General features: G+C 34.5%; 3 protein-coding genes and 2 pseudogenes across 5 annotated transcripts; all 5 read left to right on the top strand.

Moving 5' to 3' along the window:
• Nucleotides 1-18,969: 18,969 nt before the first annotated feature.
• Nucleotides 18,970-21,629, top strand: LOC117908353 (annotated as a pseudogene).
• A 9,143-nt stretch (nt 21,630-30,772) lies between these two features.
• Nucleotides 30,773-48,189, top strand: LOC117909261 (disease resistance protein SUMM2-like). Of its 3 annotated transcripts, XR_004650325.1 has the most exons (3): nt 30,773-33,574; nt 33,764-33,840; nt 33,935-34,214. XR_004650325.1 is itself a non-coding variant. In XM_034823216.1 (2 exons), exons 1-2 carry the CDS (start codon nt 30,857-30,859, stop codon nt 48,187-48,189), a joined length of 2,694 nt encoding a protein of 897 aa, XP_034679107.1. In that variant the 5' UTR covers nt 30,773-30,856. The 3 variants fall into 3 exon arrangements, 2 of the variants coding, with proteins under 2 accessions (XP_034679107.1, XP_034679108.1); XM_034823216.1 differs by lacking the exons at nt 33,764-33,840; nt 33,935-34,214 and adding an exon at nt 46,609-48,189 and having other exon boundaries at nt 30,773-31,969; XM_034823217.1 differs by lacking the exon at nt 33,935-34,214 and having other exon boundaries at nt 33,789-33,906.
• A 3,201-nt stretch (nt 48,190-51,390) lies between these two features.
• Nucleotides 51,391-51,922, top strand: LOC117909262 (acetylornithine aminotransferase, mitochondrial-like). The gene has a single exon (XM_034823218.1). The coding sequence runs from the start codon at nt 51,391-51,393 to the stop codon at nt 51,859-51,861; it is 471 nt and encodes a 156-aa protein (XP_034679109.1). The 3' UTR covers nt 51,862-51,922.
• Nucleotides 51,923-58,225: 6,303 nt separating this feature from the next.
• LOC117909260 lies at nt 58,226-61,748 on the top strand (annotated as a pseudogene).
• Nucleotides 61,749-64,061: 2,313 nt separating this feature from the next.
• Nucleotides 64,062-71,384, top strand: LOC117909402 (mitochondrial import receptor subunit TOM34). The gene is made up of 3 exons (XM_034823437.1): nt 64,062-64,412; nt 69,278-69,466; nt 70,256-71,384. The coding sequence occupies exons 1-3, from the start codon at nt 64,221-64,223 to the stop codon at nt 70,796-70,798; spliced, it is 924 nt and encodes a 307-aa protein (XP_034679328.1). The 5' UTR covers nt 64,062-64,220; the 3' UTR covers nt 70,799-71,384.
• The last annotated feature ends 705 nt before the right edge of the window (nt 71,385-72,089 follow it).

Here is a 72,089-nt window from a genome sequence, read left to right as displayed (position 1 = left end):
ACTGGAATTGAAGGGCACTCCTCCACCAAGTGTTCATAAGATTGACAAATAAAACATAGCTTTACTTGCACTGGTGTTTCAGCAACAGCTTGCACTTCATTCATCTTTTTCAGTTCTAGCTCCTCCACTCTTCTTATCATAGCTACAAATTTTGCTTTCATATCATTATCTTCATTCAGGGTGTACATCCCAGTCTTAGCCTGAAGAGCATTTGGTTGAGACTTCATCTTTCCCACTTCTCCTCTGTGCGGTTCATCCCATCCTCTTGAGACTTCAGCTACATAACTCAAGAAATCCACAGCTTCCTCAGGATTCTTACTCATGAAATCCCCTCCACACATTGTTTCGAGGAGTTGCTTCATTGAGGAAGACATCCCATCATAGAAATAACTCACCAACAGCCATGTATCAAAGCCATGGTGAGGACAAACATTAATGGCTTCCATGTATCTTTCCCAACACTCATAGAATTTCTCATTCTCTTTAGCTAAGAAGTTTGAAATTTTCCTTTTCAAGCTATTTGTTCTGTGAGTAGGAAAAAATTTCTTGAGGAATTCAGCTTGTAAATCAGTCCAAGTACGGATACTCCTTGGCCTTAAAGAATTAAGCCAAATCTTGGCCTTATCCTTTAAAGTAAAAGGAAATAGTTTAAGCCTCATCAGGTCGATGGAAGCTCCTCCCTCTCGGAATGTATTACAAACATCTTCAAATTCCTTGATATGGGCATAAGGATTCTCACTTTCCATTCCATGGAAAGTTGGCAGAAGTGGCACAATATGGGGTCTGATCACTAGCTGCTCTGTAGGGGGCACTATACATGATGGTGCACTCATACGAGGTGGATGCATACGGTCCCTCATTGATCTAAATTCATTGGGATTGTCTTGATGATCATGGTGACTATGCTGATCCTCAGGTGTAGTTTCCATGATGTTCAAGATTACTTCCAACTCTTTGTTATGAGGTGTTTCAAGTTTAACAAGCCTTCCTCCACAATCTCGTATCCACTTTGGCATACACAACTAGTATCAACTGTAACAAAGAAAGAAAAACAAAAACAGAGGAAAACAAAAAAAAAAAAAAAAAAAACTACCAAAAAGAGTTCAATTAACTAAAACTAAATTAAAAACTATGCTAGAATATAAACGAGTAAAAGAAAAAACTAAAAGAGTTAGTAAAATGAGAGAAAACTCACCAAACTTGTGATGAAAACCACAAGTACCCTGAAATAATATCACTATGAAGTTGGCACCTTCCCCGGCAACGACGCCATTTGATTCGTTCCCAATTGGTGTCTCAGTTGATTCATGTCCAGCTGGTGCTCCTTGATTGAGGTAGTAATCAACAAAATTTATAACCTATTACACCATGAACTAGGGTAGCAAAGACAAAGCTACTATAGCATAGTGGCTCTAGGATCGTTCACTGGGAAGGGTTTTCAACTCACAACTGATACCAATTCAAAGCTGAGTTGGTGCTTTTTCATTTCAAGGTTAGCTTTAAAAGAAAACATAAAGATGTTTGAGTGAAAAGGGTTTGGTCTTAAACTAACCAAAAAGAAAGTAATGGAAATTACTTATGAAGAAAAACATTCTTTGGAGGTTTAGGTTCACAGGGGAGGTTCCTTATGCAAAAATAGAGCTCTGGTCATTTGGTTCATTTCCTCGCATTAGAGAATTAACATATAGTCAATTCTCTAACCGGTGTTGTACAACTGTTTCCCTTTAATGGGTTCAAACACTAAATCCCTCTCACTGATGCATCTTGCAATGGCTCATACCTCTCACCTAACATTTACCATTCAAGATGATCTTTAACCTTGGATTACCCGTCAAAAGCTCGCAAGAGATAACTAATGGATGTCTCCTTGGAGTCCAAAAGCTTACCAAGTGTTGGCAATTCTAGAAAATCCTACCTTCAAGTCACTTCCCAAAAGCTCGCAAGAGATAAACAAGTGCATCTCCATGGACAGAGATCACGTGCCTTACCAAGTGTTGGCTCAAGTGACTTGAAGGTGTTTTAAGTTAACTAAAAACATAGAAATCATTAAAGGATCACACTTTCTTTTCATTAATGACTGAAACCACAAAGCTACTAATTCTTGCACTTTGGAACCTTTCCCGGCAACCTTAACTCCAAGGAACTAAAAGTCTAACCACTCATTCTCTGAGGAAACTTCCTCAGAGCTTGTTTGGCTAGTAAGAAAACTAACGAGAAAACAATTATATGAAGGAAAAACAGAGCAAGTGCTCTGTGAATTATATTTCTTCCTTCCGCTTATTACATCATAGATATCTTTGTAAAGAAAATTACAAACTATATATATGAGGTTATTCACCCTTTTTACTTACTTAAAGACAAAGGAATCCTATGATAGGTGGATTACAAGGAGAGTTTGGGGATTTAGACAACAAATATCTAAAGCAAAATATCCCAAAATATCTCAAAATGTCGGTTGGAAATATCAGGAAGCTTCAAGAGAACACCGCAGCACTGTATACTGAGAGAAAAACTCTCCGGGTAAGTGCTATCAGAGGATCCGAATATGTCTATCCGGAGAAGTTGAAACGTTTTCCTCTCCCATCCGACTGTGAGATATCCGGATGTAAAATGTCGGCGCATGGAATTCGGGATGCGAAATGTCCCGCGCCGCCAGGCTATCCGAATCCCCCCAAGAGGACATGCGCCGCCATGCTATCCGGAGCAACTCCATCCGGATTCCCTTAGGAGGACATGTGGCGTGTTCCCCTATCCGGACTCGTGAACATCACACCCTAACGATAGCATATCCTATCCGGATTTGTTGTCCGGATCATTGACTTAATGTGAGCAAGCCTTGCTACAGCCCACGTTCCGCCGCCATCCTGTTCGGACATCTTTTACTCCTTGTATTCCGGACCTGCTTATGGCAAAGGACTTCAAAGCTTCGGTTCTACATGTTTCTGAGCTTTCCATTGTTTTGCCATGGATTCCAAAGAACTCTCTTCATTCTCGGATTACTTTGGTGATCAAAAAGCTATCAAAACACCAAAACTTACACAATTTGATTAGAATTGATTGCAAGGCTCCTTAATATGTTAATTGGGTTAAAAGGTGATAACTATTACTCAAAAGTGTTTATAAGAGTTAATTACAAGCTATCAAATAGCACTTTTTGAGTAGTAATCAACAATCTACTAAGTAATCGTGGATAGTGGGGCAGTTAAAACCCGAACATCATGCTCCACTGAAAGCTCATCTCAATGAAAATCACAAGAATAGAGACCAGTAAAGCAAATACAATATCTCTCAGCCGAGTGATGAAAGCTATAACAGATCTGTGAGAAAACCATCACCTCTACAGTTGGAGGAAGGAATATGCCCCAGTATGGCATTAGATGTAGCCGATCTATCCTGATGACTCGAGAATAACTCCACTGGGATGAATAGGAAATGTGACATATACCCCTCTGAAATGACGATGTGGGAATCTATGCGCCTGAGACAACCCCATGCAAAAATCACGATCACACCAGAAAGTATGAACCTAACCCAATGACTCAAGAAAAGGCTCCACCAGAGAATCAAGACAAAATGAAATCGAATCATCCACCTCGATGCGTATCTCATAACTAGGGACGATCATGCAAATCACTAGGGATCAACAAATCTCGACCAAAAAGGGAAAAATATGCCCCAATATGGCATCAAATGTGTGACAAGTCGGGAAAATCAACTAACATCAAATCATGCATCAATAGATATGTAATCCTGGTCATTCGAATCCATAACTAAACCATACCCACCGATCCAAGATGCATATCTCAGATGGAGGGGCATGATGGCATTTGAGTGCCGAGAAGTGAGTGCCTAACTAGATGACTCCAGAGAGGCCTCACTGGAGAATCCTCATAAAATAGCAAACAAGTCATCGTCTCGGAGTACCTCTCGCAAGTGGGGATAAGCATGCAACTCCATGAAGATCTGTAAACCTCATCCGAAACGGAAATATGCCCTAGTATAGCATCAGATGTACGATAAGTCAAAAATCGGGTGACATGAAATCATCCATCATCAAATGTGAGATCTCCATAATCCAAATCAAACTCGAACATCTATGAAACATCTCCAGGAATAATAAGCATGACGGCAACCAAATGCCGAAAAATGTGGGTGTGGCTGAATGGCTCCAGAGAGGCCCCACTAGATGATCATAATAAAATAGCGAACCAGTCAATCACCTCGGCGTACATCTCGCAAGTGGGGACAAACATGCAACTCCGTGAAGATCTGTAAATCTCGCCCGAAACTGAAATATGCCCTAGTAATGCATTGAATGTGTGGTAGGTCAGAAATCAAGTGACGTGGAATCATACATCATCAAATGCATGATCGATAATCCAAACACAGCTGAATCAGATCTAAATATCAAAGAGGCGTCTCCCAGAAGAAGAAGCATGACAATATCTAGATATCAACCAAATCTCAGACACCTGTCCAAGTAGAGGCTGTCAAAGGCGACATCTGATCCCATGGCCTCAAGGTGGTTTTAAGACACGAGACGTAACGTAGGCTAGGGTGATAGGGTGATAGAAATGAAAGGAAACTAGGCCCAAATACCCAATGAACAGAAACCCATGCCCTCATGTATGAAATGCAACATGTATAGAAAATCTCGTGAGCCATGGAATTAACGGTGCCTAATGTGAATATGATGTCAATGAGGAGACAAATGAAGCAAATCGAACTGATAATGAGATGTGTAATGACGGTACAAGGGAAGTATCAAACCCGAGATGGGTCATTGTAAGAAAAGAAGAAGAGGCGAAGTGAAAATGATAAATCAGAAGCGAAAAACGAGGATGATGATGAAACAAATAACACAAAGAGGAGTAGTGATTGACTCAAATCAGACATGAAGTGAAGTCACATCAACAATGAACGTAATGATGGAAGGGACAATGACCCAGAGCTCCTAAAAGAAGGTCACTCATCTCACTCTCAAAATATACAATAAAATGAATACAAAGCATGGGGGTTCGGAAAGCTCACATACGAACTCCCCTCAACAAACATACTCAATCAAGTGACCCTTGAACATCAATACACACTCAATGATAGAGAATAATACACACATGCTCTTATTATTTTTCTTTTTCATTCCTTTTTTTTAAAAAAAAAACATAAATTTAAATGTACATGCTCTGAACGCAAACAAAGAAGATCCAAAGACAAGGTCAAAAAAATGAATAAACATACTCTCAAATGCCAATGTAGCATAAACTCTCTCTAACGAAGTGACCCTCTCCAGCTAAGGATCCCTGGATTGATGTCTGTGGGATAGATAGTGAAAATGACATGACTACCCTCCATGTGATGAACTGAGGAGGATCACCGCTCAGGGTGAAAGAAAATGGTGCAAAACAAGCAGCAGATAGAATAAAGAAGATGAGATGAATAACACAACCAGTGAGGTGAGATGAAATGCAATGATGCAGTGATGAGAAAAGATAATGAGAAAAATGTGCTCTTAGGTCCAAGGCTCATGGAACCCCCTAACAATGCATGCATACACTAAAGGGCCTCTATCCCAGTGCGAAAGTGTGAGCAAGGCAATAAGAAAGAAATGTTATAATGCACATGTGAGGCTCAATGGGCTAGCAACAAACTATGTATCAAAAGGGTGAAATGGTATATGGCTAAACCGAAATGACGGCCACCCATCCTACGACCATGGTCTCAAACATAGTACCTCTTCAGCTGATCCACATTGGTCGGCTCTAAGAATTGGTTTCCATCTAAATCCATCAACCATGCAGCGCCCTATGGGGTCAACTCCCTGATGAAATAAGGTCCACTCCAAATGGGTCTGAACTTTCCTCTAGGATCTCTGATCAATCCTCTGATGACTTTCAAGACTAAGTCACCTACATGTAGTGGACCCGCTTTTTGAAAGCGCAGGCCATCTTCCTCTGATATGCATGAACATGGTCAACTGCTCTCAATCTCCTCTCATCTAGGAGATTGAGCTGATCAAATCGAGCTAGAGCTCAATCTGTCTGGGGAATCTGCTGCTCTAATACTACCCTCAGTGAACCCATTTCGATCTCAACTGGTAGCACTGCCTCCATATTGTACACCAATGAGTAGGGTGTGGCTCCTGTAGAGGTGCGAAAAGAAGTCCGATAAGCCCACAATGCGAAAGGGAGCTTCTCTGACCAATCCCGAGAAGTCTCAACCATCCTCCACAAGATCCTCTTAATATTCTTGTTCGCGGCCTCTACTGACCCATTCGTCTGTGGCCTATACGCAGACGACCTATGATGTTGGATGTCATATCTCTGTACTAAGGTGTCAACCTCTGCTCTAAAATGTACCCCTTTATCCGGGATCAACTCGTAAATGACTTCGTAGCGACATATAATGTGTTATCTGATGAAACTGGCAACCTTAGTTGATGTCAATCTCGCATATGAAGCGGCCTCCACCCACTTGGTGAAGTAATCGATAGCAATAAGGATGAACTCATGACCATTGGAAGATTTAGGCGAAATCTTCCCAATGATGTCGATGCCTCACACTGAAAACAACCACGATGACGTCAACGCATGTAACTCCGAGGACGGCACGTGAATGAGATCCTCATGTATCTGACACTCGGGACATCTCTGAACAAACTAGCAACAATCCATCTCCATGGTCAACCAAAAATAGCAAGTCCTCATGATCTTACAGGCCAACATATGTCCTCCCATATGTGGTCCATAGACTCCTACATGAACCTCTCTCATCACTCGATCGACAGAGGCGCAGTTTAAGCATAATAGCAACATCCCATTTGGTCATCGCCTGTATAGTGTCTCGCCACAAATAAAAAATCAGGCTGCCAACTGTCTCAATGCTCTTTTATCCTTGGCCGTGGCAACCTCGGGATATATGCCAAGTCTCAAAAAGTGGTATATGTCATGGTACCATGGCAAACCATTATCTGGCTCTGTATCATCAATCAAACAACAATAGGCAGGAGTAGATCTCGACTCGATAAGTAAAGGGCGAACAATGGAATCGGCAGGAATATCGATCATGGAAGCTAGAGTAGCTAAAGCATCAGCAAACTGGTTGTGCTCTCTAGGCAGATGTGTGTATCTCAAATCATCAAATCTCCCAACTAGTAGCTCCAAATATGTGTGATAAGGATCAGAACATGCATAGAGAATGACCGGAATGGGAGTGGATGCGTACTTGGGCCACGAGCCACAATGCACTATTTAGGGAAAGGATTAGTGCACAATTAATGAATGCAAAACATAGCTCAAGTGTCACTAAATCGAATAATAAATCATCAAATGCCACATTTCATTTCACTCAAATTTATTTTTAAATATCTGATGTTGGGCCCCACCAAAGCCCATTTTATTTTCGCGTGAACCAAATCCGTAAATGCCATCACTTGGAATTACAAAATTTGGTTCTCGCTTATTTTAAAACATTTTTAAAAAATGGAATTTATGAAAATTGCTTGCCATAAGAGAAAATAGTAGCAAATATTTTATTGAAAATGAGATTGTGAATTATCCTAAAAATTCTAAAGACGAAAATTTGAAAAGATAAAATTACGTGATAAAAGTGGAGTTTCGAAAATTTAGAAAAAAAAAACTAAACCTGAGAAATCATATGGAAAATGGGAAAGTGGAGAATCATTTCAAAATTCCAGAAAGGAAGAAATAATGATAAAGAAAAAGAAAAGAGAAAAGAAGAAAAAAAAAACACGTAACCTGAAGTTGCATGCCCAAGGTGGCCATGCATAGGTTTCCCTCCACATGCCTTCTTTTCATTCTCAAAGCTTGCCCTGCAACAATGGCTGGAATAGCATCCTTCAACAAGGACCGCCATACTTCCACCATCTGCAGAGATTAGGTTCTTTCCTTTTATCATCTCTCTTATTCTGGAAGTTTGGAACTGGATGACTCGGTTCTTCTCTCCTCTGATGCCCACGGTACAAGCGACCTTTATACTCACAACCGTAAGTGGACCCATTAATGAACAAATGCCCAAGTAAACCAGCATATTTGTCTGTCCATATCGAGGTTCAAAATATAAGATCAAACCCAATACTGCAGATAATGTAGCTGCTACATATATTAGGAATACTGGTTGAGTTGCCAGAGCCTAGATTTCTTATATCGAATTTGGAGTGTGCTCTTGAGGTGCATAGATCACAATCACCACTGATCCCACAATGCAGGAAACACATCCCAGAACACCCATTTTCTGTAGTCGTTCTTTCAACATGAAATGCGCCAAAATGGCACTAATAATTATACTCAACGCACCAAGAGGGGTCACCAGAATTGCTGGAGCATAAACGTAGGCTACAAATTTTGCAATCTCTCCAACAATCATCAAAACCATTCTTGCCCACCAAAGAGGCTCAAGCAAGTAAGTGTAACCTCCAACTCCTGTGCGTGTACCGGAATCAGCAGCGCGCTTGAGACCCTTCTTCTTCATCATGCGTGCTACATATGTCTTATGTATCAGTACTGCACTCTGAAACTCACCAGCTATGTCTGAATTTCCTTTCCTGAGTTCTGCCACAAGACCAACATTGACCAAGGAAAGATTTCTGGTTTGGTGAGCAAGCATTGATTTCATGCTCATTTGCAGTAGAGGCTTAAAGTTTTTCTTCATGAACAGTCTTCAGTGATGAAGAAGCAGCAATATCTTTTATGGAATGTTGGAAATCAAGCCCACGTCGCCTTCCTGCCTGTGCATGCTCCTCCCCATATTTAGCATCCTCTGTTTACTTCCCTGAATTAGTGTAATGTACAGCCTTTATTATAATTGATTTAGGAGTAATTCTAGCAAGGTAGTTTATTCACTTTCCATGTAAGAGTTTATTCACTTTCCATGTAAGGGAAATTCCGTCCGGTGATAGTGTACCATTCCGAAATTGTCTCATATCTGTAGGCTATTTATTTATGCTTTCATTCATTGTAAAAAAAAAAAAAAAAATGTATCACAGAATGAATTGAGTCTGTGTTCCTCCATAGTTTGTCTTCAAATTCTTCATATTTTAGTCTTCAAATTCTTCATGGTATCAGAGCAGGTTTAATCCTGTCTCATCGTCTTCATCTTTAGTCAGTATTTTTTTTCCTACTCAATTCTATTCTTCTAGTTTATGCCTAAATACGGTACAACCTTTGGAATGGCTACCAACTCATCATCCTCTACTTCTGATATCATCATCTCATCGTCTTCATCCTCTCATCAGATGGAAACCTCTCATCTTCCAATCACAGTCCATAAACTGAATGGGCAAAATTATTTGCAATGGTCTCAGTCCATATTAATGTTTATACGGGGAAATGAGAAAGATGACTACATCACCGGAGCTTCGGCGGCACCAGAAACCACAGCATCAACCTACAAAAAGTGGATAGCAGAAAATAATATGGTCATGTCCTGGCTAGTCAACTCTATGACCACAGACATTGGTGAAAATTTTCTGTCATTTGATACTGCCAAAGAAATCTGGGACATTGCAAAAGAAACTTTCTCAAACAAGGAAAACACATCTGAAATCATCCAGATTGAAGGCATCTTCCACGATTTGCGTCAAGGAAACCTTACGGTAACTGAATATTTCAATACTCTTACTCGTCTATGGCGTCAACTTGATACGTTTGAGGTTCATAACTGGAATTGTGTTACAGATGGTTTGTTGTATAAAAAGATTGTCGAAGGGAAACGTGTGTTTAAATTTTTGTTAGGCGTGAACAAAAATCTTGATGAAATCAGAGGAAGAATCATGGGAGTAAAACCTCTACCTAGCCTCAGAGAGGCATTCTCTGAAGTCCGTCGCGAAGAAAGTCGGAAAAATCTCATAATGGGATCCTATTAACAACTGAATATGGCAGAAAGCTCGGCTCTTAAGACTCAATTCGCTCCTTTTGACAACCGTCAAAAAATTAAAAGAGGTAGACCTTGGTGTGATCATTGCAGAAAGCCGGGACACTCAAGAGAAACTTGCTGGAAGATTCATGGAAAGCCAGTAGATTGGAAGCCACGTCAACCACTTGAGAAAGAAGGACGAGGCAATCATGTGGCTATCGATGAACAATCGCCACAACCTGAAGCTAGCCCTTTTAATAAGGAGCAAATGGAGATGCTTCAGAAACTACTGTCTCCTCTTTTGTCAGTACAGTCACAAACTGGCTCATCTTCCAACCAGGTCATTGGTTCCGGAACCTTGGCTCACAAAGGTAATTTTTTGAGTGCCTTCACTGCTGGTAAGAAATGTAAAAAACCTTGGATCATGGACTCAGGAGCATCTGATCATATGACGGGAGATGCGACAATTTTTTATACATATAGCTCATGTCCAAATAATTTAACAGTCCGAATAGCAGATGGTTCACTATCAAAGGTTGCCGGAACAGGTTCAGTTGTGCTATCAAGGGATCTTACTCTCAACTCTGTTCTCCTTGTTCCTAACTTGGACTGTAATCTATTGTCAATTAGTAAACTCACTAAGGAAAAGAGGTGTATTACTAATTTTTCCTCCACTCACTCTGAATTTCAGGATTTGGATTCGGGGAAGACGATTGGCAATGCTGAGGAATGCTCTGGACTCTACATCCTTAAGGAGCACCACGATCCACAAGAACGACCTCAAATGGCAGTTGGTAGTAATTCTTTTTCGGTTTCATGTCAAAATAACGATAGTGCAATTAGGTTGTGGCACTATCGCTTAGGTCATCCAAATGTTATGTATCTCAAGCATTTATTTCCTTCATTATTTAATAAAAATCCAAAATCCTTTGAGTGTGAAATCTGTCAATTATCAAAGCAAGTCCGGTCTCATTTTCCCATTCAACCTTATAAAGAGTCTAGTCCATTCTCAATGATTCATAGCGATATCTAGGGTCCATCAAGAATAAAAAAATGTAACTGGTACTACATGGTTTGTCTCATTCATAGATGATCACACTAGATTAACTTGGGTATTCCTCATGAAAGAAAAATCTGAAACGAGTCAAATTTTCAAAAATTTTAAAAATATGATTCAGACCCAATTCCAGTCAAAAATACAAATTCTAAAGTCTGATAATGCTAGGGATTATTTCAACTCCATTCTAGGAGAATTTCTAGCACAAGAAGGGATAGTTCACTTAAGTTCATGTGTTGATACCCCACAACAAAACGGAATCGCTGAAAGGAAAAATAGGCATTTGTTAGAGGTGGCTAGATCACTAATGTTCTCCATGAATGTTCCAAAATTATTCTGGGGGCAAGCTGTCCTTACGGCAGCCTACCTCATCAATAGGATGCCGTCTAGGGTACTAAAATCCCAAACACCTTGTCAAACACTCCTAAAATCCTTTCTGACCACTCGTCTCATCTCCATCGTCCCACCCAAAATTTTCGGGTGCTCTGTCTTTGTTCATATCAATCAACAACATAGAAGTAAACTTGATCCTAGGTCACTCAAGTGCATCTTTCTTGGGTATTCTTCAAATCAAAAAGGGTATAAGTGTTACTCTCCGGTCACAAGAAAATTCTACAATTCAATGGATGTCACTTTTTTTGAAACCCAGCCTTACTATCCCAAAAATGATATTCAGTGGGAGAATTCAACTCAGGAATATCAATTTTGGGATCTTGAGTCATTCAGTGAGTCACCCATCACCACTGAAAATCACATTCCTCCAGAGTCATTTAATCAGCCTGAGTCCATTGTTGACTTATGGGATAAGGAGCACATCCAAGAGGAAACGGAGGAAGGAGCACTTTCTCAACAAACCCATGAGGCTAAACCGGGTCCTAATCCAAGCAAACTTCCAGGTAACAACGCTCCTGATGGTACTGTTGATTCCGAGTTAGAAAATGATATTCTTAATATGCCCATAGCTTGGAGGAAAGGAGTTAGATCATGCACTCAGCATCCCATTGGAAATTTTATTTCTTATGATAAGCTATCACCTACGTTTCGTGCATTCACTTCTAGCATCACAGAGATACAAGTTCCTCGGAATATTCAAGAAGCTTTCAAGTATCCTAAGTGGAAGGTGGTAGTCGATGAGGAAGTTCGGGCGTTGGAAAAGAATGGTACGTGGGAAATTACTGACCTCCCAAGAGGTAAGAAACTAGTTGGGTGTAAGTGGATTTTCACAGTAAAGTACAAGGCAGATGGTAATGTGGACAGGTATAAGGCTCGGTTGGTCGCCAAAGGATTCACCCAATCCTATGGCATTGACTATCAAGAAACTTTTGCTCCAGTTGCCAAGCTCAATACTGTTCGTGTACTTTTATCCTTGGCAGCTAATCTCGATTGGTCGCTTCACCAACTTGATGTGAAGAATGCCTTCCTCAATGGTGACTTAGAGGAAGAAGTTTACATGGACATTCCTACTGGACTTGAGACGACATCAAATTTCAACAAGGTTTGCAGACTCCGAAAATCCTTGTATGGTCTCAAACAATCTCCCAGGGCCTGGTTTGAACGGTTCACTAAGGTAGTGAAAGGGTACGGATTCGTTCAATGTCAATCCAATCACACATTATTTGTGAAACACTTCCCAGAAGGGAAGCTGGCAATTATCATTGTATATGTGGACGACATAATTTTGACAGGTGATCATGAAGAGAAAATTGACTTACTTAAAAAATTACTGACAAAGGAATTTGAGATCAAGGATCTTGGAAACCTCAAGTACTTTCTTGGAATGGAGATTGCTAGGTCAAAGAAAGGTATAGCAGTCTCACAACGCAAATACGTTCTGGACTTATTGAATGAAACAGGAATGCTAGGATGCAAGCCGGCAGAAACACCTATGGATACAACTGTCAAACTGGAAGAAAGTGATGGAAGTGCGCCAGTTGATAAAGGAAGATATCAACGTCTTGTGGGGAAACTCATCTATCTTTCTCATACAAGGCCAGACATCGGCTTCTCCGTTAGTGTGGTAAGTCAATTCATGAATAATCCAACCGAAAAACACATGACTGCTGTGATCAGAATATTGAGGTACCTCAAGATGACACCGGGAAAGGGTCTCTTCTTTCAAAGAACAACAAAGAAAGAGATTGAGATTTTTTCAGATGCAGATTGGGCAGGTTCAGTGACTGATCGGAGATCAACTTCAGGTTATTGTTCATTTTTCTGGGGGAACTTGGTTACATGGCGAAGCAAGAAACAGTCAGTGGTAGCCCGTAGCAGTGCTGAGGCAGAATTTCGTGCTATGGCACAAGGTATCTGCGAGGGAATCTGGTTGAACAAGCTGTTAGAAGAATTACGGGTTCCATTGAAGCATCCCATGGTGTTATACTGCGACAATCAAGCTGCCATCAGTATCGCTAAGAATCCAGTTCATCATGATCGAACAAAGCACGTGGAGATAGATCGACACTTTATCAAGGAAAAGATTGAAGAAGGAGTTTTCAAAGTCAGCTACACTCCGACAAATTGTCAAAAGGCTGACATTCTCACAAAAGCTCTTGCTCGAGTTAACTTTGAAGATCTGACAGAAAAACTTGAAATGATCAACATCTACAACGCGGCTTGAGGGGGAGTGTTGGAAATCAAGCCCACGTCGCCTTCCTGCCTGTGCATGTTCCTCCCCATATTTAGCATCCTCTGTTTACTTCCCTGAATTAGTGTAATGTACAGCCTTTATTATAATTGATTTAGGAGTAATTCTAGCAAGGTAGTTTATTCACTTTCCATGTAAGGGAAATTCCGTCCGGTGATAGTGTACCATTCCGGAATTGCCTCATATCTGTAGGCTATTTATTTATGCTTTCATTCATTGTAAAAAAAAAAAAAAAAAATGTATCACAGAATAAATTGAGTCTGTGTTCCTCCATAGTTTGTCTTCAAATTCTTCATATTTTAGTCTTCAAATTCTTCATGGAAGACGCAGACATCGCGGTTACGGGGCACCATTATTGTCCAAACTGCTAAAATGCTTCACACCATTCCCAACTTTAGGCGAAAACAAAGCAGCCCCCTTATCCAAATCAATGACAAGTTTACCATTTGATAGAAGAAACCCATTTTTCAGACGACATAGTGAGAGAAACAAACATAATGGGTATTAAAAAAATGGGTTTGCATGGAAGGAAGATTGACGTGGGTATGAAGGTGAAGTTAGCTGTTGTACATTATGTTGAGTAAAGGTATCCATGTGCATGAGATTAATAGTATTGGGTGGTATAAATTGGTAAGAATATCAGTGTCCATGATAGGTATGTGGTGTACAGAAAGAAAGGTGGTAGGATGAAGTGGGCAGTGAGAAATGGGTATGAGATTAGTGGAATAAAGGGTGGGTGAAAGTATAGGTTTAATGAATATTGAGAGGGGAAGCTATGGGTATGAAGGATAGAAGATGATGCAGGCATGGGGTTAGTGGTATGAAGAGAGAGAAAAATGTGGTGACGGGCATTTGGGCTTGGAAAGGTGCCCTGACTGTATCAGATTTCTTGGTCATCCTGGATGTACCTGGAATGGGATTCAAAGGCCACTGCCTATGTCATGCTTCTTCTACCTCGCTCTCAAACTTTCTGTGCGTTGGATAGAACATCTCGTCTAAGAGACAGAGAGAATGTTCCAACATATAATACACATCTTGGTCTTTGGGATTGTGAAACATTATATCGCTGAAAGTTGACCAAACATTTGAAGCGAAGTCAAGTGGTGACAAGTATGCTTTACTGTCAAGCTAGGATTTCACACCGCCCAAGTCCATTTGCTGCTTGACTATTTTATGATAATCATGAAGCCTTAATCCAACCATATTGACCAGCTTGTTGAACAGCCACCCGAACTTGTGCTTTATCAGCTTCGTCAAGATTTGACCACACCTTTTCATCATACTTGACACAAGTTTGTCCATCAATGACTTAGGCTCAAGCATAGGACGCTTTGAATCTCTACCCAAAACAACCTGTAAGCTATGTTTGCTTACTCCATAGGTGGATTTTAAATCACCATCACATAACAGATTAGATACTTTCCCTGTAGATGAAATGAGTTGAGTATAATTAATGGGGTATGCGGCTTAGAGTTAGTGCATGTGGTTGAGATTCTCTTCTCTTCTTCCTTTATCTTTACTGAGCACAAAGCAAAGCCAAATTTGTACAGTCCTGCAGAGGCAAACCAGATTAGAGCTTAGGTGGTCATGCAAATTGCAATTACGCATATGGGCCCGGGATTGCAAGTGGGACTGTGTTGCTGTATCTCATGTTGAACCTTCATCTGCGTTCCACCTTCCTCTATGATCAATTTCTGCATCAAAGCCTGAATAAACCTAGATGATATTTCCTGCCAATTTTTGGATGCCTTCCTTGCGTCCTAACCCTTCCAACCAGAACCATAAATACTCACTTGAGGAAGAACCAGCAATAAATTGAGAGTTGCGTCCTTCATGTATCCCACCAAAAGCATCTTGTTCTTCTACAGTACTAAGAGAAACCTTTGGTAACATGACTGTGCTTTCTTCATTTCCTGAACTTCTCTCAAACTCATCACTTGGCATTCTAACTTCAGCACCCTCAATACCCAATATCTCAAAGAACCCAGAAGCTGATTCAAGTGGGAACAAACCCAATCATCCGATGTCAAACTCAACAATACCTCATAACATCATAAAATCTTCTCCAGAAGAAGAGAAGTCCATCTCCCATTGCAAGCCAGAAGCAGGAGAAAATAAAAGGGAGGGGAAAACAAAGGAAAAACTAAAACAAATTTAATTAAAAAAAACATAGTCCAAGCTTCATCTCATGGACGATCAATGAGCTCGAAAAAAAATGAGTGGGTTAGACAAGAGATATAATTCAAATATGAGTGGGTAACGCGACTGCAAACATCGAGGAAGAACAAAGTCAAACTAGTTCCCAACAGAACCAAATGAAGAATGAACACATTAGAGCACTATAAAATCAATTTAGAGATCACTAAAAAAAACATGTGATTCTCTATACTTTCTCACAATCAACATAATGCTGAAAACAATCAATGACAAACTGAGGAAAACAAAGAATAATGAGAAATGAGAGGATTGCAGTGTACGTACCTGGTTTCCTCAAGTGAAGGTGGTCAAATTCCAGTCCATTCCATGAATTTCTCCCTCAAAAGGCTCCTCAAGCAAAAGGTTCTCTCACCCCAAGAAATCTTTCTCAAACAGCAACAAAAACATTATGACTCCCCCTCTTTGAAAATATCTCACCAAATAAAACCAGCCATGAAGACACCTCTCTCTTTGCTCGAAAATATCCTCTTCAGGAAAATCAGTCTCTGAGAATCTCACCCTAAAAACGTCTCTCCTCTCCCCAACTAAAAGGAAAAAAAAAAAAAAAAAAATCCTCCCAGAAAGCCAGTCCCTCTCATCCTCGGCCAATCTTCCCTCTTTCAACCTAAACTCACCTCCAAAAAATCTCCCCCCCCCACCCCCCGGCAACAAAGACCTCCCCTCAAAACACCCTTTGCTTTCTCTCCAAAAAATATCTGACCCAAAACGGCAGAAAAGGCACCCCCTGTCTGCAGTTGGCTACCTCTCCCCTCAAGACACCCTAAGGGCCATAATATTCTCTCCACAGGTGTCAAGCTTCCATTGGCTCTCAAAAAGCACATCTGATTCTTCAACAGTCATCCTTGAAGTAACACGTGGCTCCTTGAGAGCCCTCCACCTGGTAAGAAAACCCTATAGAAAAGTGAGAAAGCAATGAGCCCCTAAAATGGGGGTCTACACACGTTTCACTAATCATGTTTATATTCTTAAATAGAAGATAATTAACCATTAATACTAATAAAAAAATTTATAACGAAAAGAGAAAACACATATAATTGACCAATAAAAATTGTTTTCCTAATAGATGATAATTTAGTCATCAAGCAGGATTGCAAATAAAATATACGGGTGTACAAAATAACAATTTTGTTGGGATAGTGGGAGGTTCAAACCCGAACCTGAGTTAAGGATAAATTTGATATTTAATTGGTTGGGCATTTGATTTTTTCTATTTCTTTATTTATTTTCCTAACTGAGAAATGAGAATTCTAGTATGGTGAACTTATTAATGTTTACCCTATTCCACAATAAGTGGCGAAGCCAGAGACTTTTGTCGGGAGGGCATTGAAGAAAAATAATATATTATAATCCTTATTTAAAAATTGTAAGGTAATTAATAGAATTTTATATTATTATTAAAAAATTAAATAATTTTAAATATTAATTATAAAAATGTATTAAATTAAACAACTAGGATACTGATAATACTTGAAAAAAGTTTTAGATTTTATATAAAAAAATCATCAAAAATATTTAAAGGAAATTTTCAAAAGAATTAAAAAAAATAGAAAGAAAACTCACTAAAATTTTCAATAATTTAGATAAATTTGTATCAAAAACCTTTAAAATTATTTTAAAGAATTCGATAATTTTTGTTATAAATTTTGATATTTTTCAAATGGAAGAGCTGTATAGCTTTAGATCTCATTGTCTTACAGTTTTATCTCATTTATTTATACATTGATCTCATTTGTTGTACTTACATGCAAAGGTTTAGATTTTTCTATGTAATATCAAAAGTGGAGATTAAGATTTTCATAAATACCAAATCAATAACTTAATTTTTCTCATTTTTTAAATAATTAAATATAAGATAGTTGAAAGCAAAGTCTTTTACTTAAAATTTATGTTTCATATAATAAATCACTAAAATAATAGTAACTTAATGGTTAGATTTTGATGGACTCACATTATATTCTAGATTTTGATGGACTCACATTATATTCTTACTTCTAAGTAGAAATATAAATAGTTAATAAGAACTTAACAAGTATTATTTTTCATATTTTAGTTAAACTAATCATAAAAAATAAAGTATAAAAGGGGAAAATATTGAATGAATAAGAAAAAATAAATATGAATAATTTTAAATAACATTTTATTTTATTTTTTAAATTTTAGTTCAGTCTTAATATATTATTAGTAATTAATAGTAAATATTAATTTTGGTAAAAATATTTAGTTATCTTTATTTTTTATTTTTAAAAATTTTATCAATTAAATTTATATTTTTTTAGAGGGGGAAAATCTTCTAGTTTGGTTTGCTCGGCCGTGTCCATAATAGTCAAGGTTGGTCTTTTTTCTTGTAATTAGAAACTTGGTTATAATGAGTAATTTACTAATTTGAATATATTCGTTTTTCAAATAAATAAAAATTAGTTTTCCAAAAATAAATAAATAAAATTTTGTTTATTTATTTTATCAAAAATTCATAAACCAATTAATTCTTCTGTACTCATGGTTGATAATTTGAAACTTGGAATACGATTATCGAAAATTTCCTAAATTCCTAATAAATTTGTATTGGAGATGATGATAGAAAACTAATAAATTAATAAATTCCTAAATTACTAATAAAATGGATCTCAACCCACCAAGAGAAAAGAATTATATTTCAAAAACAGTAAAACAGATGGAGAATTATATGCACTACTACATACAGTTTTAAAGTTACAAACCAGTACACACAAACTTTATGTCTAAATGAATTCATAGTTGTGTTGGAAGAAAAAGATTCCCATGAAAGGAAAAGAGGAAACCAAAAGAGCTGTGGACCCTTTGCTAAGCTTGATTGATGGAAACACAAAAGGAAGAAAAGAATAGGAAAATATGAAAAGTGGAAGTGGTGGACCCTTGTGTAGTCAGTACATCGGATTTTTAAACCATTCAATCCTCCAACCAGAGTCTCACACAGTGGACATTATACATTATACACTGATTTCTCAGTCTTTTACTTGAGAAAAGAGAGGTGATATTTCATTATTACTTTTCTCCTTACTCAGCTTCAATTTTTCTGGGTTTTGTACACAACAAACATAAGTCCAGAATTCTTCTCTCCACCTCTCCAACTCCAATCCATCACCTGTCTTATTACTTTGATTAATTTCTTCTTTGCTTTGAATTCCAACCCGTGAATTTTGCCATGGATTTTGTGAGTCCAGTCTTGGATGTTGCCTCTCTCATCTGCAATTGCGTTGGCCATCGTGCTGTTAAAGTCCGTCGTCTCCCACAAAATCTCAACTCTTTGAGAAGTGCAATGGAGGAACTCAAGAACCTCTATGAAGATGTGAAGGAAAGGGTGGAACGTGAAGAGAGTCTTGAGAAGAAGCGTACACATGTTGTGGATGGGTGGATTCAGAGAGCAGAAGCCATGGAAAAAGAAGTGAACGAATTACTGGCAAAATGTGATGAAGAAATCCAGAAGAAATGTCTCGGAACCTGTTGTCCCAGAAACTGTCGCGCCACCTACAAGCTTGCGAAAATCGTACAGGAGAAGATGGATGCTGTGGCTGCACTACAAACCGAAGGAAATAATTTTCAAGAAGTGGCTGTCCCTTTGCGTTGTTCTCAGGTGATTGAGATGCCATTGGAGAAGCCTGTAGGCTTAGATTCACCTTTTCATGAGGTCTGGAGATTGCTCCAAGACGAACAAGTGGGGACTATTGGAATTTACGGAATGGGGGGTGTGGGGAAAACCACCCTTTTGAAGAAAATCAATAACAAGTTCCTCACACCCAATAATAACTTTGATATTGTGATATGGGTTGTCATCTTCAAACCAACAAACTTGCGGAAGATCCAGGAAACACTTCTGAGTAGACTGCAGATTCCCCATGCCAGATGGAAAAATAGGAGTGAGGATGAGATGGCTGCAGAAATATACAGGGTCTTGAAAACCAAGAAATTTGTGCTCTTGTTAGATGATATATGGGAGCCCTTTAATCTCTTGCAAGTGGGAATTCCTCCTTTGAGTGATCGAATTAAAAAGTCCAAGATAGTGTTCACAACACGATCTGCAGATGTGTGTGGTTATATGGAAGCACAGAAGAGCATTAAAGTGGAGTGCTTGGAAGAGGCGGAAGCCTTATCTCTGTTCCAGGCCAAGGTAGGAGAAGACACTTTAAATTCTCATCCAGAGATACCAAAGCTGTCCGAAATCGTTGCCAAAGAATGCAAAGGCCTGCCGCTCGCCCTCGTTGTCATAGCCCGAGCAATGGCTTGGGCAAAAACACCAGAAGAATGGGAGAGAAAAATGCAAAGGTTGAGGGAATATCCGGACAAGGTTCTAGGTATGGGGAATGATTTGTTTCGAGTATTAGCATTTAGTTATGATAGCCTACCCGATGAAGTCATCAAATCGTGTTTCCTGTATTGCTCTTTACTTCCGGAGGATTATGAAATCCCTTCTCGACATCTTATAGGACTTTGGATCGGGGAGGGGTTTTTGGATGAATGTGACAGGATCCAAGGACAAGAAATTATTGAAAGCTTAAAAGATGTATGTGTATTGGAGAATGGCACACCTCCATTCATAGAAGAAGAATATTTGAAGATGCATGATGTGATTCATGATATGGCTCTGTGGTTAGCTTGTGAAAAGGGGAAGAAGAAGAACAAATTCGTGGTAGAATATAGAGTTGAATTGATCAGAGCTCATGAAGTTAAAGAATGGAGAAACACACAAAGGATATCCTTGTGGGGTAGTAGCATTGAAGAACTTAGGGAACCACCATATTTCCCAAATACTGAGACCTTTTTGGCTTCACATCAGTCTATTGAGTCATTTCCAAATGGATTCTTTACAAACATGCCTATCATAAGAGTTTTGGACTTGTCAAACAATAATCGACTTATGGAGTTACCTGCAGAGATTGGCAACTTAGTTACCTTGCAATATCTTAATTTGTCAAATACAAGTATAGAATACTTACCAGTGGAGCTCTAGAATTTGAAAAAATTGAGGTGTTTGATACTAAATTATATGTATTCGCTCAAGTCACTTCCATCTCAAATGGTATTGAGTCTTTCCTCTTTGCAATTGTTCAGCATGCAATCCTCACTGCCTGAGGGAGATCAGATAGCACTGTAAAAGAATTAGAGCAGTTGGAACACACTAATGATATCTCCATCTTCCTTACAAGAGTCTTGTCCACCAAAATATTATTCAACTCCCACAAGTTGCAAAGGTCCACAAGATGGCTAGTGTTATGTGGCTGCAAAGGTATGAACCTGGTCCAACTATCCCCTTGTGTACAGAATCCTGAGCTGAATTTTCGTCCTGAATTGGAAGATGTGGAAATCATTTTTGAAAAGGAAGTGGCCCCTTCAAAATTCCCATGGCAACAACACTTGAACCACCTTCATAGTGTCCATATATGTGAATGTCAAAAATTGTTGAACTTGAACTGGCTTATTCATGCTCCAAAACTTCAATTTCTAAACGTTGAAGACTGTATAATGGAAAAAGTGATAGAAGATGAAAAGAGTGAAGTTTCAGAAATTGAACAAGATTCAAGTGTATTCTCAAGGCTCATATCTCTCACTTTATCTAGTCTGCCAAATCTAAGGAGTATATGTGGATGCCCCCTACCCTTTCCATCTTTAAGATATATCAGTGTGGTTTCCTGTCCAAATTTGAAGAAGCTGCCATTTTATTCCAACACTGGAATGAGCAAGAAATTAGAGAAAATCGAGGGAGAACAAAAATGGTGGGCTGGTTTGGAGTGGGAGGATCAAACCATTGTGCACAACCTCACTCCCATATTTTCCGACCCTTATACAAAGCTCATATCAAGGGCTTGAGCCCCCATTTGCCCCATTATAGGTAATTCCTTTTCTTTCCCTTTCTTTTATATATATAATTGTATTTTAAATTTGTCATATTATTAATATAGCCAAAGTCCAAATGTGCATTGTGATTATTTGAATCGACCTCTCAAAATATTATTTTATTTTCTATTTGAAATATTATTTTTAACTTTTCAAGTATTTTAATTATATTTAGTTTCTCGCTCTACATACATACTTCATTAATATAATTAGATTGTTCAGCGCTTGGAACTCATGGAAAAATTCTTAGAGAAAAATGCAAAAATAGACACTATTTTATTCTCGGTCACTGTAAAGATTGTTTGGCAACCATTATTATTATTTTTTTCTTTCTCCCATGTCTCACTTTAATCATTTAATCTTCAGCTTGAGGGCCTCATTTCCACTGATCTCCTTATGCAGAGGCCCGACATATCATCCTCTTCACCATTAATTCAAACCACTCACTATAAGAAAAGAGAGATATCATCATGTAGTTTTAGTCAAAAAAAATATACAGCTACCCACTTGCTCCACTGGAGTCTAAAGGTGTTGGTACATGTGGAAAATTTTCCTAGGAAAACACAGTTGCAATAGTTTATTAGCCACTATCGTAAGGACATGTTTGGCACATGAGAATCAGAAATGGGAATGAATCTTTTGTGTCCATTGCTATTTCTTGTCAAATAGAAATAATTTTAGTAATTTCAATTCTTGTGTTTGGATCCGTATAAGAATAATATAAGATTGGAATGATGATTTGTTTTCATTTAAATATTAAGTAAAAATGGGAATAAAAATGAAAAAAAAAATGTCAATAATATTCGGACATATGGTTTAAAATAAATTTTTTTTATTTAAAAAATCATTGGAAGATTTTTTTCTTTTTTTTTTTCTTTTTTTTGCTAAATAATATAAACCTATTTGGACATGTAATTTAAAAACAAAATCATTTTTAAAAATTTATACCATCATTTGGTTGTTGTTTTTTAGAAATAATTTTTAAAAATAAAGTAAAAGAGAGAATTGTTCTCCTAATCTTATTTCATTAGAGGCAATGAATTTCAAATCAAGTGAGACTTTATATTGAATTTATCAATAAGTTTAATAATTTTAAAAAATAATTTAAAACTGAAAAAAGTATATATAATGACTATAAAAATAATTTAAAACCTGAGCTCCAAGCTCTGATTTCCACCGCAAATCTGCTCTAATTCACAGCATAAATTAGCTTTGACGTGTATAGGGCATCACAAGCTTAGATGCAAACTGCCCATTGAGACTCAGTTCTTGGAGGTAAAGCAAGAAACAATTGTAGTTGAGAGTCGGCTGCTTCTGTTTCACTTTTATTAGTATCTTGTCAGCCTGTACCACAAAACTTGAAGATGATGATAAATATGGATTCAACGCTTTTGTAATGAAAAGAAGCTGGAATGGGCAGTTTTTCACTTTTTCCCTTTCTTTTTTTGTGGTTTTGTAGGTGCTCTGTTTGAGGTTTTGGTTGATTTCATAAAAGCACTAGAAGATGATAAACTGCTTATTTGTTGAGAAAATTAATGTAAAGAAAAAAGAAAATAAATTGGAATTTTAAATCTTATAATTTGATAGGATTGTAAAAAGTAGAAGTTGATCCAGAAATGACTTTGGCTTAAGCACCATACTCAGTTATACCATTGAAGATATATGAGAGTTCCAATCCAAAATCTTAAGCCCAACCTTCAAAATTGTAGGCTTCTTGGCAAGATTTCTAACCTCTGTACAGGAAGATTTGAACCTGACGTTTGGTCCTAAGTTCCTAACATAAAGAGAAAAAAAAAAGGAGGAAGTGCTTTGATTTTTTTTATTAGTCCTAAGTTTCTAACCTCTGTAATTATCCAAATTATAGATCTTACCAAATTTTTTTATTAGTCCTGCACTTAGATAAAAACCATGGTTGAGTAACAGAGGTAACATCCTTGTGCGCATGCATGCAGAATTTCAAAAACTTCATATTCCTGCTTTTGACAGAAAGAGAATAGTCTGGAGAGAGATCAAGAACCTCTTTTAAGTGCCTTGATTGTTCACAAATCACAGCCACCCACCGTACAAATTTGTGCGGTAGATTAAGACCAAAACCAATAAAATATTTTTACATGTTATTTCAAACTTGATTTTTTTTTTTTATGTATTTTAAGAATTTTATATAAAGATTAAATAGTTTTAAAATACATCACTTTTTAATTATATTTGATTTTTTTTATATTTTTGTAATGTAAAACCAAGCATTTTACCATAGTGATATGAATATATATTATACCTATTATTTTACTATTTTAGCTAATCTATGCTTGATGCAAGGCTATTTTAAGATATATGGGAAAGTGATTGGTCTTATCAAAAGAACAAATAAAAAAAATATTTTTTTTTTATAGAATATATAAAGCATAACTTTTGTTATGGAATAAAAGAATTACAAGAAGAAGAAACGGAAATGCTTTTAAAGAATTATTTACAAGTTATAAAGAGATTTATATCAATATAGATGATTATTTACAAGTTTTCATAATATAATAAATTCTCATATTTTATTAACACTTATCTCAGAATTAGGAAATACCCTTGGGAAAACCCTAGTGAAGTAAAGGGCTATTTTCTCAAATTGTACCTCTTTAGGGATTATTTGTTCAGTGTGTCTTTTAAGGGTTATTTGTTCAATTTGTACATCTTTACTACCTATTTATTTCAGTTGCACCTCTTCAAAAGTTATGAATTCCTCAATGTTGGACTGATTAGTTATTTTGTAGTCTTTTCAAAAGTATCAAGTTTTTTATGTGTTTTTTTTTTCTTCTATTTTCCTTTTTCAATGAATTACATCATTTAAGCTAACAACTCCACCACCTAACTATGACTCCACATTCTCAAAGTCATTGTGATGTTTGAATTTAATGCAACTAGTTAAGCTAAGTAGGAATATTTCTACTACGTTAGAGGTATTTCGTAGTAAAAATAATATCTAGAACCAAATAGGACAAAGAAAAAACATATGGCCAAAGCAAGGATGGAGAATACTAACCCCTCACCCCTCAACTACACGACTTGCTCTTCTCAAGTTTTATCATTCCATGCATGGTTGATGGCCCCCTCATCGGACCCTTCCCTCTCTATTTGTCTTATCTGCTTCAACTTTCACAACCTTCTTTAGGGAAATAAGGGAGGTGTCATTTGGGAAATAGAGCTATATATTTTTCCACAGTTTTATGAAATCTATATCTCCCAATGCATCAATCACCTCTCACATTTTAATAGTAAAATTAAATAAAAAAAATCTAGAAAGCTATAATATCAGAGAATGTGAGGAGTAATAAAACCAAAAGATGGAAAAAGGAGAAATCAACTAGAAAACTCTAGCAAAGAGAAAAAAAATATGGAGAAGTCATACTTGAAAAGCCTTCAAATCCTCTAATAACTCGAAACCCTAGCAATTCAAAACCCTAAAAAAACCCGATGGTAGAAAATGTGAGAGTGAAATCGTAATAAAATAAAATGACAATAATGAAAAGACAATGTGTGAATAAAAAAAATACCAAGTTGCATCCCACAATGAGTGATGACTAAGAAAAAAATAGTTCATGTTTAAAGATTAATCTCGCATTGGCATCGACAATGGTGAAAAGAAAAATGAGTTCAGCAATCAAGGATGAGTAAGAGAGAAATGGTAGGCAATTTACGTATTGGTTTCATGGTAGCAACCAACTTGCATTCATTGGTCATATATGATAGCAATCAATTTTATCCCACTTTAATCCCAAAACTATAAGCTTGGCGAGAGCATTTCTACTGTTGTGGCTCAAATAGTTGTGAGGTTATATATACTCTTTCATTGTGGATTTTGTTGGCCCCTCATAAAATTATGTGACCATATCTTGCTTTTCTTGTTGTGATTAATGCAAGTCCTTTTTGTAATATAACTAAGGTTTTACATGCATTACACTATACCAGAAATGCATAGACCTTTTAAATATAAAAATTATGATAACTAAGATTATATTTAGTTCTTAGAAAGTACTAAAAAATGAAATAAAAATATTAACAAAAAAGGTGATGAAAAAATATTAAGCAAAAGAGTAGGAAAATGCTAAATGGTTATCCTCACCATTTTCCTTATATAAAGATGAGTAAAGTTTGAGGAAAGTGTGTTTTTGTATTATTTTATTTTATTTCCTTCAATTTTTTAATGGACATTAAAATAGAGAATATTTTTATAAATTTTTTCCTTATAAAGTTTGAGGAAAATTATTAGTAATATCTCTATAAATATGTTAATTCATGAAAGGTAAAAGTTATGAGATGGAGATATGCTCGTAAAGACTAAATATATACAAGGTGGATAGAGATACGAGAAGAAGTGAGGGGCTCGTGATTCAAGGTGTAGATACAAGGAATGGGAAAATATGGGATGTTTTGGGAATTTAATAATTGTATCTGGTTTCTATCCTTTGTAATACTCTTTATGATATAGTGAAATGATTCTCTCTCATTCGTGGATATAGGCATGGTTGGTCAAACCATATTAAAACCTCATGTAGTTGTGTGGATTATTTTATTTTTCTGTTTTTCAACTAATATTGGTTTCATTAAAGCTTCCACTAGCACAAGAATTTACAATATTCCCCAAGAGATGCCTTACTTTTGAACTCCACAAGTGATACCTCACACTTGGCAAATCCCAAGTAATATCTCACATTTAGATTTTCCTCTCAAGCAATACCCCATACTTGAGCTCACCTCACAAGGTTTACAAAAAATGAATTTTTCAATACAATTTCCTAGTTTACAATTTTTTGCTCAATGAATACAAGGAAACTTGGATTGAGATATGCACTAAGAATGGAATGCAAGCTAAGCTTAATGCACTCAAAAGATTTTCATACGACTCAAAAGATGATTGAATAATAATTTGGAACTCTTCTTTTTTTCAAAACAATAAGTTTGGAGCATTTAAATAGGAGTTCAAAATTCAAACTAGTCGTTAGGCATGGTTTGGGGTCAATAGGTCAACTAACCAATCAAACTGTCTACTAGCAATTGGGTGGCGGAAGGCACAAAAAGTGACTATTAGGTTACAAGAGTTCAATCAATCCTCAACCGATTGAGTGAATAGTCTTAATTGGTTGAGTGAATGATAACCAGTTGAGTCGGTTGAATAGTAATTAGTTGAGCCACTTTGGTCATACCCTAGTCAAACATACACAAAATATAGAAAATCAATACACAAATGATCTTTAATGACCTAGATTATTTCAATATGAAAACTTAAGATTGAAAACCCTTTTAATGATGAAATATATGTCAAAATATTACTTTTTATCCTTGAAACAATCAATCTTACTTTTTATAAAAATGCTATAAGATGTAGAAATAAACTCCATAGTTTTTGTATCTTTACCATAAAATATTTAAGGGAACTTGGCTAGATAAACACCTTGTCATTTTGAGAACCTTTTTAACTATGAATAGTAGTAAACAAAGGTGGTTTTCATTTAAAAATACTTTTCATCCAATTTATAAAAGAATAAAATCAATTTAGACACTTACATAATTTTAGGTTTTTTAATAAAAATGTAATGCAATATGAACCTAACGTATCAATGACGTTACAAAGAGACTCTAGACAGATGATTTTGATTGACCTTCTCTTTAAGGTCTTTTTTTCTTGATTTCCCTTTGTTTTCATTTATCTTTATGATTGTCACTTTAAAAATCTTTTTATCGAAAGACATTTAAGACAAACCATTAGTTTTAAGACTTGTTTTTTTTATGATCATCAAAACTAAGATGAACGAATAATATTGGTTTTACAACACCACAATCTTATTTTGAAAATACAATTTCGATTTAGAAATGAAATGAAATGTCTTTTTAAAATGCAAAAATATAAAACTATACTTCAAAAATGTTGTTTCACTTGAAAATTAAAAGTACAAAATAAAAAGTCATGGCATCCACCTGGACAAAAGGGTCTAAATGGAACCCACAATCGATATTATTTGGCCAAATAAAACGCCACTTTGGCAGAAATTAAATTGAAAATATATATAGATATAAATATATTATGGAAGAAAAAGATTCCGACTGAGGGAAAGAGGAAATGAGAAAAGCTTACCAAGCTTGATTGAAGGAAACACAAAGAAAGAAAAGAAAGGAAAGTATCAACATGGAGCCTTATATTTATCTTTATATTTGTAAGATTGCCACTAAAGAGAAAAAGGAAATGAGAAAAGCTTACTGAGCTTGATTCATGGAAACACAAAGGGAGAAAAAAAGGAAAACGTCAAAAGTGGTGGAGCCTTATATTAATCATTATAGAGCTTGATAGTCTCTGTATAAGACAATATATATCTATATATATATATATATATATATATATAAAAGATTCCCATTGAAGAGAAAAAGGAAATGAGAAAAGCTTATTGAGCTTGATTGATGGAAACACAGGAAGAAAAAAGGAAAAATATTAATCTTTATAGTGCTTGACAGTCCGTATAGAAGACAATGATATTATTGGCCGGCATTATATATTCAATATATGAATTTTTTATAACATTCAATGTCTCACCCATTGGATATATACACTGATTTCTCAGTCTTCTAATTGAAAAAAGAGATGATATTTCATTATGATTTTTTGTCTTCAATAACTTAAATATGAACTCATTTTGATGAATCTTGAATTTGAAATTTTCAATATGAAGTTTATTGTAGGTGTTTTGACTATTTCATCTAAAGACCAATTAATGAAGATTAGTCAAATACTATTTGTCCTAAAAACTATTATTTGAATAACCTATCTTCCGATTTAAGAGTAGCATCATTACACCCAACAAAGTTTATATCTTATATATATATATGTAGAGAGAGAAAGAGACTTTTGTTTTAATAAAAATTCTAATTTATTCACTGGCTATATTAAAAAAAGAAAAATTCAACATAAAGTGCTGGTGTAATATGAGAAAAAAAAACAAACAAAAGAGAAACCCATATATGGTTATATAGTTCTCTTCCTTCCCCTCAATACCTATATCATGAATGATGATTTTTTCTCCATCAGTCCAAATCTCCCTTGTATTTCATAACTTTTTTCTCTTGTTATCTAGTAGAAATATTTCAACTATATCTTTTAATTTTACCAAAAAAAAAAAACTATTTTTTCATCAAATTGACAGTATATAAGTTATTTATATATATATTTAACACATCTCATCAGTTTACCATTTTGTTGGATTTTTAGTTAAGTTATTCATTTCCACAAAAATTGATAAGTCATATTTAATAAATTTTTTAATAATTTGTAAAATTTATGGATCAATTAATCATATAAGCTTTATGTCATCCACCCACAATCCACACATTTTGCTTTTGACAATATTTGATCTTGACTAATTTTGTAATTCCAAACAATGATTGGTTTTCAAAATATTCAAGGGAAAATGCAATACAAAGAAAATAGAAAGACAAAATAGAAGAAATTAAAATATTTAAATTCAATAAATTATTTTTTATCATATTTTAAACCTATTTTATATATTTCAAATATGTTATATAAAGATAAAATAATTTTAAAATATATAAATTTTTAAGTAATTTTAATTATATTTGATATTTTTTATTTTTTAATATAAAACCAAACATTTTTTCCTTAACTATTTAGTGTTTAATACAAGGCTGTTTTTCAATCTTGAAAGACGTGAGAAAATTAAAAGAACAAGAAATAAAGAAAAAATAAGCATAATATATAAAACATAACTATCATATTCATTTCTATCCATAGAAAATTGCAAAGTATAAACGGTCTTAGCATTTAATTGGAAGTTTCTTCTATCACACTCATCTCATTTTTACTTGGGTTTTGGAACCAGACTCCATCAACTAGTTTTGAAGGAAAATTTGGGTCATCTTCAATGACATCCCATACGTCTAAATTGATTGATTGTAAAAACCAAGTCATTTTAGTTTTCTAATAGGGATAATCGGTTCCCGTAAAAAATAGAGGTTTATTGGTTGCAAAACTTTCAATATGAGATGAGCTTGATGGATTTACCATTTCTTCTTAGACAATTAAGTCCTAAACAAGAGGCTTAACTCTGATACCAATTGAGAAAATAAAGGCTAACCTTAATAGAGAAAACACCCAAGAGGGGGAAGGGGGGTGAATTGGAGTTTAAAAAAAATAAATTCAAACACAATAAATTTAAGCACAAGAAGTACAAATATAAAGAGATAAGATTAGAGAAAGCAAACTCAAATTTTATAGTGGTTCAGCACTTCCTTACCTACATCCACTCTCCTCAAGCTCCTAATCGAGTGAGGGTTCCACTGAACTTGAAATTTCAATCAAGCATCTAATCACTTTTACACTTGGATTCCGACTCCAATGGATTCCTACATAATCTCTTCAAGTCTTTACTCAATTGAAGATTTTAATACTCAAATAATAAGTTTGAATCTCTCAACCTAGCTCAACAATGACTCAAATACAACTCAAGGTCAGGACGAATCACAAAGGTGCACTAAAAAATATGCAAATAAAAATTTAATGCATCAAGAAAAGAATGAGAGCTTTTAGGGAAAAATAAGTAGGTAAACAAATAAATGCAGGTGTCTCTTCTTCATAAATAAAGTGATAGCTATCCAATTAACTTATTGGCAGCTAGAGTTGACAAGTCAATTACTTGTTGATAATTTATTTCAGAAAAGGCTATAAAGAGAGGACTTTCTTTCTCATGATCTTCTACTGATACGAAAGGAGAAGAGAAACCAATATGAATAGATGAAAGGCTTGACAATGGATCTCACCCTACCAACATAAATGAGAGTGAAGTGCATTTTACTTATTTTTTGGGGGTAAAATAGTCCTCTTATCCAAACAAATATCATATTGGAGCACCCTCTCAAATTTACATGTTCAAAGAAGGGTACATATCAGATGTGGTGGGGCCTTAAATTAATCTTTACAGAACTTGACAGCCTGTATAGAGGACACTGACAGTGTCGGCATTATGAATTCAGCACTTTATACCATTCAATCTTCCAACCAAATCTCACCCATTGGACACTATAATTATTGATCACACACTGATTTCTCAGTCTTTACTTGAAAAAAGAGAGGTGATATTTCATTACGACTTTTCTCCTTACTTATCTTCTACTTTTCTTGGCTTTGAATCCCAATCCTTGTTTTCTCCATGGATTGTGTGAGACCCATCCTGGATGTCGCCACTCGCTTATGGGATAGCGCTGCTAAGCGTCCTGTTTACATCCGTCATCTCCCACAAAATCTCAACTCTTTGAGAACTGAAATGGAGGAACTCAAGAACCTGTACGAAGATGTGAAGGAAAGGGTGGAACGTGAAGAGAAACGTCAGAAGAAGCGTCTTCGTGTAGTTGATGACTGGCTTCGCGGAGTAGAAGCCATGGAAAAAGAAGTGGAGGAAATATTGGCGAAAGGAGATGAAGAAATCCAGAAGAAATGTCTCGGAACCTGTTGTCCTAAAAACTGTGGCGCTAGCTACAATCTTGGCAAGATGGTACTTGAAAAGATGGGTGCTGTGACGGTCAAGAAGACGGAGGGCTCAAATTTCAGTGTAGTTGCTGAACCTTTGCCTAGTCCTCCCGTGATGGAGAGGCAGCTTGAAAAGACTGTGGGCCAAGATTTGTTGTTTGGGAAGGTCTGGAAATGGCTCCAAGATGGTGGAGAGCAGGTAAGCAGTATCGGATTATATGGAATGGGGGGTGTGGGCAAAACCACCCTCTTGACCAGGATCAACAATGAGCTCCTCAAAACCAGGCTTGAATTTGATGCAGTGATTTGGGTGACTGTGTCCAGACCAGCCAATGTGGAAAAGGTTCAGCGAGTTCTTTTCAATAAAGTGGAGATTCCCCAAGATAAATGGGAAGGTAGGAGTGAGGATGAAAGGGCAGAAGAAATATTCAATGTCCTGAGGACAAAGAAATTTGTGCTCTTATTAGATGACATATGGGAGCGGCTGGATCTATCCAAAGTTGGTATTCCTCCTCTGAATCCTCAAGATAAGTTGAAGATGGTACTTACAACGCGATCTAAAGATGTGTGCCAAGATATGGAAGTTACAGAGAGCATTGAAGTGAATTGTCTCCCATGGGAGGATGCTTTTGCTCTGTTTCAGACCAAGGTGGGAGCAGACACCATAAATTCTCATCCAGATATACCAAAGCTGGCGGAGATGGTTGCCAAAGAGTGTTGCGGCTTACCACTTGCCCTCATCACCATAGGGCGAGCAATGGCGGGAACAAAAACACCCGAAGAATGGGAGAAAAAAATACAAATGTTGAAGAATTATCCAGCAAAGTTTCCAGGTATGGAGAATTGTCTGTTTTCACGCTTGGCATTCAGTTATGATAGCCTACCCGATGAAACCATCAAATCGTGTTTCCTATATTGCTCTTTATTTCCGGAGGATTATGAAATCTCTCATCGAAATATTATACAACTTTGGATCGGGGAGGGTTTTCTGGATGAATATGACAACATACAAAAAGCAAGAAATCAAGGAGAAGAAGTTATTAAAAGTTTACAGCTTGCATGTCTATTGGAGAATGGCATATCTCCATTAGATGAAAAAGACGAATATTTGAAGATGCATGATGTTATTCGTGATATGGCATTGTGGTTGGCTGGCGAAAACGGGAAGAAGAACAAATTTGTGGTAAAAGATGGAGTTGAATCGATTAGAGCTCAGGAAGTTGAAAAATGGAAAGAGACACAGAGGATATCATTATGGAATACCGACATTGAAGAACATAGGAAACCACCATATTTCCCTAATATTGAGACCTTTTTGGCATCAAGTGTGTTTATTGAGTCATTTTCAAATAGATTCTTTACAAACATGCCTATTATAAGAGTTTTGGACTTGTCAAACAATTTTAAACTTATGAAGTTACCTGTGGAGATTAGAAACTTAGTTACCTTGCAATATCTTAATTTGTCATGTACAAGTATTGAATACTTACCTGTGGAGCTCAAGAATTTGAAAAAATTAAGGTGCTTGATATTGAATGATATGTATTTTCTTAAGTCGCTTCCATCTCAAATGGTATCGAGTCTTTCCTCTTTGCAATTGTTCAGTATGTATAGCACGGAAGGGTCAGCCTTTAAGGGATATGATGAAAGACGGTTATTAGAAGAGTTAGAGCAGTTGGAACACATTGATGATATATCCATCGACCTTACAAGTGTATCATCCATCCAAACATTATTTAACTCCCACAAGTTGCAAAGATCCACAAGATGGCTACAATTAGTTTGTGAGCGTATGAACCTAGTCCAACTATCCCTTTATATAGAGACCCTCCATATTAAAAATTGTTTTGAATTGCAAGATGTGAAAATCAATTTTGAAAAGGAAGTGGTGGTCTACTCAAAATTCCCAAGGCACCAATGCTTGAACAACCTTTGTGATGTCAAAATATTTCGATGTCATAAATTGTTGAATTTGACATGGCTTATTTGTGCTCCAAGCCTTCAATTTCTAAGTGTTGAATTCTGTGAATCAATGGAAAAAGTGATAGATGATGAAAGGAGTGAAGTTTTAGAAATTGAAGTAGATCATTTGGGTGTATTCTCGAGACTCATATCTCTCACTTTAACATGGCTACCAAAGCTAAGAAGTATATATGGACGTGCCTTACCTTTTCCATCTTTAAGATACATCCGTGTGCTTCAATGTCCAAGTTTGAGGAAGCTGCCATTTGATTCCAACACTGGAATAAGCAAGAAATTAGAGCAAATCCGTGGACAAAAAGAATGGTGGGATGGTTTGGATTGGGAGGATCAAGCGATTATGCACAACCTCACTCCATATTTTCAACCCACACAAATTCAAGACGAGATTTGAGCTCCCATGACATTCGTCTTATTACAGGTAAAATCCTTTTTTCTTCCTTTTTTTTATATATATAATTGTATTTAAAAATTTTAATGTTTTAAACATGGCCTAGTCCAAATGTGCATTGTGATTGTTTGAGTCAACCTCTCAAGATATTATTTTATTTCTATTTGGAATATTATGTTAACTTTTCATGTATTTTGATTATATTTAATTTCTTTCTAGTTTCTCACTCTACATACTTCATTAGATTGTTTGAGACTTGGGAGTCGTGGAGCCATGAGATTATGCACAACCACTTGGTAAAATTCTTATAGAAAAATGCAAAATTAGATGTTATTTGTAAAGATTGTTTGGCAACATCATCAATTATTTCTCTCCAACCTCCTTTTCCAGGAAACTATCCTCTTAATCTCCACGAAATTCAAAAACCAAAATGCAAAAGCTCAAAGGAAGACACAACAATCTTCTCCAATCCCCACAAGCCTCGATTAGTGCATCGCTGGATCATGACCAGCCATTTTCTTCTTTTCCACTGCACATGAGCTTCCATGTCTACAAACTTGCACTCCAAGCTCTGATTATCTTGTCAAAGCTTTTTTTTTTTTTTTTACTTTCATTAGTCTCTTGTCAGCCTGTGCTATAAAACTTGAAGATGATGATAAATATGGATTCAACGTTTTTGTATTGAAAGAAAGCTCGAATTGGTAGTTTTTCACTTTTTCGATCCCTTTCCCTTTTTGTGGTTTTGTAGGTGCTTTGTTTGAGATTTTGGTTGATTTCATAAAAGTAGAAGATGATAAACTGCTTATTTGTTGAGAAAATTAATGTAAAGAAAAAGAAAATAAATTGAATTTTTAAATCTTAGAACTATGAAATTGATTGAATGGGGCCATGTGTATAAGTTGCTCTAGTGCACAAGACTATTCTCTCTCTAATTTGAAAGGATTGTCAAAAGTAGAAGTTGATCCAGAAATGACTTTGGCTTAAGCACCATACCCTGTGATACCATTGAAGATATATGAAAGTTTTGATCCAAAATCCTAAGCCCAACCTTCAAAATTGTAGGCTTCTTGGCAAGATTTCCAACCTCTGTGCAGGAAGATTTGAACCCATGTTTGGTCCCAACATAAAGAAACAACAAAAAAAAAAAAGTGCTCCCATGGGTACGTCCCGAGAAGTAGCTTAGATTGTTTTTCTCTTTGGCTATAAATAGGTTTTGGCATGTAATAATACAATCTCATGCAGGTTGAAGATGGAATGGATTTCACATTCCATTACTATGATCATATACCTTCATAAGAAGAGATTAACCTTTCATATGCTATTCATATAATTACTTTTTTACTTTTTTATTTTTATTTTTATCATTTCATGTCATGAGTAATGAAAAAAACTTTCTTCTTAAATTAATTATTTACACAATTAAGTAATTAACATAGATTAAGAGATAAGGAAGCAAAGACAATATCCAAAATCAGGTCTTTTTCCAAGGTTGACGGATGAAAATAGAGAAAGATAGGGTAAGAAAGCTGAAAATAGAGAAAGATAGAGTAAGAAAGCAATGGTATAGCTTAAAAACACTTTCTCATTAAAACTTTGAAGGTAAAAGGTAGTTAAATTTAAATTAAAAATATTTTTAAAATACATTTAATGAATTTGTAGCCTTTTTATTATTTTAAATTCAATATTTATTTTTTCTCTTTATTATTTGACTAAAAGTATAGGTTGGAAAATTATTAAAATCCATGGGAGAAAAAAAAAATAGCGAAAAGGCTTGACTCTTAGGAAACTAATGGGAGTATTTTCATAAATCCAAGAGAGCATTGGGGGAGAGAAGGTGAAAATTTAGAGGATTTTGCTGTAGAGTTGAAAGGAAAAGAGTTTAAGGAGCTAAAACAGGGAAAAAGCATCAACTGGAAATCAAGACAAGAACTTTGCTCTCTGCTCCATTCATTGGGATGTTCCTCTTTTCACTTCATCATGCCTTTAATTTTATTTTATTTTTTCATAAGCATTATTTGTGAGGTTGTTGGGATGAGTTTCTTTAATGCAAAATCACAAAAGGAAAGGAGAATGAATGGAATCAATTTGGATCTGTATTTTTATATGTTATTTCAAACTCGGTCTTTTTTTTTTTTTTTTACATATTTTAAATTTTTTATATAAAGATGAAATAATTTTAAAAGACATCACTTTTAACTAATTTTAATTATATTTTTTTTTATTTTTTAATGTAAAACCAAACATAAACTATAAGTTTATACCATAGTGATATAAATATATTATACCTATTATTTTACTATTTAGCTAATTTATGCTTGATGCAAGGCCATTTTAAGATATGTGGGAAAATTAAAGGTTAAGGAATAGATAAATAAAAAAGAAAATTAGGTGTAATATACAAAAAAAAATAAGTTTTGTTATATAATAGAAGAATTACAAGAAGAAGAAACTGAAATTCTCTTATAGAATTAAATATCCTTTCAATATTAGGTCTTCCTTTTTATAGAGAGTTATGAAGAGATTTACATCAATATAGATGATCATTCATAAGTTTCCATATTCTCATATTTTATTAACACTCCATCTTGGATGATCATAAAAATATATCTCAGAACTACAAAACACCCATTAAGAAAAACCCTAATGAAGTAAAGGGCTATTTGTTCAAATTGTATCTCTTTAGGGGCTATTTCTATATGTGTCTTTCAGGGGTTATTTATTCAATTTGTACATCTTTAGTAGCTATTTGTTTTAATTGTACCTCTCCAAAAGTAATTAGTTTCTCAATTTTGAACTAATTAGTCATTTGTCGCCTTTTCAAAATTATCAAGTTTTTTATGTGTTTTTGAGCTAATAAGTACTCTACTACACTTCAAGTGCACCTTAGTTCATTTGTTGTTATAATAGCTACTTATCTTACCTATCACTCCACATTCTCATAGTCATTGTAATGTTTGAATTCAACACAACTAGTTAAGCTAGGTAGAAATATTTTTACTATGTTAGAAGTAATTCATAGTAAAAAAAATATATCTAGAACCAAATAGGACAAAGAAAAAACATATGGACAAAGTAAGCATAGAGAATACTAACCCCTCACCCCTCAAATACACAACCCATTCTTCTCAAGTTTTCTCATTCTATACATGGTTGATGGCCCCTCCTTCTCCCCTCCCTTCCCTGTACTTCTTATCTACTTCAACTTTCACCTCATCTTTTTGGCAAACAAAGGAGTTTTTGTTTGGGAAATAGAGTCATATACTTTTCCACAAGTTTATGAAATCTAGATTTCCCTATGCATCAATCACCTCTCACATTTTAATATAAAAATTAAAAAAAAAAAATCTAGAAAGCTAGAAAATCACAAAACACGAAGAGAAATAAAACCCAAAAATGGAAAAAGGAGAAATCAACTAGAAAACCCTAGAAAAGAGAAAAAAGATGGAGAAGTCATGCTTGAAAAGCCTTCAAATCTTGTGATAACTCGAAACCTAGCAATTCAAAACCCTAGAAAATTAGACAGTAGAAAATGAGAGAGTGAAATCATAATAAAATAAAATGACAATAATGAGAGGGCCATGTGTGAATAAAAAAACATCAAGTTACGTCCAATGATGAAAATATCGATAATCACGGATATATCGGTACTTCGATTTTACGGATATATCGGTACTTCGATTTTACGGATATATCGGATATATCGGAGATATATTCGGATATATCGGAGATATATCGGCGGATATTGGAAAAAAATATCGGTAGACTTAAAATTATTAAAAACTCATAGAAATGCAAGAAAAACCTCATAATAATATAATTAGAAGTATAATAGACATTTTAAAGTTGTTTTATTGAAAAATTTGATATATATATATATATATATATATATATATATATGATATAATTTGCGATATTAGATATAATTATATCATGTTGATCTATAAAAAATGTTAATTTTGTAATCGTTCTCATTATAAAGTCACATAAATACTTTATTTCATTAAATATCAATAATTTGTACACATTAAATTCATTAAATAAACATATTTCATATTCAAAATATACTAGTTCATATTAATTAAATTAATTAAATAATTTAGCATATTAATTAAATTAATTAAATAATTTAGCTAAGTTAACTAGTTTAATTTAATTCTAAATGTGAAAATAAATCACAAATAATAATCTAAAATAAACATATCAATTTATAATTAAATAATCAAATTAACCTAAGTTAATTCAATAAAAATATAAAAATTAATTACAATTGAATGTAAAAATAGCATTAAATCATCCATATTACAAACATACTAATTAATTGAAAATACATGAGCTAATTACAATTGCAAACAAATTAATTACAATTTAAATTAAATATACCTTAAAATGATTAAATAATTGAGCAACCTTAATAAAAATTGGAGTAATGAGAGAGCAAATGAAGAATGAAAGAAAAAATGGATGAAATAGATGAAATTTGGGCTATTTATAGAAGAAATTTGGGCCAAAATAGCCGTTGGAACATTAATTTACCATTAAAAATCAATTTTGGCCGTTGGATCAAAATCTGGGAGCAATCTGGCTATTGGATTGCCATATTACCGTTGGAATCACATCTAGGCCGTCGGATCAACACGGATGTGATTTGGGCCGTCAGATCACGTTGCATGAAGGAGGGGGAATATCACAAAAAAAATCAGCGATATATCTTCGATATATCGCCGATATATCACCGATATTTTGTCACCAGAGGCGATTTTTTCAAAATATCTCCGATATATCTCCCCGAACCGATATATCGCCGATATTTTGGCGATATTTACAGAAATATCTCATCTCCGATTTTTCTTCACGAAATATCGTATCGACCCCTCCCGATACACGATATATCGGCGATATATCCCGACATTTTCCTCCTTGGCTACGTCCCACAATGAGTGATCATTGAGAAAAAAAAAATCATGATTAAAGATTAATCTCACATTGGACTAGCAATGATGAAAGAAGAAATGAGTTTAGCAATCAAGGGTGAGCAAAAGAGAAATGGTAGGGAATTTATATATTGGTTTTATTGTAGCGACCAACTTGCATTCATTGGGCCATATATTATAGCGACCAATTTTATCCCTCAACAATAGGAGGTTTTATGGTTGTATCTGATTAATCCTGGAACTATAAGCTTGGTGGGAGAATTCCTACTATTGTGGCTCAAATAGTAGTGAGGTTATATACACTCTTTCATTGTGAATTTTGTTGACCCCTCTTAAAAAAACTATGTGACCATATCTCACTTTTCTTGTTGTGATATTAATGCATACAAATCCCTTTTGTAATACAACTAAGGTTTTGCATACATGACACGCTATACCAAAAATGGGTAGACCTTTTAAATATAAAAATTATGATAATTAAGATCATATTTAGTTCTTAAAAAATACTAAAAAAGGAAATAAAAATATTAAGAAAAAAGGCGATGAAAAAATATATATTAAGCAAAAGAGTTGGAAAATGCTAAATGGTTGTCCTCATCATTTTCCTTATATAAAGGTGAGTAAAGTGTATTTCTAAATAATCTAATTTTATTTCCTTCAATTTTTTAATGGACATCAAAATAGAGAATATTTTTATAAATTTTTTTCCTTATAATTTTCTCACTATTTTCTTTCCTCTAAAAAAAATCATGAACCACATATAACCTAAAGAAAATAATTATAAATGTACAAACAAGTACATAAGAGAAGACTTCTTAGCTAGAGAATTCTCTATCATAAATATATATCCAAGTTAACCATTTTTAAGTGCTCAAATAAACCTATATACAAATATACAAATGAACTTTCATTCTTCTTGGACTTTCATTGTTTTTGGAGTTAATTACTATTATCATAACAAAATATAGTAAAAAAGAAATATGATTTTTAGGCCACTATTAGATGTCCTTAAAATTAAAAATTATTTTAAACTATGCATATGGATATTATTGTCAACTTATTTCTTTTTCATTCTCATTTTTATTGTTACTTAACATTGAAATATAAATAAATAATCATTCCAACCTTACATTTCTAAGTCCATCATGTCAAAGTTGAAGTCATCCCATCTCGTTTAGAAGACAAAGGGGGGGAGTTTCCCTATGCTATAAAAGGTCTCCACCCCTTACTATTCAATAAAATAAAATAAAAAAAGGCTTTCTTTCATCATTTTGTAAGATTTTATATTCTCTCGTCTTAATTGAGAGAGAGATTGCAATTTTATCTTTATATTAGTCTCTTTTTTTTTCTTGTAATTAGATATTTGGTTATAATCAACAATTTGAATATCCTCGTTTCTCAAATAAATAAAAATCAAATTTTCAATAAATAAAAATTACTTCTCCAAAAATAAATAAACAAAATATATTATACCTATTATTTTACTATTTAGTTGATCTATGCTTGATGCAAGGCTATTTTAAGATATGTGGGAAAATTAAAGGTTAAGGAATATAAAAAAAGAAGAAAAAAAAAGAAAATTAGGCGTAATATATAAAAAATAAATAAATAAATAACTTTTGTTATAGAATGGAAGAATTACAAGAAGAAAAAACTAAAATGCTCTTAGAGAATTAATATCCTTTCAATATTAGCTCTTCTTTTTTATAGAGAGAGTTATGAAGAGATTTACATCAACATAGGTGATTATTCTTAAGTTTCCATAATACGACAAATTCTCATATTTTATTAACACTTCCTCTTGGATGGTCATAAAAATATATTTTGGAACTACAAAACACTCATTGAGAAAAACCTTAGTGAAGTAAAGGGCTATTTGTTCAAATTGTACCTCCTTAAGGGTTATTTTAATGTGTCTTTTAAGGGTTATTAATTCAATTTGTAGATCTTTAGTAGCTATTTGTTTCAATTGTACCTCTCCAAAAGCAATGAGTTCTCGATTTTGAATTGATTAGTCATTTTGTAGCCTTTTCAAAATTATCAAGTTTTTCATGTGCTTTTTTCTAGTGTTTTCATTTTTCAATGAATTACATCATTTGAGCTGACAAGTCTACCACGTTTCAAGTACACCATAGGTTTATTTGTTGTTATAATAGCTACTTATCTCACCTATCATTCCACATTCTCATCATCATTATAATGTTTGAATTCAACATATAATTCATGGTCAAAAAAAATTTCTAGAACCAAATAGGACAAAGAAAAAACATATGGACAAAGTAAGCATAGAGAATACTAACCCCTCACCCCTCAAATACACAACCCATTCTTCTCAAGTTTTCTCATTCTATACATGGTTGATGGCCCCTCCTTCTCCCCTCCCTTCCCTGTACTTCTTATCTACTTCAACTTTCACCTCATCTTTTTGGCAAACAAAGGAGTTTTTGTTTGGGAAATAGAGTCATATACTTTTCCACAAGTTTATGAAATCTAGATTTCCCTATGCATCAATCACCTCTCACATTTTAATATAAAAATTAAAAAAAAAAAATCTAGAAAGCTAGAAAATCACAAAACACGAAGAGAAATAAAACCCAAAAATGGAAAAAGGAGAAATCAACTAGAAAACCCTAGAAAAGAGAAAAAAGATGGAGAAGTCATGCTTGAAAAGCCTTCAAATCTTGTGATAACTCGAAACCTAGCAATTCAAAACCCTAGAAAATTAGGCAGTAGAAAATGAGAGAGTGAAATCATAATAAAATAAAATGACAATAATGAGAGGGCAATGTGTGAATAAAAAAACATCAAGCTACGTCCCACAATGAGTGATCATTGAGAAAAAAAAATTCATGATTAAAGATTAATCTCACATTGGACTAGCAATGATGAAAGAAGAAATGAGTTTAGCAATCAAGGGTGAGCAAAAGAGAAATGGTAGGAAATTTATATATTGGTTTTATTGTAGGGACCAACTTGCATTCATTGGGCCATATATTATAGCGACCAATTTTATCCCTCAACAATAGGAGGTTTTATGGTTGTATCTGATTAATCCTGGAACTATAAGCTTGGTGGGAGAATTCCTACTATTGTGGCTCAAATAGTAGTGAGGTTTTATATACTCTTTCGTTGTGAATTTTGTTGACCCCTCTTAAAAAAACTATGTGACCATATCTCACTTTTCTTGTTGTGATATTAATGCATACAAATCCCTTTTGTAATACAACTAAGGTTTTGCATACATGACACGCTATACCAAAAATGGGTAGACCTTTTAAATATAAAAATTATGATAATTAAGATCATATTTAGTTCTTAAAAAATACTAAAAAAGGAAATAAAAATATTAAGAAAAAAGGCGATGAAAAAATATATATTAAGCAAAAGAGTTGGAAAATGCTAAATGGTTGTCCTCATCATTTTCCTTATATAAAGGTGAGTAAAGTGTATTTCTAAATAATCTAATTTTATTTCCTTCAATTTTTTAATGGACATCAAAATAGAGAATATTTTTATAAATTTTTTTCCTTATAATTTTCTCACTATTTTCTTTCCTCTAAAAAAAATAATTATAAATGTGCAAACAAGTACATAAGAGAAGACTTCTTAGCTAGAGAATTCTCTATCATAAAAATATATCCAAATTAACCATTTTTAGATGCTCAAATAAACCTATATACAAATATACAAATGAACTTACATTGTTTTTGGAGTTAATTACTATTATCATAACAAAATATAGTAAAAAAGAAATATGATTCTTAAACCACTATTAGATGTCCTAAAAATAAAAAATTATTTTAAATTGTGCGTATGAATATTATTGTCAACTTATTTTTTTTATTCTCATTTTTATTGTTACTTAACATTGAAATATAAATAAATAATTATTCCAATCTTACATTTCTAAGTGTATCGTGTCAAAGTTGAAGTCATCCCATCTCGTTTAGAAGACAAAGGGAGAGGGGGGGGGGGGGGGTTTCCCTACGCTATAAAAGGAGGTCTCCACCCCTTACTATTTATTAAAAAAAAATGTTTTCTTTCATCATTTTGTAAGATTTTATATTCTTTCATCTTAATTGAGAGAGAGGTTGCAATTTTATCTTTATATTAATCTCTTTTTTTTTCTTGTAATTAGATATTTGGTTATAATCAATGTAGGGTCAGCGAAAGCTTTGATGCCAGCAATGTTAGTTCAAGAACACAAAGATAAAACAATCACACATACGGAAGTCTCTACAGGTCCATCTCCATCTCATAACTTTTTCCCCTCATGACCTAGAATATTTATAGAGATATTTCCAACAACCTTCCTTATTCTATAAGGAAGTCTAATATTACAATAATATATCAACCTAGAAATATTCTATATAATATTCTTTACAAAAAAGGAATCTATACTAATTAGGAATTTGGGACACTTCCTAACAATCTCCACCTTTGAGTAAATTCCATGAAGTTAATCTTCAATCTCTCCATGACACAAACCTTTTAGTATCTTATCACCACGAAAGAGCAATCGACTCCACCTTCAGTGAAAATTCCTTTTGTTTTCATCTTGTGTGCTTTGTGATCTTTTACTCTTCCAGAAATCTTCAACCCAAGCTTTGATACCAATTGTAGGGCCAGAGAAAGCTTTGATGCCAACAATGTTAGTTCAAGAACACAAAGATAAAACAATCACACATACGGTACGCGAGGTTTTAACGTGGTTCGGCCAACCATGCCTACATCCACGGATGAGAGAGAATGATTCCACTATACAATAGAGAATATTACAGAGGACAGAACCAAATACAACTATTGGGTTCCCGAAACATCACATGTTTCCCCACTCCTTGTATCCATACCCTACTACGAGCCCTCTCGCTTCATAGAGTACCTCCCGTTCTTCCTCACATCTCTATCCACCTCGTATAGTCTCTACAGGTCCATCTCCATCTCATAACTTTTTCCCCTCATGACCTAGAATATTTATAGAGATATTTCCAACAATCTTCCTTATTCTATAAGGAAGTCTAATATTACAATAATATATCAACCTAAAAATATTCTATATAATATTCTTTACAAAAAAGAATCTATACTAATTAGGAATTTGGGACACTTCCTAACTATCAACAATTTGAATATCCTCGTTTTTCAAATAAATAAAAATCAAATTTTCAATAAATAAAAATTACTTCTCCAAAAATAAATAAACAAAATTTTGTTTATGTATATCATAAAAAAAAATTTTAAAAACCAATTAATTCTCCTCCGGTCATGTACCCATGTTTGATAATCCAAAACTTGGAATGGGATTACAGAAAAATCCCTAAATTCCTAATAAATTCGTGTTCGGAATGATGAAAGAAACCTAAAAAATTCGTAAATAATTACTAATAAAATTGATCTCAACCTATCAAGAAAACAGAATTATATTTCTAAACAGTAGAACGGATGAAGAATTATCTGCACTGCTACTTACAGTTTTAAAGTTACAAGCCAGTACACACAAACTTCATATGTAAATGAATTCATATTTGTGTTGGAAGAAAAAGATTCCCGTTAAAGGAAAAGAGAGCTTGATAGTCTGTATGGAAGACAATGTCACTATTACTTTACTCTTTATTCATTATCATCTTTTCTGGGTTTTGAACACAAAAACATAAACCCAATATTCTTCTCTTCACCTCTCCAACTCCTGTCCATCACCTGTTTCACTAATTTGAGTTGTTGAGGATATCAAAATATCGTCTCACAAAAAATTAACGAAAGTAAAAAATAAAAATTAATTACAAATGAACAAGTAAATATTCTTTTTGTAAAATGTTAGTAATATTTATTATTTAGAACATTATATTTATAAAAATAAAAAATAAAAAAAAGCACTCTTCATATAGGTCATGAGTCATGAATGATGCCCAACATTTAATAATGACTAAAAAGACACAAATGATATATGATGCGAATGAATGTCTTGAAAAATGTTACCAAAGAATCCGCACTTTTGGTGTTTTACTTCTTTCTTCCTTTATGAATCACCAAACTTTGTAAGGGGTACACAATGACTTTGCTAATTTTGTTTAGAATTTTTACTTTTTCCATAACCCAAATGTGAACTCGTTTTGAATTTTGGATATTTAATTTGAGCACATCTTTACTTCTTTTATTTCTTTATGAACCACCAAACTTTGTAAAGGGTCCATAATGTCTTTGCTCATTTTTTTAGAATTTTTTTTCTTCCATAACCCGAATGTGAACTCATTTTGAATTTTGGATGCATAATTTGAGTATATATTTACTTCTTTTCTTCGTTTATGAACCACCAAAATTTATAATGGGTACACAATGTCTTTGCTCATTTAAAAAAAAAAATCTTCCATAACCAAAATTTGAACTCATTTTGAATTTTGGATATGTAATTTGAGTATATCTTACTTATTTTCTTCCTTTATGAACCACCAAACTTTGTAAAGAGTCCACAATGCCTTTGGTCATTTTTTTTAGAATTTTTTTTCTTCCACAACCCAAATGTGAACTCATTTCGATTTTGGATATGTAATTTGAGTGTATATATATTTGTTATGTTAAAAAAAATTCAATATCAAGTACATATTAGTGTAATAACATACAGACAAAAGTAAATGTAAACATAAAAAAGTGAGTTCAACTAATTATGTTTATATCCATGAATAAAAGAGAATTAATCATTAATACAAGTAAAAAAAATTATAAACGAAAGAGAAAACATACATAATTAACCTTTAAAAAGTGTTTTTCTAATAGAAGATAATTTAGTCATCAAGCAGGGTTGCAAATAAAATATACCGATAGATAAAATAACGATTTTGTTGGGATAGTAAAAGGTTCAAACTGGAACTTGAGTTAAGGAAAAATTTGGTATTTAATTAGTTGTGCATTTGAATTTTTTTTTTTTCTTTATTTGCTTTCCTAACTGAGAAATGGGAATTCTAGCATGGTGGACTTACTGAGTTTAAGTGATTTATTTGCATGACTTCTCTCTCTATTAGTTTGTCACTTTCCTCTTATATTCTTGATTGTTATTATAGCAGGTTAAAATGTCTACCCTAATCCACAATAGTCAAGGTAGGTTATAATGAGCAATTTGAATGTATTGGTTTCTCAAATAAAAAAAAAAAATTTCCCAAAAATAAATACGCAAACTTTGTTTATTTATATTATCAAAAATTCAAAAACCAACTAATTCACAAACTTGGAATGGGATTACAAAAAAATTCCTAAATTCCTAATAAATTCGTATTCGGAATGATGAAAGTAACCTACTAAATTCCTAAATTACTAATAAAATGGATCTCAACTTACCAAGAGAAAAGAATTATATTTCAAAAACAGTGGTGAAGAATTATATGCAGTACACACAAACTTTATATCTAAATTACTAAGCTTGATTGATGGAAACAGAAAAGGAAGAAAAGAATGGGAAAATATCACTAGTGGTGGACCCTTATGCTGATTGCTGAGTCTTTTACTTGAAGAAGAAAAAAAAAGATGATATTTCATTATTACTTTTCTCCTTACTCATCTTCAACTTTGCTGGGTTTTGTACACAACAAACATAAATCCAGAATTCTTCTCTTTTCCTCTCCAACTTCAATCCAGCACCTGTTTTCCTATTCTGATTAAGTTCTTCTTGGCTTTGAATCCCAGTCCTTGTTTTCTCCATGGATTGTGTGAGCCCAATCCTGGATGTCACTACTCGCTTGTGGTATTGCACTGCCAAGCGTGCTGTTTACATCCGTCATCTCCCACAAAATCTCAACTCTTTGAGAACTGCAATGGAGGAACTCAAGAACCATATGGGAGCGGCTGGATCTATCAAAAGTGGGTATTCCTCCTCTGAATCATCAAGATAAGTTGAAGATGGTATTTACAACGCGATCTAAAGATGTGTGCCAAGATATGGAAGTTACAGAGAGCATTGAAGTGAATTGTCTCCCATGGGAGGATGCATTTGCTCTGTTTCAGACCAAGGTGGGAGCAGACACCATAAATTTTCATCCAGATATACCAAAGCTGGCGGAGATGGTTGCCAAAGAGTGTTGCGGCTTACCACTTGCCCTCATCACCATAGGGCCAACAAAAACACCCGCAGAATGGGAGAAAAAAATACAAATGTTGAAGAATTATCCGGCAAAGTTTCCAGGTATGGAGAATCGTCTGTTTTCACGCTTGGCATTCAGTTATGATAGCCTACCCGATGAAGCCATCAAATCGTGTTTCCTATATTGCTCTTTATTTCCGGAGGATTATGAAATCTCTCATCGAAAACTTATACAACTTTGGATCGGGGAGGGTTTTCTGGATGAATATGACAACATACAAGAAGCAAGAAATCAAGGAGAAGAAGTTATTAAAAGTTTACAGCTTGCATGTCTATTAGAGAATGGCAGATCTCAATTAGATAAAAAAGAGAAATATTCGAAGATGCATGATGTTATTCGAGATATGGCTTTGTGGTTGGCTCGCCAAAACGGGAAGAAGGACAAATTTGTGGTAAAAAATGGAGTTGAATCAATTAGAGCTCAGGAAGTTGAAAAATGGAAAGAGACAAAGAGGATATCATTGTGGGATACCGACATTGAAGAACTTAGGGAACCACCATATTTCCCTAATATGGAGACCTTTTTGGCACCACGTAAGTTTATTCGGTCATTTCCAAATAGATTCTTTACAAACATGCCTATTATAAGAGTTTTGGACTTGTCAAACAATTTTGAACTTACAGAGTTACCTGCGGAGATTGGAAACTTAGTTACTTTGCAATATCTTAATTTGTCGGGTCTGAGTATAAAATACTTACCTGTGGAACTCAAGAATTTGAAAAAATTAAGGTGCTTGATATTGAATGATATGTATTTGCTCAAGTCACTTCCATCTCAAATGGTATCAAGTCTTTCCTCTTTGCAATTGTTCAACATGTATAGCACGATTGTAAGGTCAGACTTTACGGGAGATGATGAAAGAAGGTTATTAGAAGAGTTAGAGCAGTTGGAACACATTGATGATATATCCATCAACCTTACAAGTGTATCAACCATCCAAACATTATTTAACTCCCACAAGTTGCAAAGATCCACAAGATGGCTACAATTAGTTTGTGAGCGTATGAACCTGGTCCAACTATCCCTTTATATAGAGACACTCCGTATTACAAATTGTGTTGAATTGCAAGATGTGAAAATCAATTTTGAAAAGGAAGTGGTGGTCTCCTCAAAATTCCCAAGGCACCAATGCTTGAACAACCTTTGTGATGTCAAAATATTTCGATGTCATAAATTGTTGAATTTGACATGGCTTATTTGTGCTCCAAACCTTCAATTTCTAAGTATTGAATTCTGTGAATCAATGGAAAAAGTGATAGATGATGAAAGGAGTGAAGTTTTAGAAATTGAAGTAGATCATTTGGGTGTATTCTCGAGACTCATATCACTCACTTTAACATGGCTACCAAAGCTAAGAAGTATACATGGACGTGCCCTACCTTTTCCATCTTTAAGACACATTCTTATGCTTGGATGTTCAAGTTTGAGGAAGTTGCCATTTGATTCCAATACTGGAGTGAGCAAGAAATTAGAGAAAATCATGGGAGACCAAGAATGGTGGGATGGTTTGGATTGGGAGGATCAAACCATTATGCACAACCTCACTCCATATTTTCAACCCTCACAAATTCGAGGCAAGATTTGAGCACCCATTGCATTCGTCTTATTACAGGTAAAATCCTTTTTTCTTCCTTTTTTTTTATATATATAATTGTATTTAAAAATTTTCATAATATAAACATGGCCAAGTACAAATGTGCATTGTGATTGTTTGAGTCTGCCCCTCAAGATATTATTTTATTTTCTATTTGAATTATTATGTTAACTTTTCATGTATTTTGATTATATTTAATTTCTCTCTAGTTTCTCACTCTACACACTTCATTAGATTGTTTGGCACTTGGGAGTGGTGGAGCCATTAGATAATGCACACTACCAGGTAAAATTCTTGGAGAAAAATGCAAAAATAGATGTTATTTGTAAAGATTGTTTGGCAACATCATCATTTATTTTTCTCCCACCTCCTTCTCCAGGAAACAATCCTTAATCTCCACGAAATTCAAAAACAAAATGCAAAAGCTCAAAGGAAGACACGACAATCTTCTCCAATCCCCACAAGCCTCGATTAGTGCATTGCTAGATCATCACCAGACATTTTCATCTTTTCCACTGCACATGAGCTTCCATGTCTACAAACTTGAGCTCCAAGTTCTGATTATCTTGTCAGAGCTTCTGTTTTACTTTCATTATTCTCTTGTCAGCCTATGCCATAAAACTTGAAGATGATGATAAATATAGATTCAACGCTTTTGTATTGAAAGGAAGCTTGAATTGGCAATTTTTCACTTTTTCGATCCCTTTTTTTTTGTGGTTTTGTAGGTGCTCTATTTGAGATTTGGTTGATTTCATAAAATTAGAAGATGATAAACTGCTTATTTGTTGAGAAAATTAATGTAAAGAAAAAGAAAATAAATTGGAATTTTAAATCTCAGAACTATGAAATTGATACCCAAAATCAAATATTGGGAGGTTGCCTACTGTAAATCCTAGGGAGCATTGGGGGAAAGATGGTGAAAATTCAGAGGATTTTAGAGTGCAGCTGAAAGAAAGAGTTTTAAGGAGCTAAAACAGGGAAAACAAAGCATCAACTGAAAATCAAGAGAATACCTTTGCTTCATTCATTGGGATAATCCTCTTTTCACTTCATCATGTCTCTTTATTTTATTTTTCATAAGCATTATCTGTCAGGCTGTTGGGATGTGTTTCTTTAATGCAAAACCACAAAACAAAGGAGAATAATTGGAATCAACTTCTTCCTTCTACATTTCCTTCTGCCGTTGATGCAGCAGTTGAAGATGGAGAATGATTTCACAAATTTCCCTGATACACAGAGCTCATGAAGTTGAAGAATGGAAAGAGACGCAGAGGATACCATTGTGGGATACCAGCATTGAAGAAAGTTAAGGAACCACCATATTTCCCTCATACTAAGACCTTTCTGGCATCGAGTGAGTGTAGCGAGTCATATTTCATGTTGCCTATATTGCTTGATTGGAAACAGCCAAATTGCAGATAATTTTTTCAGTACATGCATGCAAGGATTTTATTTTATGGTCGGATTTTCCTAAAACCTACTGTATTATATCAGAAAATAATATCTGTGAAAGTCGTTTTTCAATCCCCTTATATTTGATTTCATAGCTTTTACGTTTGGTGCGCATATTGGGTATTTGCCTCAATCTGGTGTCTCTTGGTTTACCTTCTTTAGATGTCCGCTTAACTGCTAGGCCTCAACTCATTTCAGGTAGAAACTTTCTGCTTCACTACTTCGTTAATGAATAATGTTTTCCAGAAGATATTGAGATGATGTCTAGACTAGGAAGAATTGTTTGCACTCCCAACCCCATAAGAAATTAAAAAGGAAAACAGAAAAATTAAAATCCTTGCTGCATGAAAAGATACAAAAAAGATAGGAATTCTATAGATGGATCCCTAAATCGCCATTATTGCTTTTATGTTTAAATGAGTGAGGTGAAGGTGTTTTTTTCTTCCTAACTCCAATTCCCAAACCAAATATGATTTGAAATAAAAAACAAGTTGATGTCAGAATCCAGTTTCCATTTATTATGCAGTTAGGGAATTAATACATAAAAGCACACTGCATTGTTTGCTGAATCCCAACTAGAATGAAAAACGGTAGAGGATTCTGTCTCTGAAAAGCAGAAGTGTCCAAAGGTGATGAGACTGCATTTGAGATTTATTCTGTGTGAATAATCTGTTTCATTTTGTTTGTCGCTCCAACAGCCTTCAGTTTTAAACCAAATTCATGTTGAGTTTTTCCTCATGTGGAAAGCCCAAATTAAGAACCTAAAATTTAAGGCCTCTTCGGCCTTTATATAAAAGGGTTAGAAGAAGAATCCCTCTTCTTCTTCTTCTTCCAATTTTTTGCAGCCATCGGAGGTAAAAAAAAAAAAAAAAGTAGAAGGAGAAAAGAGAGAGAAGGGGAGAACCATCATTTTTGAAGTTAGAGAGAAAAACTCAGTTTTTCTTCATTGTCCAAATTTCATCAAAGGTCCAATCCCACTTTGTCTGAGGGCTGATCAACTTGAAATTTGGAGAGGTTCGTGACTCATTGATCTTCAATTTGAACAGTGGAGATCGGATTTGGAGTTCCGAACAGTCTTCTTTCAATTCGAGAATAGAGCCTCTATTTTGGTGAGTTTTCTATCCGGATGTTTTTTATCATGAGCTCCGATCATCGTTCGATTGAGTTGATTTTTGGTGAGCACGTTCAAAACTCATTGATCTTCATTCTGAACGGTAGAGATTGGATTTGGAGTTCGGAACAATTATATTTCAGTCCAAGAACAATGACTATGTTTGGTGAGATTTCTCCATTGTCTTTATGTCAAGTTGTTGAAATTGCCAAGATTAATTTGTCTTGAAATATGGTTTATGTATGCCTCTAGTTTTATCTAGAGAGAATTGTGTAACTCATCGATTATATTAGTGGAGTTTTTAAGTGGCCTAAGGATCCTGTGGTTTTTACTTCTCACATTAGAGAAGGTTGTCCACACTAAAAATTGTTGGTGTTCATATACTTGTTGATTTGGTGAATTCTTGTTACTCTATTTGATTAATTCCTATTAGGTTATCACAATAGGGGATAAAACCTGGTTGTGCATTGTTTGTGTTTATCCCATCAATTCATACTTCTTGTCCTCTAATTATTTGTTCAATTTTCCTATCTTGATCATGTTATGATCCTGTTCTATAGGTTCAATGTGGTCTAGGCCGAACTGGGCACCTCTGGGCTCATGAGTCTTATGGTGTATTCCCTGACATAATGACACTTGCCAAGCCTCTTGCTGGAGGCTTACCTATCGGTGCTGTTCTGGTCACCGAACAAGTTGCTTCTGCCATAAGCTTCGGTGACCATGGAAGCACTTTTTCCGGCAGCCCCCTTGTCTGCAACGCTGCTCTTGCTGTCCTTGAAAAATTCTTAGAACCCAACTTCTTGGCTAGCGCCGCCAAGAAGGGCCAACACTTGAAGCAAATTTTAACCCAAAAGTTGGGACATAACCCACATGTGAAAGAAGTACGTGGGCTTGGGCTCATTGTTGGGATTGAGCTTGACGTCCAAGCCTCGCCGCTGGTGGATGCCTGTCGAGAAGCCGGCTTCCTGGTGCTCACCACTGGAAAGGGGAATGTTGTGAGGCTGGTGCCTCCATTGATCATAACAGAGGAGGAGTTGGAGTTGGCAGCTGAGGTTCTTTCCGGGTCTCTTCCAACACTTGATGGGAGCAATTCAAAGTAGAAGAAAGAGCATTGCTACCTTCAGTCCAAGGTTAGGCTTAGTTGTTCTTAATTTTGGGACAGGCATTTGTTGGGTTTTTTTTCCTCATGTGGAAGGCCCAAATTAAGAGCCCAAAATTTAAGGCCTCTTAGGCCTTTATATAAAAGGGCTAGAAAAAAAAAATCCCTCTTCTTCTTCTTCTTCTAATTTTTTGCAGCCACTAGAGGTAGGAGAAAAGAGAGAGAAAGAGAGAACCACCATTTTTGAAGTTAGAGAGAAAAATTCAGTTTTTTTCTTCACTGCCCATATTTCATCAAAGGCCCGATCCTGCTTCATCTATGGGCCGATCGACCTGAAATTTGGAGGAGAGGTTCGTGACTCATTGATCTTCATTCTGAACGGTGGAGATCGGATTTGGAGATCCAGACAGTCGTCTTTCAGTCCAAGAACAGAGCCTCCATTTTGATGCGTTTTCTATCCGGACAGTTTTGATCATGAACTCCGATCAAGTTTAATATGTGGTTTGATTGAGTCGATTTTTAGAGAACACATTTGTAACTCATTGATCTTCATTCTGAATGGTGAAGATTGGATTTGGAGTTCGAAAAATTTATCTTTCAGTCCAAGAATAGTGGTATGTTTGGTGAGATCTCTCCATTGTTTTTATGCAAAGTTGTTGAAATTGCCAAGATCAATTTGTCTTGAGATATGGTTATGTATGCCTCTAGTTTTATCTAGAGAGAATTGTATAACCCATTAATTATATTAGTGGAGTTTTTAAGTGGCTTAAGGGTCCCGTGGTTTTTACTTCTCATATTGGAGAAGGTTTTCCACGCTAAAATTATTAGTGTTCATATGCTTGTTGATTGGGTGAATTTTTGCTTCTCTACTTGATTAATTCCTATTAGGTTCTCACAAGAGGGGATAAAACCTAGTTGTGTATTGTTTGTATTTATCCCATCAAAGTGGTATCAAAGCCAAGTTCAATATAATTTATGCCTTGTGTAGAACAATGGAAAGCAATATAAGTAGAATGGTTACCCTGAATGGCTCTAATTATCATGTTTGGAAAGAAAAGATGGAAGACTTATTGTCTGTGAAGGATTATTATTTGCCTGTGTTTGCTTTTGAAAAGCCAGAAAATAAAACTGATGCAGAATGGAATTTACTTCATCGGCAGGTTTGTGGTTATATCAAACAATAGATAGATGATAATGTTCTCAATCATGTTAGTGAAGAGAAAAATGCACAGAGTTTATGGAACAAGCTCGAACAGTTATATGCTCGAAAGACTAGTAATAATAAGTTGTTTTTTATCAAGAAGATGATTAGCTTGAAGTATCAAGATGGAACTCCTATGACAGATCACTTGAATACATTCCAAGGTATTATTAATCAGTTGGCTGGAATGAATATCAAGTTTGAGGAAGAAGTGCAAGGGTTGTGGCTTCTTGGTACATTGTCGGACTTGTGGGAGACATTTAGAACTTCCTTGTCTAACTCAGCCCCAGATGGTACTATGAATATGGATTTGGTTAAGAGTTGTGTTCTGAATGAAGAGATGAGAAGAAAGTCATAGGGTTCTTCTTCACAGTCAGATGTCCTAGTTACTGAAAAGAGGGGAGGAGTAAAAGTAGAGGTTTGAAGAATAGAAACAGTAGCAAAAGCAAGACTAACAAGTTTGCCAATGTTGAGTGTCATTATTGCCATTTGAAAGGGCATATAAGAAAGTATTGTTGCCAATTGAAGAGAGATATGAAACAAGGGAAAGTGAAGGACAAGAAGAATGACAATGATGATGAAGATGATCGAGTTGCCACTACCACTTCAGATTTCCTTATTGTTTATGATAGTGATGTTGTTAATTTTGCTTACCAGGAGACTAGTTGGGTGATTGATAGCGGTGCCTCAATCCATGCTACACCTCGGAAAGATTTCTTTACATCCTACACATCTAGTGACTTTGGAAGTGTTAGGATGGGTAATGATGGCTCAGCTAAAGCCATTGGTATGGGAGATGTGTGTTTGGAGACTAGAAATGGTACTATGTTGATTTTGAAGAATGTCAAACACATTCCAGATATCCGCATGAATTTAATCTCCACAGGTAAGCTTGATGAGATTTTTTCTCCTGTTGTTAAGATGTTGTCTATTCGTGTAGTTTTGGGCTTGGCAGCTAGTCTTGATTTGGAGATTGAGCAGATGGATGTTAAGAATGCATTTCTCCATGGTGATTTAGACAAAGAAATTTATATGGAACAGCCAGAGGGTTTCATAATAAAAGAAAAAGAGGATTATGTGTGTAAATTAAAGAAAAGTATTTATGGCTTAAAGCAGGCACCAAAGCAGTGGTATAAGAAGTTTGAATCAGTTATAGGAAAGCAAGCCTACAGAAAAACTACTTCTGACCATTGTGTATTTGTGCAGAAATTCTCTGATGATGATTTTGTTATATTGTTGCTCTATGTTGATGATATCTTGATTGTTGGCAGAAATGTTTTAAGAATTGATAAGCTGAAGAAGCAGTTAAGCAAATCCTTTTCCATGAAGGATTTGGGGCCAGTAAAGAAAATTCTTGGTATTAGAATTGAGCGAGATAGAGCATCCAAGAAGCTGTATATGTCACAGGAGCAATATATTGAAAAAGTGCTTGGAAGATTTAACATGAGCAAAGCTAAAGTGGTTAGTTCTCCTCTAGCTAGTCACTTTAAGCTAAGCAACAGACATAACCCTTCTACATATAAAGAGAAGGAAGACATGAGAAGAGTTCTGTATGCCTCAGCAATAGGAAGTTTGATGTATGTCATGGTATGTACTAGACCAGACATAGCTTATGCAGTTGGTGTTGTTAGCCGCTTTCTATCTAATCCAGGAAGACTACAGTGGGAGGCAGTCAAGTGGATTATGAGATATTTGCGAGGCACTTCCAAGTTGAAACTCACTTTTGGAAGTGGGAAACTAGTACTTGTTGGCTACACTAATTCACATATGGCAATGGATGTAGATAATAGAAGGTCTACTTCAGGCTATTTGATGACATTCTCAGGAGGTGCTATATCTTGGCAATCAAGACTACAGAAATGTGTTGCACTTTCTACAAGAGAGGCAGAGTACATTGCAGCAGTAGAAGCATGTAAAGAGTTGTTGTGGATGAAGCGTTTCATACATGAGCTCGAGTTTAAGCAACAGCGTTATGTCGTATACTGTGATAACCAGAGCGCCATTCACCTTAGTAAGAATTCTACTTTTCATGCAAGATCGAAGCACATTGATGTGAGGTATCATTGGATGAGAGATGCTCTCAATGACAACTTGTTTGAACTTAAGAAGATACATACCGATCACAATGGCTCAGATATGTTAACGAAGTCCTTACCAAAGGAGAAGCTTGAAGTTTGTTGTTCAATCGCCAGGATGGCGAGTCCCTCCACATAATCAGAAAGGGGGAGATTTGCTGGGTTTTTTTCCTCATGTGGAAGGCTCAAATTAAGAGCCCAAAATTTAAGGCCTCTTAGGCCTTTATATAAAAGGGCTAGAAAAAGAATCCCTCTTCTTCTTCGTCTTCTAATTTTTTGCAGCCACCAGAGGTAGGAGAAAAGAGAGAGAAAGAGAGAACCACCATTTTTTAAGTTAGAGAGAAAAATTCAGGCTTTTTCTTCACTGCCAAGATTTCATCAAAGGTCCGATCCCACTTTGTCTGTGGGCCGATCGACTTGAAATTTGGAGGAGAGGTTCATGACTCATTGATTTTCATTCTGAACGGTGAAGATTGGATTTGGAGATTCGGCCAGTCGTCTTTCAGTCCGAGAACAGAGCCTCCATTTTGATGCGTTTTCTATCCGAACAGTTTTGATCATGAACTCCAATCAAGGTTAATATGTAGTTCGATTGAGCCGATTTTTGGAGAACACATTCGTGACTCATTGATCTTCATTCTAATGGTGGAGATTGGATTTGGAGTTCGAAAAAGTTATCTTTCAGTTCGAGAACAGTGGTGTGTTTAGTGAGATCTCTCCATTGTTTTTATGCAAAGTTGTTGAAATTGTCAAGATCAATTTGTCTTAAGATATGGTTGATGTATGCCTCTAGTTTTATCTAGAGAGAATTGTGTAACCCATTAATTATATTAGTGGAGTTTTTAAGTGGCCTAAGGGTCCCGTGGTTTTTACTTCTCATATTGGAGAAGGTTTTCCATGCTAAAATTATTGGTGTTCATATGCTTGTTGATTGAGTGAATTCTTACTTCTCTATTGGATTGATTCTTATTAGGTTCTCATAAGAGGGGATAAAACCTGGTTGTGTATTGTTTGTATTTATCCCATCAACATTGGGTCTTGTAGTTCCAATATTGATTGACCTTCTTTTTTTTTTTTTTTGAATTTAATGTTGAATTTACTTCTTGACAATTTTAGTGGCATGCTCGTAATATTATGAAAAATGAAGGATGTTTATTAGAAATTTCCATATCCTTCTAAAACCCTTGTTGGATCGTCGGTTTAGCTATTCATTTCCACAAAAATTGATAAGTTATATTCAATTAATTTTTTTAATAATTTTTATATGTGGATGAAGTAACTAGTGAAGCTTATATGTCATCCTCCCACCATATGCAAATTTTGGTTTCACAGTATTGGATCATAATTGACCAAATTTGGGATAACAAAAAATTATGACTATTTTTTATTTTGGAAAAAATTGAGAGAAAATATCAAATAAATAAATAAAGAGGTCGAAAAAATAGAGGAAAAGAAAAAGTGAAGGAAAATAAAAAATAAATTTAAAGTCAATAAATTATTTTTTATATGTTATTTTAAATTTTTTATATAAAATTAAATAATTTTAAAATATATAAATTTCTTATTAATTTTAATTATATTTGATTTTTTTTTTCAGTTTACAACCATTCATGAAGAAATTATTTTTCTTAATACTTTTTCTTTTCTTAATACCTTTCTAAACCAAATATAATTTAGAAAGTGATATTTGTTTTTTGATTGAATAAAAAAAGTCAAAGTATTTGGTTTTTTCGTTAATAGTAATCTATTGATATCGTCCAATATAATTAGATTGGACCTATGAATAACAAGTTCATTTTAATTATATTAATTGATATCAGCAAATTACTTTTAATTAAATAAAAAAATAAAATATTTTAACTTTTCCTGTTCAATAAAAAAACAAACATCATTGAAGTTTCTCATAATTAATGTAAATATATTATAACCATTATATTACTATATATCCACTGATTTACGATTAATACACAGTTGCTTTTGGGATCTTGAAAGACATGAAAAAAAATGAAAAGATGAGAAATAAAGAAAAAGGAAAAAAAATTAAGCATAATATATGAAACATAAGTTTGAGTTTAAATATATTTCATCCCCTCATAGAAATTAAAAGAAAATGAATGAATGAATGAATGAATTTTATCATAATATATCAGTCAACAATCACCATCCAACCTATGGAAAGATGTATGAGTTCGAGGAAAGGATCTCCTAAATAGTGGATAGTCGTAGTTAAAGCAGGAAGAATATTTTATGAAATGGGCAGAGTAGTTGAAAATATAACTAGAAAAGCTATTTCAATTATAGATCAAATAAGAAAAAAAAATGATGCGATCATCCATTATGATATCCCATGATTAAATACGACAAAAGAGAATTTCACGATCAAACGAATATGAATAAACTTTGTTTGCAAGTGTATGAGATTAATTAAACTCTTTTCTATGAAATTATAAATCAAAAGTCTTATTAAAAAATCAATTTTGTCATGATACCATGTGAAATCCAAAAGATTTAAAGAGAAAAAAAAAATTAGGATTTCCTATTATGAACAATTTAAAAAAAAAAATAACATTAAAATTTAAATAAATATAATAAGAGGAAAAAAATACAACCACCTTACCCATACTCTAGAAAAATAGTAACTAAATAAAACTTCTAAATAAATAAGTACTCTAACATGCATACTGTCTTATATTAATTGTTACAGAGCTTGACAGTCTGTACATGGAAGACAATGACATTATGTATTCAGTTTATTAATTTTTTATACCATTCTCTATGTATCACAAATGGTGGAGTCTTTTATTAATCTTGATAGTGCTTGACAGCCTGCACATAGAAGACGATGATTTATTGGCATTATGTATTCAGTCTATGCATCACCAGTGGTGGAGTCTTTTATTCATCTTTACACAGTCTGTACGTGGAAGAGAATGACATTTTTTTATTGGTATTATGTAGTGGTGGACCCTTATGTAGCCAGTACATTAATTTTTTAAACCATTCAATCCTCCAACCACAATCTCACCCATTGACATTGATTGCTGAGGCTTTTACTCCTTACTCATCTTCAACTTTGCTGGTTTTGTATACAACAAACATAAATCCAGAATTCTTCTCTTTTCCTCCCCAACTTCAATCCAGCACCTGTTTTCCTATTCTGATTAAGTTCTTCTTGGCTTTGAATCCCAGTCCTTGTTTTCTCCATGGATTGTGTGAGCCCAATCCTGGATGTCGCTACTCGCTTGTGGGATTGCACTGCCAAGCGTGCTGTTTACATCCGTCATCTCCCACAAAATCTCAACTCTTTGAGAACTGCAATGGAGGAACTGAAGAACCTATACAAAGATGTGAAGGAAAGGGTGGAACGTGAAGAGAAACTTCAGAAGAAGCGTACTCATGTAGTCGATGGCTGGCTCCGCAATGTAGAAGCCATGGAAGAACAAGTGAAGGAAATATTGGCCAAAGGTGATGAAGAAATCCAGAAGAAATGTCTCGGAACCTGTTGTCCTAAAAACTGTGGCGCTAGCTACAAGCTTGGCAAGATGGTACTTGAAAAGATGGATGCTGTGACGGTAAAGAAGACGGAGGGCTCAAATTTCAGTGTAGTTGCTGAACCTTTCCCTAGTCCTCCCGTGATCGAGAGGCCTCTGGACAAGACTGCGGGCCAAGATTTGTTGTTTGGGAAGGTCTGGAAATGGCTCCAAGATGATGGAGAGCAGGTAAGCAGTATCGGATTATATGGAATGGGGGGTGTGGGCAAAACCACCCTCTTGGCCAGGATCAACAATGAGCTCCTCAAAACCAGGGTTGAATTTGATGCAGTGATTTGGGTGACTGTGTCCAGACCAGCCAATGTGGAAAAGGTTCAGCAAGTTCTTTTCAATAAATTGGAGATTGGGAAAGATAAATGGGAAGATAGGAGTGAGGATGAAAGGGCAGAAGAAATATTCAATGTCCTGAAGACAAAGAAATTTGTGCTTTTGTTAGATGACATATGGGAGCGGCTGGATCTATCCAAAGTTGGTATTCCTCCTCTGAATCATCAAGATAAGTTGAAGATGGTATTTACAACGCGATCTAAACAAGTGTGCCAAAAGATGGAATCTACCAAGAGCATTGAAGTGAATTGCCTCCCATGGGAGGAAGCTTTTGCTCTGTTTCAGACCAAGGTAGGAGCAGACACCATAAGTTCTCATCCAGATATACCAAAGCTGGCGGAGATGGTTGCCAAAGAGTGTGACGGCTTACCACTTGCCCTCATCACCACAGGGCGAGCAATGGCGGGAGCAAAAGCACCCGAGGAATGGGAGAAAAAAATAGAAATGTTGAAGAATTCTCCAGCAAAGTTTCCAGGTACGGAGGAGGATTTGTTTCGAGTATTAGCAATCAGTTATGATAGCCTACCCGATGAAGCCAAAAAATCGTGTTTCCTATATTGCTCTTTATTTCCGGAGGATTATGAAATCTCTCATCGAAAACTTATACAACTTTGGATCGGGGAGGGTTTTCTGGATGAATATGACAACATACAAGAAGCAAGAAATCAAGGAGAAGAAGTTATTAAAAGTTTACAGCTTGCATGTCTATTAGAGAATGGCAGATCTCAATTAGATAAAAAAGACAAATATTCGAAGATGCATGATGTTATTCGTGATATGGCTTTGTGGTTGGCTCGCGAAAACGGGAAGAAGAACAAATTTGTGGTAAAAAATGGAGTTGAATCGATTAGAGCTCAGGAAGTTGAAAAATGGAAAGAGACGCAGAGGATATCATTGTGGATACTGACATTGAAGAACTTAGGGAACCACCATATTTCCCTAATATGGAGACCTTTTTGGCATCTTGTAAGTTTATTCGGTCATTTCCAAATAGATTCTTTACAAACATGCCTGTTATAAGAGTTTTGGAATTGTCAAACAATTTTGAACTTGGAGAGTTACCTGTGGAGATTGGAAACTTAGTTACCTTGCAATATCTTAATTTGTCGGGGACCACTATAGAATACTTACCTGTGGAGCTCAAGAATTTGAAAAGATTAAGGTGCTTGATATTGAATGATATGTTTATGCTCGAGTCACTTCCATCTCAAATGGTATCGAGTCTTTCCTCTTTGCAATTGTTCAGCATGTATAGTTGGGATGAGCGAATGTTTGCGGGAGATGATGAAAGAAGGTTATTAGAAGAGTTAGAGCAGTTGGAACACATTGATGATATATCCATCCAGCTTACAAGTGTATCATCCATCCAAACATTATTTAACTCCCACAAGTTGCAAAGATCCACAAGATGGCTACGATTAGCTTGTGAGCATGTGAAACTGGTCCAACTATCCCTTTATATAGAGACACTCCGTATTATAAATTGTTTTGAATTGCAAGATGTGAAAATCAATTTTGAAAAGGAAGTGGTGGTCTACTCAAAATTCCCAAGGCACCAATGCTTGAACAACCTTTGTGATGTCAGAATAGATGGATGTGGTAAATTGTTGAATTTGACATGGCTTATTTGTGCTCCAAGCCTTCAATTTCTAAGTGTTGTATCATGTGAATCAATGGAAAAAGTGATAGATGATGAAAGGAGTGAAGTTTTAGAAATTGAAGTAGATCATTTGGGTGTATTCTCGAGACTCACATCTCTCACTTTAGTAATGCTACCAAAGCTAAGAAGTATACATGGACGTGCCCTATCTTTTCCATCTCTAAGATACATCCATGTGGATGCATGTCCAAGTTTGAGGAAGCTGCCATTTGATTCCAATACTGGAGTGAGCAAGAAAGTAGAGGAAATCTGGGGAAAGCAAGAATGGTGGGATGGTTTGGAGTGGGAGGATCAAACCATTATGTACAACCTCACTCCATATTTTCAACTCATAAATCAGCTCCCATGGTATTCATCTGATTAAAGGTAATTCTTTTTTTCCTTCCTTTTTTATGTATAAATGTATTTAAAATTTTTCATATTATAAATATGGCCAAAGTCAAAATTTGCATTGTGATTGTTTGAGCCCGCCTCTCAAGATCTTATTTTATTTTCTATTTGAAATATTATTATAACTTTTCATGTAGTTTAATTATATTTAGTTTCTCTATGGTTTCTCACTCAACATACTTCGTTAGATAGTTTGGCACTTGGGAGTCGTGGAGCCATTAGATTACGCACAACCGCCAGGTAAAATTCTTATAGAAAAATGCAAAAATAGATGTTATTTGTAAAGATTGTTTGGCAACATCATCAATTATTTTTCTCTCACCTCCTTCTCCAGGAAACAATCCCTTAATCTCCACAAAATTCAAAAACCAAAATGCAGAAGCTCAAAGGAAGACATGGCAATCTTCTCCAATCCCCACAAGCCTCGAATAGTGCACATCATCCTCATCATTCACCATTCAAACCATTGCTGGATCTTCACCGGGCATTTTCATCTTTTCCAGTACTGCACATGAGCTTCCATGTCTACAAACTTGAGCTCTAAGCTTTGATTATCTTGTCAGAGCTTCTGTTTTACTTCCATTAGTCTCTTGTCAGCTTATGCCATAAAACTTGAAGATGATGATAAATATGGATTCAACGCTTTTGTATTGAAAGGAAGCTTGAATTGGCAGTTTTTCCCTATTTCCCTTTTTCCCTTCCTTTTTTTGTGGTTTTGTAGGTGCTCTATCTGAGATTTTGGTTGATTTCATAAACGTGGAAGATGATAAACTGCTTATTTGTTGAGAAAATTAATGTAAAGAAAAAGAAAATAAATTGGAATTTTAAATCTTTGAGCTATGAAATTGATGCCCAAAATCAAATCTTGGGAGGTTGCCTACTGTAAGTCCTAGGGAGCAGTGGGGGAAAGAAGGTGAAAATTGAGAGGATTTTAGAGTGCAGCTGAAAGAAAGAGTTTAAGGAGCTAAAACAGGGAAAACAAAGCATCAACTGGAAATCAAGAGAATGCCTTTGCTTCATTCATTGGGATAATCCTCTTTTCACTTCATCATGTCTCTTTGTTTTATTTTTCATAAGCATTATCTGTCAAGCTGTTGGGATGTGTTTCTTTAATGCAAAATCAACTTCTTCCTTCTACATTTCCTTCTGCAGTTGATGCAGCAGTTGAAGATGGTGAATGATTTCACATATTTCCCTGATACACACAGCTCATGAAGTTGAAGAATGGAAAGAGAGATGCAGAGGATACCATTGTGGGATACCAGCTCCCAGACCTTATTTCCATTGATCTCCTTCTCCAAGAAACAATCCCTTAATCTCCAAAGAATTCGAAAACCAAAATGCAGAAGCTTGGAGGAAGACATGGAAATCTTCTCCAATTCCCAAAAGTGTCAAATAGTGCATATCATCTTCTCCACCACACATTTGCTTCTATCTCTAATGCACTTGACCTTCAATTTGCTTTTAAGCTTTGCAAAGGAAGATTACCTTCGGTTGACAAAAAGAAAATATAAAAGAATTAAAATAAAAATAAAAGAAAAGTAGAGTAAAAATAAATAAATTTAAAGTTAATAAAAGTGCTCTTTTGGATTTTTATTCCAATTAACAGTTTAGATTTTTTCCCAAGTGCATTTTTCTTATAGTTTTTTTTTTTTTTTTTTTTTGCTATAAATAGATTTTGACATTTAATCAGATACAATTTTATGTCGGTTTAAGATCGAACAAAACTCCATATGATCAAATCTCAAGATCAATATGATCATATATTTGTGTTGACTTCCACGAAAATTCATCCAACACATTTTCTTTCAGTATCCCTTAAATTATTGCATTGCACAAGTTAAAGATTGGATTTATATTTTCTTTCCTGTTTTTATTTTTTTGATAATTGAGAAAACCTCCCATTATCAAATCCTTAGGACTTTCTATGAGGATCCGAACCTCGAGGTACCGAAGGCCCCGCAACAATCAACATCAAGTATATTCAGGGTATGATTAGTGACAAAATTCAAACCTAAGACCATAGGACAAAAGATTGAGTTGATTTAATAACCAAAATTATATGCCTTCAAGCAAGAGATTGATAATAATTAACAAAGTTTAAGAGAAAAGGATACCCAAAATCAAGTCATTCTTCAAGATTGAGAGATGAAGATGGAGAAAGGTATGCAGAGAAAACAATGCAATCACTTAAAAACACTTTTCTCATTGAAAATTTGAAGGTAAAAAGTAGTCAAATTTAAATTAAAAATATTTCTAAAATATACTTAATGATTTTTATTTTTTTTAGTATTTTAGAATTAAGACATATTTTTTATCTTTATTATTTTCAAAATTTTTTAACCATACGAAACCCTTAGGAGTTACCTTTTGCAACTAAAGAAACACCTGTGCACATATTATTTTAAATAAAAATATGGTGTTTTCTTAAAATATTTTAATTATTTTCTATTCTTTTATTTATTTTTTATGAATTATTTTAAAAATTAATTGTACAAATATAAAAAATAATTAAAAATAAATTTATTTTCAACATATATTTAAAAGCACACAAAACCTATAGAAAATAATCCAAATTATTAATAATGCTTTTGCTTTCAAAAATACCACGATTCTATTTGGTAACTCATGTTTTCAAAAACAGTTTTGAAAAATAGTTTTTAAAAACAAATTTTGAAAAATGTTCTATAATATTTTATAAAACAAAAATCTAATAAAAAATATAAAATGTTTTTTAATTGATTTTTAATGTTTTTAAAAATAATTTTTATATTTATTAGTTTATTTTTAATCGTTTCCAAGTACAATTAATTTTTAAAATAGACCTCAAACAACAAATAAAAATGGTTTGGAAAACGTTGCAAACATACCCTTGATTTTGCAAGAAAATATTGCCACGTGGCGCCAGCTTTCAAATTCAAAAAATAAAAATCTAGATCAATAATTTACATTAATAATAATTATAATGTTTTGTCCTATCTCGAAGCTTCCCAAAATCCCATGTAAAAAGAACATCGTCTCTCAATCTCCTCTTCTATTTCATTGTTGGATTCTGAGCTTCTTGATTTTCTCAATAATAATCTCATCATCATCTCAATGAGGTTGTGAGTTTTGATTTCATTCTGAATTTGAATTGGAATCAGAATCGGAATCAGAATGGCGGCGGTGGCGGCGGCCACGACGTTGAACAAGATCGAGAGGGCGCACCAGATGTACAGAGAGGGGCTGCACGAAGAAGCCCTAGGGTTCTATACAGAGGCGCTGGCCATGGCCAAGACCAGGGCCCAGAAGATCGCGCTCCACAGTAATCGAGCTGCTTGTTATCTCAAACTCCATGATTTCGACAAGGTCTCATCATTCTCAGCTTTATTTTTTCATTGTAAAAAGAAAAACTTGTTTTTCTGAGTAGTTTTGGTGGATTTGATCTTGCTGCCTCAGTGGTTGGGTTATGATTCTGTCGTTACACTTTGATTGAACTGAGCTCTAGCTATTTAATTTTTTTTTCTCATTTAAAAAAATAGTATGAAGAAATGGTAGTATCAGGGTGATTCAATGGTTTAATATTTTTTCTAAAAATTAATATTATTATTATTATTATTTTGGATTTTAATCTTGCTAGTTTAGTGATTTGATCATGATTGGACTATTACTGTTTGATTGGACGGTGTTTTGATTTGCTTTATTTTTTTTTTTTTTTTTGTTAGAACAACTGTCATTTGGATGAAGTTTTAGTAATTTAGTTTTGATTATTTGTAGTTGATAACTCAGGGTTGCTTCAAAGTGGAAATTGAAGTTTTGTTTCCATGATTTAGGGTTAGGGCTTGAAGGGTTGAATTGGGGATGTCAATCAGTTGCAGGTGTTGTTGAAGAGAAAGGGGAAAGTAGAAGGAAAACAAAGGGTAGACTTGGCTTTTTCAAAAAAATAATAGTTAATTTCCAAAATAATAGAATTAATTTATTAAACGGGATGAAATAATCTTCATATTTGTTAAATTTAACCTCTTCCATGTTTTTGCTTGAAGAGCAACCCATTTTTGGCATAAATACTGTTAATTATTTCAAGTATTTACATATATGTTTTAAAAAGAAAGAGTTATTTTTACAAGAAAAGAATAAGGGTATTTTTGTTAAAATGTGGTCAAAAAATGATGGAGGGTTTGATTTTCAAAATTGGGTTTTCAATGGCCCTTTTAATCAAATAACCCAAAAAAAATACTGACCACCTAACTGCCGAGCCACATGATCAATTTGAACCTCACCAGGGGTGATGTTCTGATAGAAACATCGATGGGTCATTATTATTTTTCCATTTTACATTTCCTTTAGTTTTCACCTCTTTTAGAAAAATATTACTTTATTATTAATGAAATTCAGCAGTAGTGCCATACCGGGCACAACCTATCAGAAATGTTTCTCCAAACAGGGCATAAAAAACCCTTAATTTTGTAAAATAGTTGCTCTATCATTGTGTTCATCAGAAAATCCACCTGGAGTCCACAAATCTTCTTCTTCTGTTCTTTTTCCCCTAAAAGCATCCTTAGCATGATTGCAATTTTTTTGTCTCCTTTCAAAAAGTTAATAGCATTTACACATGTATTGGTCGGGTCTAACTTTGATTTGGTGCAAGTATTGTTGGATCTTTTAAGCATTAACGTCACGATAAATTGTTCTTAAGTCAGTGAAAATTATGTGTTTCACTATTTTTGGGTAGAAGTATGTATCGAAATTTATCATTTTCCTTTGATTAATGGATAAAACAAAGCACATGATATGATTAAGATCGTCTAGCTTGGAAAATTTTCCTTCAATGGTGGTTCATTATGCTGTGGGTTATGCCGATGTAGGCAAGAGATATGGTTGAGGGTTGGCCAGAGGTCATTTGGACTATGAAGAGGCAGATTATGTGGAAAATCACTCTTTCCATGATCCTATGGCCTATTTGCGAAGAAAGGAGTAGAAGAATTTTAGGCGCTAGGGAAAGAGATGTTTGGAGATGTAGAATGTAGGAAATCTACCATTATTGCTTTTGATTTTGTACCTTGTCTCAAGAGTTGTTTTGCATCTCATACTTTTCTTTTGGATATCAAGCTTCTTGTTGTTCCATGTAATGGCTTGATGCTTCTTGTTAGGTTGACTTTTATTAATGAGGGGAGCTGAGCAATAGAGTTTCTTATCTTTTTCTTTCTATTTCTATTTGCAGTTTGTAAATTTCCATATACACCAGTGTTTTAAAAGGCTATTGAGGCTTACGCCTCGAAGCTCACCTCAAGGCGAGGTTCTACAAATTAGCCTTGAGGCTATAGCCTTAATTAGGGTAATTGAGGCTTAAGCGTCAACCTATCAAGGCTTATAGCTTTGAGGCTATAACCTTAAGGTTGTTGAGGCCTAAGCCTCAAATACCCAGAGTTTTTGACCTTTATGAGCTTTTGGTATATATTTTATAAGTGACTTAAGTCTCAATATTCAATGAGTTTTAATGGATTTTATCATCTATGCTTTTGTGGACTTTTAATATAGATTTCATGAGCTTTGTATTGGGTCCCTGCTTGATTAAACCTTTTACAAAATAAGGCTTAGTTGAATTACAATTAATCTTTTAAATGGAAGCAATGTTATCAAAAACAACCGTCTAGTTCACCTAGGCCATTAGGCTAGGCAGGGCAAATAAAAGTCGCCTCTTGAAGACCCAGGCAAGGTGGCTTCAAAGAGGCAACAATTAGGTAATCGCCTTGGGATAAGGCACAAGGCATAGAGGCAATCGCCTTTGACCATGAATTAAGATTAAACATACTTAAATTATAATTTCATTCAATCTAAAATTGGATTAAACAAAGCATAAGATAAAATATTATATTATCAATCATAGAGATAATAAGATAAAAAAACTATCAATCTAGTCTTGATAGAAGTGATGACAATTTTAATTTTCAATGATGATTGTGATGATGATGCCCAAAGCTTATCTAGAATGTTCGATCTCTTATTTTGTTTTTTATTCTACTTCTTAGATGTCTAAAAAATGAAAATATGCATTTAGACAAGATGAATATTTTTCTAAACAATATGATGTTTCTTATGATGTAGAGTATAATATTTAATATTTTGAATAATTATTATTATTATTTTGTTAATTTCATAAGACACCATGAGGAATGAAAAATTAATAGTGTTGATTGTTGAAGACAACACTTACATTGGTTGAGTATCGAATAGGTAAATATATGTATATTTTTTATCACCTTACTATAGTCAAGCTATCGCCATGTTTTTAGCCTTTTGCCTTAGGCTAAAAGGAGTCTTATCGCCTTGACATCGCCTTTTGCTTTTGACAACATTGAATGAAAGGGAAAAGGAGAGATTGAGAAGAATAAGGGAATTAGTGACTATCTTTGTGGTTAATCTCATATAAAATCCAATTATTGATAGATAAATAAAAAAAGATATCACTACAATTGGTGGACAAAGAATAAGAAGGATGGATGGATATTAACACCAACAATATAATATAGCAATTAGATATGATTATATTCCTTAGAGGATCCTATAAGTGATAGTAATAGTAATGTTGAAAACTATTTGATAATCATGAGAGAAAAAGAAACCAAATTACTATCTATTATAAATGAAAATAATTAATTTTGTCATTGTGAAGTTTGTCTTTTTTATTATTCTATTTTCTTGTGACTTTATGAGTATTTTTTTTATTATTTATTTGTTTAAGTTGAGGCTTACGCCTCATTCTACCTCGAGGCTTCTGCCTCGTCTCATTTAAGGCAAAACGCCTCAAGACCGCCTTTAGCCTTTTAAAATATTGATATACTCATATATGATAAATTGTTTTACCTTCCAACAAAGAGGAGTCTCATTGGACAACTTTTCCTATTTTTTAGATGAGTGTCTCGATAGTCCCAACACCTCCATTTCCTGAGGTTTAGACTTTACATTTAAAATGTCAAACTGTGGACCCTTTTCTAAGAGACAAAGGATAGCTATATTATTTTTTTCAATCTTCTTTTTCTCTGTGGTTTTACATGTCATGAGTGAAGAACTTTGTTTGCTAGTAAACCTTAGCTACATCAAGGAAAAAGATAGAATAATATTTTTTTTGTTTGCCTGTTATTTATTAATTTTGCATTGCTTCCATGTTGAGCCAATCCTACAAAGTATTAAAAGAGGAACTAACTGAGACTTGAGGTTGATCACAAACAAACCTTAGTCCTGGTCACTTAAAAAGTATGTGCCACATGGATGCCATTCCTTTGCTTCATGTCTTGCGATTATGTTTTCTCTCTGAATATTTTGTTATATTTTTATATAAAGCAAATGGTTGGTTTATCACAAAGACAACATCGTCAAAGGTCTGCTTACCTAGATTGAACTAGTTCTTTCTTTCCTGATTATTTAAGTTAAAAGTTGAATTTCCTGAGATGGAAAGTGGTGATTAAAATCCACATTGGTTGCAGGAATTTCTTTTATTTAGAACCTTAACTCCACTTTCCCTATTTGGAAGCTTGTAGGACTTTCATTTTCTATTTGACGAAATCATGTTTTACCCTGAGGCAAACTAGCTTGAGAAATATCCAAGCTGGTTATAAACTCAAATTTCTTAAATGGATTTTATAATATATATATGCTGCAAGCATCCATTGGTATGAATGTTAAGGTTTGCTATGTAAAATATCATGAAATTGAAGAGTGTGCATATTCTGCGGTCATTCAAGAGCCATATAAAGTTGGTTGAGCTGGTTATTTTGAATGGTGGATCGCAAGGAAAAACCCTTTTTAATTGTTAGGAATATGGATCATTTTGGGAAACAAGTTCCAGTTATTACCTTTTTTTTTTTCCTTTTTGTGTCACTTTCACTTAAACCAGCAAAAGGAACATGTATTTCATTTCCATCTCAGATGGTGAACCAAAAACACCCAAATAAGAGTCTCTCTTGCATTTCTTCTTTCATATTAGTGCTTTAGATCAGCATGTTGGGAAGCATGCAATTTTTAGTACTGGCATCATATCTATCTTAAAAATAGCTCCATGCTTGGTCAGCAGAGTTTGCTATATCTTTGTCTTTTCACTGTCAAAATTTTCCACCTTGGGTTGATACCAATGTTCATAAAGAAATGCTATTTTTCATCCCAAAAAACCTTTCTACTTATTTCTTTTTAGGAAATTATTGTTAACCTTAATTGACATTTTTGACCCATCATGTTAGGCAGCAAAAGAATGCACCTCGGTGCTTGAGCTTGATCACAAGCACACTGGAGCTTTGATGCTGCGGGCTCAGACCCTAGTGACTCTCAAGGAGTACCACTCAGCACTCTTTGACGTCAAGAGGCTCATGGAGTTGAATCCATCATCAGAAGTGTATCGGAACCTTGAAGCCCGTCTGAAGACGCAATTGGTAGTCCCTGCCTTGTTCTTTCTGCCTAGATATTTTTCTAATTCTATTACATATTTTTCTTATTGATAACCTAGGATCTAAAATCAAGATGGAGAGAACTATTGGGAGAGATATAATACATGGCCCTGTGACTAGTCTAGTGAATTTCACTGAAGAGATTTTTATTACATGCTGTTCTAGGATGATTCTAGTATAATGATGTACCTTCTTAACAAAATGATTGTGATTCTCTGATGCTAACCCATTGAATATGAACATTGTCATTTCTTGTATTAGGTTGATTCTTATGTCATGTTCTTCCTTTTTTGGCCTCCTTTACTTGTCTATATTGTCGTGACTATTCAAATGAATATGATAATTTTCATTGTTATAGATATTTGATGATGACTAGCTTTTTATAAAGGATTGAGATCTCCAAGGTGTGGCATGTTACATGGTGGTTTGAGGTCTTATTTCTTCAACAATTATATATGACTGCTAAATCTCTAGGTTTTACAAAGTTGAGGGGCTCTTTAGTAATTTCAGGAAAAGTAAAGAGGTTGCTGTAGTTGACTGTTTCTCTGCTGGAATGTACTCCTCATAGGGAAAATGAGAAATGGACACTTTGGCCCCATTTAGCACTTCCCCAAATGAAGTCAAGGTCTCTATAGAAATCATTATTTTTGGTCATTTTGAAAGATGGGTACCAGGAAAGTATGATCTATAGTTGATCTTGACATAATTGTGACATTTTCTAAATGTTTATCAATGAACCATCAGTAAGAGATTGGTTTTTTTGCTTAAGGAAAGTCACTTGCTCCAATACCTGAATCTGAAGCAGAGCTAGAAGAAGAGGAAGAAGATGAAGATGAAGCAGAACCAGAAAGGGATGAGGCAAAAGAACAAGATGATACTTCATTACCTGAATCTGAAGAGGAGCAAGAAGGAGAAGAAGAAGAAGAAGAAGATGAAGAAGATAAAGATGAAGATGAAACAGAACTGAAAAGAGATGAGGCAAAGGAACAGGTTGATAAAAATTTGGAAGAAGACAAAAAAGATCGAACAGATGCTGTTGTCAGAATAGATCAGAAAGCTGAGCCTGAAGCAACTACTACCAATGTCAGAGTTTCTGCCCCTCAAACATTGAGCAAGAAAGATTCATCTGTACAGGATTCCAAAGGATGGCAAGCAATCCCAAAACCAAAAGGACACTCAAATCTGGATTACTCACGGTGGGACAGAGTTGAAGACGATTCTAGCGAAGATGATGATGATGATGAAGATGATGACGAAGAGTCTCAGCCCCAGTATCGCTTCCGCTTAAGAACAGTTGGTGTCCGACCTGTGAAGTAAAAAAAGAAATACACATAATACAGTAATACCAATGTAGGACAGTAGATAGAAAAGCCCTCAGCAATGCAGAAAGTTATAATGGTTTCCCTTCCTCAGGTGCCAGAAGCCGTCACTTTAAACCTCCAAGACATTGAGAGATCATCTCTGCCACAACAGTGAGTGGGACAATGGTAAATAGATTGCATCGCCTGGTGTTTGAAGGAGAAAATTTGGCAAGTATCTGGTTAGTTCTCCTATTGTGCCGCCATACCTCAACCATTCCACAAAAACCGAGAGAGGAGAAAACCTGAAAGCATTGTTTCAAAAGCCGGTATTCGGTATGTTTTGAAGATAGAATTACACCCTGTAAATGATATGGAATAGAATTCCATGGTGCTTTTGCTTGGAAGTGTGGTGGAAGAAGCATACAAACTTGGGATCTTATGGCTAGTCTGAACTATAATAGATGTTCAAAGATCCCTGGGTTTCTTTGTATCAAAGGGACGATGAACTTGTATTTATTTATTAATTTATTTCATTTTTTATCACTCATTAGGAATTTGTATATCAAAGGACTAATTCCCACAATCATTGATGATTCATTGGATGTGATAAACTCTTTTATGATTTTATCATATTAGATCTCTATTTAAGATCTTACTGAGTCTATATTGTTTATGAAGATTAAAGAAAAACCAGGCCATTATAAGTTATTGATGATGTTTTTCATCTTGATTAACACTAGTTCCATGTTTTAGAAAATCTAAACCATGGCTTGTCCTATATTGTTCTTCAAATAGCACCAATTGTTTTGAATAAAAGGAGGACAATTTTTATTTTTTTTTATCATTTTTGTTTATTTTATTTAGATTTGAATTGGATCAATTACAACAACAGAGATATGAAGAATAAGAACAACAACCCCCCTCCAAAAAAAAAAAAATCAGTTTGTGTTTTTCCTAAGTCCTCGACATAAATGAACTTAAAACCCCTCTATCCACAATTGATTGCCATAAGAGGTTTTAAATAAGGATAACTTTTTTATTCCTAATAATAGAATAGTGATAAGCATTTGGATAACTCAAAGTCTAACTATAATTAAGTTCGATTTCTTAATTTACCTTTTCGTCCATTGCGAGCTTTTGACTCTTAAAGTAATCAATTTGACTTTAGGATCTTCAAACTTTTTAGTTCCTATGTGAGGTTTAATTTATTAGATTCTTTTCACTTTCAAAGTTTTAGGTTCAATTCTTAGTTATGAGTTTATCTTATATATACTTAAGGATGACAACATAAAATGATTTTTCAGGTA

Source organism: Vitis riparia, chromosome 19 (assembly GCF_004353265.1).
Source record: "Vitis riparia cultivar Riparia Gloire de Montpellier isolate 1030 chromosome 19, EGFV_Vit.rip_1.0, whole genome shotgun sequence".
Lineage (NCBI taxonomy): Eukaryota > Viridiplantae > Streptophyta > Magnoliopsida > Vitales > Vitaceae > Vitis > Vitis riparia.
This window is presented reverse-complemented; position numbering and strand designations above follow the sequence as displayed.

Coding starts and splice junctions, on each gene's coding strand:
- LOC117909262 (XM_034823218.1), top strand. CDS start 51,391: ATGACACTTGCCAAGCCTCTTGCTGGAGGCTTACCTATCGGTGCTGTT.
- LOC117909261 (XM_034823216.1), top strand. CDS start 30,857: ATGGATTGTGTGAGACCCATCCTGGATGTCGCCACTCGCTTATGGGAT. Junction 31,970..46,608: donor CCGAAGAATGGGAGAAAAAA/ATACAAATGTTG, acceptor TGGGAGAAAAAA/ATACAAATGTTGAAGAATTA.
- LOC117909402 (XM_034823437.1), top strand. CDS start 64,221: ATGGCGGCGGTGGCGGCGGCCACGACGTTGAACAAGATCGAGAGGGCG. Junction 64,413..69,277: donor AACTCCATGATTTCGACAAG/GTCTCATCATTC, acceptor CCATCATGTTAG/GCAGCAAAAGAATGCACCTC. Junction 69,467..70,255: donor CCCGTCTGAAGACGCAATTG/GTAGTCCCTGCC, acceptor GCTTAAGGAAAG/TCACTTGCTCCAATACCTGA.